The sequence below is a fragment of the Glandiceps talaboti genome, chromosome 5 (genome assembly GCF_964340395.1).
Source record: "Glandiceps talaboti chromosome 5, keGlaTala1.1, whole genome shotgun sequence".
In the NCBI taxonomy this organism is placed as follows: domain Eukaryota; kingdom Metazoa; phylum Hemichordata; class Enteropneusta; family Spengelidae; genus Glandiceps; species Glandiceps talaboti.
The window spans coordinates 2,443,700-2,515,788 of NC_135553.1; the positions used below are offsets into that span (position 1 = coordinate 2,443,700).

The window sequence follows — 72,089 nt, forward strand, 5'->3', positions numbered from 1 at the left end:
ATATATATATATATATATATATATATATATATTCTCATTGGCGATGTGATTACTTGATTATCATTTTCCTCACTTGATATGTAAAATTTGGGTGGTTTATATATATATATATATATATATATATATATATATATATATATATATATATATATATATATATATATATATATATATATATATATATATAAATTGTTCCATTACCATCTAAACAGCACATTTGACTGCCATGACAAAGTCCGCGGAAAGCTAAGCCAGCCTCATCACCGCACTCGTCTTGACAAACACCTAATCCAAATAGCTTGCACAAGTCTACGAGAGAGAGAGATATATATATTTTAATTTTACAATCTACTTCGAAGATTCAGTTGCAAAGCTTATGTTTCTTTACATTTTTGACTGTAATGTGTTTATATCACAATAATTGATACGCATTGAATTATAAAAGATAATAACATAATCGATAGTCTACCATCACACACACATACATACATACATACATACATACATACATACATACATACATACGTACATACATACATACATACATACATACATACATACATACATACATACATACATACAATACATACATACATACATACATACATACATACATACATACAATACATACATACATACATACATACATACATACATACATACATACGTACGTACGTACGTACGTACGTACGTGCGTGCGTGCGTGCGCGCGCACGCACACACACATGCATACATACATACATACATACATACATACATACATACATACATACATACATACATACATACATACATACACACACACACATACATACATACATACATACATACATACATACATACATACATACATACATACATACATACATACATACATACACACATACATACATACATACATACATACATACATACATACATACATACATAATCCGTAGCTATTCGCGGCCATCATTAAAACCCTTTCAAAATGTTCCGGAAAAGCTAATTAAGAAAAACTGTTAAGTGCCCCTTTCCTTTAAATCATGAAATATTGAACAGTTTTAACAATATATCGTTTATATTCATTTTAATGTACACTGAAATTATCAAAAAATTATATATATTGAAGGAAAATGCCCTGTCTTGTTGATTTTACTTGATCACACTTTCTCTGATGGGATCAGAAAGAATAAAACACACTTCTTCAATTTACGTCTGCTTTTCCCCTTTCCCCCTTTTCGCTTAACAGTTTTTGTTAATTACCTTTTCTGGAAAATTTTGAAAGGTTTTTAATGATGGCCGCGAATAGCTGCGGATTCTATTTAGTAACAATGTAAGTTTGAAATGTTATATTTACCAATGGCTCTCTTTTGAATCGTTTTTAACTGTAAAAAGTGCAGACATGGAAGATTATCAGTTATCATATAAAATTGACATTAAATAAGTTTTTATAGTTGGAGTGGCGGTTAAGGCAGGGGTTAGGTAAAATGTGACCGACCTATTTTGAAATACGCTTACATTAAGCCCAATGTAGGAGCCCTTCATTGTCTATGGTTTGAGTGATGTCACTGAAGTGACATTTTGGACGAACCTAACATGTATTACATCACGTGAACTGACCGTAATTAACGAATGGCAGAATAAAATTTACGAATACAAAAAATGATTTTCCATGGAAAAAAAATTATATTTTAAGGATAAAAACGTGTAAATAAGAAATGAATAAATGAAATTTAAGAATACAAATGTGATTATTAAGCATCAAAATACGTTTTTAAATTATTGCAACACATGGCTTGCCATATCACCCGGACATGCATAACTTACCCGTTGGCCATCACCAAGCGGATTAGCTGTTACCAGGGCAACCATAAGAATAGATGACATCAATAAAGCAGTCTTTCCCATCATCATAATCATGTCCTTGAAAGGAAACATTCAAAATAAAGGAAACATTAACTTTATTAATTGACGCTAAACTGTATGTGCGTGTACAATAGCGACCTCCAAGTTGACAAAATTTTGACTATGATTGACACTTCTCTTCTTGTGACGTGTCTTCCGTCACAAATTCCAGACGAAATCCACAATTCATCTCATCGTAAAAAAGATAGGAAATATACAAGGGTAAACGGGAAATGGTTACTCAACAAAACACACACCAATTGCTCTAAATCATAAATTTTCCATGCAACCCCTAGCAACGGAATAGGATCCAAAATCGTCAGCTCAGAAGAAATGGCAAACTGGTGCCAAAAGTTTGTCGTTTTAGTTAATTTAGTGGTTTGTCAGTTTTTTCCTAGGCCGCCTACACTGCAGTCTGGGTTTAATGAATCCCTCCAGTGCTGGCTTGTTGGAGCTCATCACAAATTGACTCGGAGTGATGTTTGACCCTATGAAAGAAGGCAAACACACCAAGTGGTCAAAGAACACTTTCGTATAGCCTATACGCCTATGTGAAAGAAAATGTTTAAGTGTATGATTCATGGTGGTCGGAAGATTATTGTAGAGTGGCGGGCTTGGAATCTGCAAGTCAACTTTGGAACCTATTTGTTTCTAAATGTTATGGTCAAGATTTGAACGACGATACATGTGTTCCAACCAGCTGCTGTATTACATGTACTAGTATTGGAGACCTGGTAGGATATAGATTACCAATGTTAATCCTATGCGTTACAAAGGCTGCAAATGAGTATATGCACCCCGAGGAGTTGGTGAAATATAACACTGCCATTGTGCATAGGTCCGTGATGGGGATAATATTTATAAAGACCCTCCATGCTGGAAAGCGATTTTAGAATCACTGTTCGTGGTGGGTGAAATGTTAAAACGAAGTCGTCTTTTGGTTGGTAACAGATCGAGTATGTTTTACAGCAAGTTTTTCCCCATATGATAAAATTGGTTTTGATGTTGAAATATATCTGGAAAGTATGATTATCATGTGACCAAAAAGAGAATTTTACGAGTACAGCAAATATGTTTTTTGTGTGATAGGCTTATAGTTACTAATACTAATAGTGACGAAGACGTGTATTTATCATACACGTATTGAAAGATAGATTTGTTTGAGAAAATAGCATTATTTTAACTTCTTGATTTGATATGTTTTTCGATATGCAAATGAAAGCTTAGTGATGATATTTACATATACATAAATCAAACGTAATCGCACATATACACGTAGGAATAAAACCTTGAAAAAAGTAGATATCTCAATTTCATTAAAAATCAACAAGTTCCGAGTAATCCGGTTGGACAGTACTGGTATCCTAAAATTGAGAACTATTTCCATCGACATGTAATATTCAGACGATTTCCAAAATACATGTATGAGTAATCCGACTAGAAAATAGTCACATGGTAATGGAAGTCACCTCTTAATCTCACCCCAGGGGGTTGTAACTTAACGACTCGTGACCGATCAATTCCGTTCATCATGTAAAGGTTAAAGGAGTCATGGTGACGAGATGACATTTCTGTATCTAGGCAATGGTGTAATTTCTACGATACATATTAACAAACCACTCGTCTTCCATGCTTTGGCCTGGAGTGTGAAGCCCCCTATGTCACACATTTTGAATGTAAACACGGTTGACATCGATGACGACGTCACGTGTACGGAGGATCACTTAACATTTACTTTGTCCATATCTTGGATCCCCTAAGACCTACTCATAGGAAGAACAATCTAACTCTGTTATATATATATATATATATATATATATATATATATATATATATATATATATATATATATATATATATATATATATATATATATATATATATATATATATATATATTAGGCATATTCATAAAACAATATTTTTGAACACTTGTGAAGTCTTCTGGCAAAATTACGTTTTACCAGATTGTATGCTTTCATTTAACTAGACTGGATTATTTAGGTATTTTCTTGCCTCTCCCCCGAAATTTCCTATATGGGTAAATAAAGATTCATTTTCAATTTCAATTTAAGCACACCTAGAAACACCACCATCACATAGTGATTCCACATGCATGTCCAGTAATTATTTTAGTTTTAAATTCGTATACCTGTAGTGTGATGATTTTGCTTTCCCAACATGACGTTCGGAAAACATTTCTATCAAATACAATCTAGTGTAGAAGAGTTTGGCTTTTATCTGTTTACACACACACACACACATGCACATACAGACAGACAGACAGACAGACAGACAGACAGACAGACGGAGGACATAAAGACAATCCGATAGACAGACAGACAGACAGACAGACAGACAGGCAGGCAGACAGACAGACAGACAGACAGACAGACAGACAGACAGGCCAGACAGACGGGCAGACGAGAGAATATACAGTGTGAGAATACAGTGTGAAGTACTAATGAAAGTGAAGGATCAAATTATGTCATGGGAAGATAACAGTACTCACAGTATGATTGCCATAACCTATAACCCCCGGACATAATAATATTATGTCCGGAGGTTATATATATATATTATATTATATGAATAATATATGACAAATATATGAATGAATCTACATACACGACTTAACAACTTCTCATGAAAACTTAAGATACCATTATAAGACACTTTCAAGCATGACATTTTTTCAGCAGTAAATCACACCGGGTGAGATTGTATTTGAATCAAATTAGTATGATAAAAAGAATATGTGAAATACTTGTATGAGGCATCGTCATTCGTCATTGTTGGCGTTCTTGTATATATTTTATATAAAACGAGTGATAAAGAAGTGTTCACAAACCTAGTATTTCGATCTAAAAAAATCTAAACACGACTTTAATTTGCTAAAAAAATGGTTATACAATCTGAATGTTCATAATAAGTAGGTCAGATTGAGAAAACCTAAGTTGAATGTCAAAACACCAACTTTGCCCCGCCAATAATGACTGGCCCCTGCCTGGTAGCTACATCAACTAGCTTTATATGACATATGCGCTTAGCTATCGTCAGTATACTAAATTGTTTGACAATTTGAAGCTTGTTGCGTTCTAAAGCTATTACCTTATTACCGAAAACCATTAATTATATGAAAATGAATCATTACAATTAAAAATTACACTAACAAGCTAACTGTATAGGACACGTACGCTTTATTATCACAAATTTCTCGAGTTAATATATTAAATTTGAAGGATTTTAAACATTCTTAATGTATTGCCTAATTACCGAAAATCTCTGTATACAAACGAATTATTAATATTCATAGGATACATTTAGCAAAATATAATCAGTTCTAGCTACTCATAAAGCATAGCACGCACAGGGAGATGTGTATCATCGTACTCTGCATGGATGACCTCAAATAAGTTGACGTATTTTTATCCATTTGTAAATTTAAAACACAATTGAGTCAATAATTATATTTTAGCATCTTGAAAATTAAATGTAAAAGTTTATCAACACTGCCAAACACCAAAACGTTACATCTTCAACGTTATTGTGCAACTTTTTACGAGGAGGAAATTGTACCCGTTAACTTATCTTGCAGCAAAACGTCATGTCAAATACATGTATTTGTCTGCATGTATAGTAACAGCTCTGTAAAGTTTAAAACTTACCGCTATCGTTGGTGAAATCTAGGTAGTACAGGTCCCGCAATAGTGTCGATGAAGAGCTTGGGACAGAGAGGGAGAATGCCTCGCCCGTGTCTGATTACCCTATATGTTAGAGTCTTAGCTTTAGTTGGACTGTTAAAGATACGTCATGTTGTTCAGCCCTTATCAGATTTCTGTAATAAGTGGTACCTGATAATAGGGTGGCAAGACACGCCGTATATAGTTACAGACTTTGGAGGGAACACAAACATGCAATGCTTGACACATGACTTGGTAAAAGTACTAAATATAGATATGGAAACGACTCGCAGTCTTGCTGCGTATCTCTCTGAATCTGAATGACGCATTCACCTTCCATTTAACAGTATAGGGAAAGGTTTTTATTTTATTTTTATTTTTATTTTTTTTTTAAAATAGGAATTGCCAAATCGTCTGCATATATCAAATACAGATCATTTTCTTGTAAAAGAACCTGCATGAATTACATGTATAAATTCTGACAAAAATTAATTTACTTAATACACACATGACTGAAATGAAAGTACTGGCACATTTACTGTGTACCACAAGTCTAGGTTTACGACGAAGGTGGTGTACCGCTATGCAACATTTCGCCAATTTCATCAGTAAATAATCCGAACCAAAATGATGAAATTGAACCCTGCTGAACACCATACATACATTCAAAACTTCAGTTCTTACGTATGAGTTCACATTGTCGTACATTGATTTCAGTACTCTAAACATTCGACATTTGAATTTCTTTCTCTCAATGATCTATCAAACGTTTTTTTCTAAGTCTATTACTACGGTCCCTAAATTGTGTTTGGGTTTTATGTTTCAACAGGTCCAAATTGTAGTGTCTAGAGGATAAATATAATGTCTACTATTTGTTTGGAAAACAAAATCGAGACCTTGAAATCAGATATTGCCAATCGACAAAGTCCGAAAACATTTGAACATAATATTAAAATTTATGTCACTAATAATTGGTACTGTTACCCTATCATTATTGACACGATCTTCCTTACTAGTATGTACAGGAGAAATTACACTTGTAACACAGTGTGAAAATACCACTGTCAAGTATCTTTATATTAATAGTAATAAAGCATATACGACATAACTCTAATCAGGAATGTCGTCAATTCGGGTGCGATTCCATACCACTGATGCAAACCGTCTTTAATTTCGGTCGTAGACGTCGCTTGCAATTCTAGATTTACAAAATGTAATTATAAAATTCCAGCGAACAAATCATCATTTTTTCATCATCTTTTCTTCATGTGTATCGCCTTTTAGCACGGACCATGTGTTTCACACCGGGCCCACTGCATCGAGAGATTTCGAGATCTCCCGTATGTAATTTCTTTTGAGGGTATCGCATATCAAATGACCTCAATCAAGTTGGTCGGTTTATAATCCGTTTCTCAAAACATAGTTGATTCCACCCCCCCCCCCCGCATAGTCTGTTTCTAGAAAATTGCCAACAGATTATCAACACTAATGAACAACGAGATATTTACTACTTCAAGGTCGTTGTGCATGATATTTTACTGTGACGGGTGGGAAATTGTGCATATACATGCGTATATATTGTCAGTCAGGTGAGATGAAATGAGAGACTGAACCATTCAAAGTTTAGGGTGGATACTTCATTATTGAAGGTTACTGTTTGGCTGCAACCGTATTCCACTTTGACTACGCATGCTCCTTTTGACGGCACACAGGCAACAAAAACCTAGCTAATGTTCAAAATAGCAATACAGATCTGATTTATCTATAAACAAACTAATCGGATGGTGACACTGAAACGAATGACACCTGAAACTATGTTTCGAAATCGTGGAATGATACCCTCCTCCCTATTAAAAATGGAGATTTACAACCTCTAGTCCTCAAAATGTTGTCGTACATGGAAAACAACAACAATCTAACAAATACTACGCGCCCCTTTGCATCAAACTGATTCATAAACTAATACAGCTTAGGAGTAGGGTTCCACCTTTGAAGGCTATTTGAAATTTTCTCTATGAACTTTCCAGTGTTCAATACTAGTCCTGGTTACCCATACTCTGCGACTTGGGTTTCGATCGGCTTGAAGTGAGCCATCAGCGGTGTGAGGCTACAGAGACTAGTTCTTAAACGAAAGTAGTTAAAATGGTTCTTATTGTCGCTGCGGGCGATATAAGATATTTACGACAGCGCATGCGTACTGAGAAATACCATAAGTAACAACATTGGTCGTCCACATAATATTGTACACACGATCTTACTTCAACATGCCAAAATTATTGCGGGCTAAAGTAATTATTGTTGGTAAGTCAGTTTTCTCTGTGTTAAATAGATCTGAATTTCCCCTGCCTCAGCCAGACTTGTGTGAAAATTGAAATGTGGTCGTTCCAAATTTTTACCGTTGCCGTGAGTGTGAGTGTGAGAATCAAATCGATCGACGTCAAGACTCAAGTTGTCAAAAAAAACCAACAGCAGTAAATTGAATGAATTTGATAACGTTAGATATGTCACAGACCACCTAGCAATTTTCTATAAATTTAAAATACCTGTGGTTCCCATGGACAAGAGGTAAAATGTGTATAATGTCTATGTATACGTGCGTGCATACATTGAAAGAAAGCATTGGTGAATATCAATTATCATGAATTGAATAGAATTTAGAATTAGTTTAGTACATACTATCTGACTTGAAATGTGGATTTCAGCATGGATACTAAGAGATCTATGATTACACGATATTGAAAGCGTATAAATAGCACATGATGTCAAAGTACATCATTTTCGTTAATTGCTGATCCTGAAAATGTTGGTTATTTGTGGAAATCATCCGTTTAATCTAACTAACCAAAATAATTTCAATAAAGCCCCAGATCAAACCCTACATATATATCACCCATCGTGATATATTGAGTTGCTGATATGATATATGTCATATTAAACTATTTTGATTCTTTACCCTAGGAGAATCAGGTGTTGGTAAAAGTGCTGTCACACAAGTTTTTCACAGCGATGGAGCACATTTTCCAAAAAGTTATTCAATGGTGAGAAAGTCGTCATGTATTATGAATATATGAATTCTTTGTGTAATTTTTTTTTAAAAACACACTACCAATGTCAGAGGGAGAATGAAAAGAATTGGAGTAATGTAATTTTACCCCACTCTCAACCTTTCACACTGGGCAGGTCAGATGTGAAAGTGAGTGTCGTGTCTGAGCCAATGCAGGGGTTGGGGAAGTTGGACGGATGGTGGCACTCGGATGGGTAATGGGTAAGGTGGGTACAGGTCCCTGATTCCACATACCCTTATATCCCCCACCCCTGGGAACCAATGCCTTAAGATGGGCTATGGCCAGTGTAGATTGTAATAGAACTAAATCATACATTTGATTTAGTGTGACTGACAGTCTCTTGTGAATTGTTATAAATCCAGGCTTTTAATTTGAAAACTGCAAACATAAATACAAGAATGTATATTGTGTCTGTCATACATTTACTTATATTTCACTTCCTAAATTGATATCATTTGATACATCAAGTTCCAGAGTTTCAGAGTGATGAGAAATTTCTCTATTTTGATCTCTTTGTTTCCTTTTCCAGACTGTAGGAGTTGAATTGTGTGTGAAATCAATCAACATTCCAGAGACTAACGACAGTGTGGTAAGTTTGAACCATTTACTTTGGATGAAGCAGTGGTTCATAATTAAATTTGTCAACTTAAATATCATTATGAAATGAAATTGAGGAAAGAAAAGTGACGTTTGTAGGAATTGATCCCACGTCCCCTGAAATACTAGCCAGAGAGCTCAAACCAGCTGAACTACGTAACTATGACTCCTTACCAATTTACCAATTAGCTTGAAGTAGAAATACTATGTTTAATCCTGTTTTTCCCAACTTTAGTTTAGTTTTTTAGTGTCCAAACAAATACCCTCCTGGTAGAAAGAGGATTAAGATGCAGGATGGGTTGACATGTTTAGTTTCTTCATTGGTATCACCTATGATCAGTGTGACCTCTAAGCCAATTTGACGTGCCACTGATGCACACAATTTCTAGTGACACACCAAAATTTGGTGTTCCCCAATCTCTTACTATGTGGTGACTCACAAGAAATACCAGTTTTTATCATTTTGACCTACAACAACAAAATTTGGCTATCATTAGAAAGCACACAGCCTATGAATCAGCAGATATTGAAATATTATAACAACCCTTACATGGGTTTTATGTTGTAATTGATTCAACAAAGATCAACTGCATTGATAGCCAATTTATAAATGTTTATGAGTTAGAATAGACATTCTCATGTTTGGTTTATTTATATTTTACAGGAACTATATCTTTATGATTCAGCTGGCAAAGAGATTTACTCAGACTATGTACAAAAGTTTGTAAGTACCGTTATTCATAATCTTTGTAGTTTGGTCAGGTGACCTCCTAGTGGAATCACCTGATAGTAGACTGCTGTAAATAGGTGCAAGGATGTATCTCTATTTTTATGTTGATGAACTTTCATTTTCATGAAATAGTTGTTTTCTGTTTGTATTTACCTTGGTAGAGCACTGTATACAATGAAATATCAGTAAAATAATTTAGATTTGGGTATTTCCAAATTAAATGTTGAGTAACTATTAAAAGTTGTTTGTTTTTATGTTGTTACAGTGGGAACACCCTTCAGTTGTCATGGTGGTTTTTGATGTCACAAATGAAACATCATTCAAAAGTTGTCAGAAGTGGTTGGAGAGAGTGAAAACCAAGACAAATCAAGAATTACCAGGTAAGAATAATATTCCTGCAACAAAGTAAACTGTATTAGTTGAAATATATTACTATGGAAATCAAGCTATAGGCAAACTAAGATATACCCAACAACCTAAAGCTATCAATGGATGCTGGTGTTAAAGTATACACACAATAGGATGGCATCTCTAATAGAAAGTTTTCCTCAAGTGGTGGCACATTCAACAACATTCAGTGACTACACAGCTATGTTCACATAGCCAAGGCACTATTATCACCAGCTTGTGTAAGCTTTCACATACGACAACAATCATTTTAGATTGTCTATCATAGCTACAAAAAACAATAGCGATGCTTTTATCAGTTTGTTTTATATTTGTGAAAATTAGTCAGTATATGGCAATATGACTAACCTCACAGACATATAAACACACTGATAAGAACATGGCATGAACCTACATCAAAGGCACCAACTCTTGTTTTGTATCAATGTATGTCAGTTTGATAGTGTGATAAGGAGAGGACTTTTTAGCACTTTCCAAGCAAGTTTTAATTGTGCACCACTGATAAAACAATATTTTCACCAAAGTCATCTCTAGATACTGTTGCAAGGGTTGGAAATGTCTTTTTATTCTTTATTTATACAAAACAAGACACAATTTTGATATCAGACAATATATTTCCAAGTTTGAACTCAGTGTAACCCCTGGTCGTCGTCATCCCCCCCCCCCCCCCCCCCCCCCCAATGAGTTCTGCATTTTCTGATTGGTTAATGACTGTCCATCATTTTGCTCCCAGGTGTCCTTGTAGGTAACAAAACAGATTTAGGTGCAAGGAGAGCTGTAGATCCAGGTGCAGCAAGAGAATTTGCATTGCAGAATAACCTGGAATATTTTGAATGTTCTGCGGTAAGTAAAATGATATTTTCCAATCTCTACAATTCACATGTGAAAGACTTTATTTTGTACTATTATGTTCTTACATTGATCGTTATGAAACTAGAACTTACCTTCAAAAATGTTTATATACTGTAGTATGTCAAGTGAGACTCTGTAGTTAGGATGTGGGTGTATATGTAGGGGTGAGGTACCGGGTAATACTAATAGCTTATATGCAGCCTAGAATCCAGCCACATGGGGATTTTTGGTTTCTGCCGTTCCCCATGCCAGGGCATTTCACTAGCACCCACTTACTTTAACCCGTTTAAGCGTGAGATTGATCATTATGAAACTAGAACTTACCTTCCAAAATGATTATATGCTGTAGTACTAGTAAGTAATTACATTGAGTTATAGAAAATAAGTGTTAATGAAGCTTCAGCCAGAAATTAAGTGAAAATTGTTTGTGGGTTTTTAAGATTTTCCCAGTGTGAGATGACAGCAATAGCATCACTGCATTAGAACCAACTCAGAAGGTTGACCTTTACGATTTAAATGTAACTACCATATTCACTTGTCCCTGCATGAAATTGTAATTTAATTTTAGGTTTGCATAAACAGCTGCTAGTAAAATACTAGGCATGGAAGGGGAAAGGTGAGAGTCAAAAATCCCCACATGACTGGATTCTTAGATTGTAAGATAGTTGGTGTTGCTCTGCCCTCACTGGCCTGCAAGGGGTTGATTGATCTGTGAGGGCGCCCCTTCACAATGTACCTTACACTGGATTCTAGGCTTATTTAGATGGTGTTTGTATGTTTCTATGAGTTTTGTCATTGTAGTTGACATTATATAGCAAGTGGTCCTGATAAAACACTCCAAATGTCTAAACTTGACATCTCATTCCATTAATCTGTGTCAAGTCTATCTTTTTAATGTAAAATATACTAGGATTGAAATGCTGAGAATTTGACGTGTGATATAATTTATCTCTGAATAGTTTCTTGTGCTAACAAATTTAATTTTATCTTTTACCTGTATCTTACAGAGGGACATGGGAAATTATGAAGCACCATTCTACTTTTTAGCAAATGCCTTTTATAAACTTTATGAAGCCAAGGTTGAAGTGATGGACACATTAGTCTAGGTGGAACTGATGGAGACATTAGTCTAGGCATGAATTATCCGTCCTTACAAACATATATAAGACATTCATGTGGATACTGCTGCCTTTTGATTTCAAATGCCTGTGTATATCATCTAGGGACTTAAAGTGTATTGTTCTTTACGATATGAACGCGGTATCACTAGCCGCTATGATTCACATGGGGTGAGAATTGTACAATGACATCAGCAGATATATGTGAAGGAAATATACCGAGGCAAATTGATGCTAATTAATATTTCGTAGGAATACCATGCCTCCCTCTGTGGTGATGACTTGACAATTAGATGTTATTCCCCTATATTTTTCTTTGTTCAGCCAAGAAAAATTCAAGTGATGCTGACTCAAGGGGCCTTGTCACTACAAGTCACTAGACGAGTAGTGACAAACCCGTAGGTCATGTATTTTCCAGCTGAGTGAAGAAAAATAGTGAGGAATAATATGATTTTACCTCATCAAGCATAATTTATGAACATAATGGTGATTTGGAATGTTTTGACTAAATATTCCTAGCACTGCTGAACCTTTGAAGTGACATAGATTGTTGTGATGTAGAACAACTGGAATATATCATCCATGTTTTCTGTCAAAAGACAATACCTTGCTTTGTGTATGTACCACTGTATCTTCATCTCTCCTCTTCACATATACAGTCACATTCAAAGGTCACAGGGGTCAGTTGTCAGGGGCAACGTGGTATTACCAATAGTGTATACATTGTATTATACATCATTTGTTATCTGAAGATGGCAGTATCCAACACCCATGGAATACAATGTCTAGTCTTTCAATCTATTGAGAATATTTCTGTTGTAACTTCAACAACCTACTGATAGGTTTCATAGTTAGAAACAAAATAACGGTTTAGAGAAAAAACTCCAAAATCAGTACATGTTCACATACAAATGTTGTAGTCTTGTCAAAATTAATTCAAGTTGTATAGCGCCCTCATCGGTGAACATATGACATGTTTCACATGGAAGATACCATTATCAAGGGATTTGGTACATGTACAAGACATTGAAGTATCATAGTTCTGACCAATACATACATGCACCTTTTATAGAATGAAATGAAGTCCATTCCTGGTTAAATAATTTGTCACATCTCTATTTTGTAAATTCATGTAAATGTAAATATAAGAATTGTTATCCCCTTTTCAAGTCACAGTAGTGTATCTTGCACTTTGTAAGATACTGCATACATATATCCATTTTGAAGTAACCTTTCCTGTATCTGAAGTGACTAGCCAATTGCCGCTTTTTTCAGTCAATCCTTTAAAATACTTTTATAGGGGAGAATATAGAAGTAAAAGATGCTAATTTCTATGCTACTTAAATTTCCAAGAAAACCATTCCAACACAAGAAATATACTGTAAACAAATGTTAGATTTGTAGTGTGTATTTATTTTAATATTCCTTATTTCTTTTATTTTCTTGGGTCTGTCATGAACAATATACATGTGTACATATTGTCAATTTGTTAATTTCACAAGATATTTGAAATAAAGTCACTATGATAAATTCATCATGTTATTGTCACTGAAATTATGTTTTTGGAAGCATGTCATGAACAGTATTTTTGATATTATTGAGAATTCTACTTGTGGTTGTGATCTGGCAGTTATGATAAGATGTTTGTGAGTAACTTACAAATGAATAACAGTATCAAGGCAAATACTTCATTCAAATATGCCCTCTAATTAATAAATGACATTTTTTTTGCTGTGGGTCAAAATGGTAAAAAGTGGGTTTTCTTGAGTCACTGAAATACTAAATAGCACAGAAGAGGGGAACACCAAAGTTTGGTGCATCACAAGAAACTACTGTCCATCTGTGGCATAATGTCACAAAATAGTGTTTTATTGCTTTCAAACGCTTGAGTGACTTCAAACACAATAATTCAATAAACTCCATCACTTTTCCTCCATTTTCAAATCAAACTTGACAATTCTAGACTTTATCATGGATGACATAATTGCTCCAACACCACTCTTAACTCTTAACTCAACTACCCTTTGTTTACATCATAGTTGCTACATATGTATTACATGTTTGGAATATACAACTACAATGTATGACTATAAAGAACACATTTTAGAAAACAATATAAGTGACCAAAATGTAAACAAGCTATAAGTTATCAATCCAGCTATGCTGGCAGAACTCCAGGGGGTTGGACAGGAAAAAACTCTGGTTATTAGACTGAATGATTCATTATTGTGGGTGTTCCTCTTCACAGTCAGTGTAAGTGATATCAATCTGGAGCACAAGTAACGATGAATCTGTCAGTTTTACCTGGTAACGTGACTTGACAATGCTAGTATATTTTATCTACGTTGTATAAACATTCACAATTTCAATACCTGAACATCAGTCCAATGACTTCATTAGTTGTTCTGTGTGTTCAAGAGTTGAAATGTACTAGTTGACTAGTGGTGCGTGGTCAAGCCATTACGTAGTCACTTTTTCAAATTATGTGGTTTTAAATATACATTGTATTACCAGTGATGAAATTTATATGTGACTCTCACCATAGAGGTAAGGTGTATTGATCTTGGCTGTTATGTCAATGGCATCATGTAAGCCCAGTGTTTCCATCAGTTAGTTGATGTTCAAATAACTTCAAACACCACTAGTCTTGCAATGACCAATTGGTAGTTATTATCAGGCCAAAGATACATGACTAGATTGGCAGAACAACAAGCTAATTTTTCTGAAACATGTTGGTATCCTTATGCTGATAATCCATCATGGAAGGCAAGGGCAGTAACAGCTTTCTGATGGCCACTATATTCTCGTTTAATTTCTCCTTGGTCTACACTCCATAATCTAGCCTTGTTATCAGATGATGCTATAAATAAAATAGATCAGAAGAATTAATTTTTTTTGCAATCTAATAATTTAAAATGCTGATATTGTAATTTTTTTCATATGTTTCTGTTACCACTTTTGTGATGTGGAACTACAGAACATGACATACACATGTATATATTTACAACACTGATGGCATAGCATTGGCAATGACTGTGATATAGAACTACTTAAGTATAAATTGACTACTTTCATTTCAAATGTTATCATTACGCTTACATGTTTTGATTATAATATATTATATTGAAGGTCATATTGTTACCTGTGACAAGGTAATGAGAATCTCCAGAGAAAGCACAATCCCAAACCCATCTCTGTGTTGAATCTGTTAATGTTGTTTTTAGTGAAAAGTCAGCTGTCCTCCAGATTTTCACTGTTTGATCTGCTGATGTTGTTGCCAACAGTCTATAGAAGAACAAGGGTAAGACATGATGGGCAGGGATTACAGAGAGGTGCAACTTTGTTACTTTTGACAAAGGTATTCAGGGTTATATCTTTTTAGTCTTTCTAGGTACATGTTTTATGTTGTATTGCATACTTGTTCTTTGCTTGTGACTTATTGAATATTTTTTGCGTGAGTGAGTGAGTAAGCAAGCGAACGAGTGAGTAAGCAAGCGAACAAGTGAGTGAGTGTGTGAATGAGCGAGCCAGTCAGTCAGTCAGTCAGACACCCTGAGCTATATGGTGGTCACGAAGAAGCCACAATAAGATATTGTTCCCTAATATTTTTCTTCATTCAGCCAAGGAAATACGAGTCACCTACAGGGCCTTGTCACTATGAGTGGAAAGACAATGAGTGGCAAAAGTATTAGCTCACAAGTATTAGTATTTCATACTTTGTTAGCTCTCCAGAGAAATAGTCTTTGTTGTTATTTTCTGGCTGAATGAAGAAAAGAAAATAATGGTGATTTGGAATGTTCTGATTAAATGTTTGAGCACCACACAATTAACCAATGACGTTGACATAAGTTGTCATGATGTACAACGACCGGTGTATAAAAACCCACATTTTTTGTTTGAACACATTGAACCTGGCTTGTGTGTGGTGTACCATACTATCAATTTACAACACCCTTCTCACAATAAATGTAACCATAAACTAAGATATACTTACGTACAATCTGGACTAAATTTACATTTCAAACCATACTTTTTGTGGGCAGGTATTTTTGTTTTGGGATGTAATTGTGATAGCCTTTCATTCTTGGTCCTGGACAAAGTCCATATATAGCAATTGCCTTTGTTATTAATTGCTGATAATAAGGTGGCATCAGGGTCTATGCTAATATGTTGAATTGAGGAGTCTGGTTCTGGAATCTGAGGCAGACACAGAGAAGGAAAAAACAGTCAAAACATTCAAAAGTAAGGATTATAGGGCAGAATGAAGCATAATAGTCTTTACAATTTTCATGATGTGTGTATGTCTGAAACATAAAACACACTACAAGTTAATGTGACAATCCCTCATTTTCTTGTAATATTTTATCAGCTCACTACAATACTTAAGGCGCAAACAAAACAATAACACTATTTTCTGCTGCATTTTCACTCTACACCTGTGAAAGTACAGCTGCAGATAACACTGCGACCACTCTTACAAAAACTGTCAGTACGCCTCACTTGCACGCCATGGAGTTCTATCATATTTAATAGTGTATACATGCAGCCTTCAATCTCCAACTCTTGAAGGCAGCCTTTGGTTTGGTTTTGAATAGTACCCTGGTATTATTAGAACTGTTAACTGTTGGCAGAGGTATGCACTTTACAGGTGTCTACTAGTTATGATCTGCTACCATACTTGGCAGAGGTAAGCACTTCACAGGTGCCCACTAGTTATGATCTGCTACCATACTTGGCAGAGGTTAGCACTTCACAGGTGTCCACTAATTATGATCTGCTACCATACTTGGCAGAGGTAAGCACTTCACAGGTGTCTACTAGTTATGATCTGCTACCATACTTACCAATTGTTCATTATGATCTGTTTTCAAGTCCCAGATATGAATAGCACCACTTTGATCTCCTACGAATAATTCACCCTGCAAAGACAAACACATTACAACATCTTTATAGTTTGACAACAGTATGGAACTATTTCTATGGCCCTCACTAGAATTTTTTGTGTGTTACTTTCAATGTTTGTATATACTGTTTTCGCTCTGTGGTGGAATAAATTTCAATTTCGATTTGATTTGATATGATTAGATTAGATTAAATTCAATTCAGGCAATAATATTGCCAGTTTTTTTTCAATGAATAGCCCCTTAGGTCTCATGTATCACCATGACAGTGTGCTGGCTATCTTTGACCAAATACGAGATTTAAACCATACTGAAGTACACACATTTAGAATACCCTGGCAAAGGTCATGATATTCTGGGATTTGTTATGAAATATGTTTTTGACTATGTAAGTTTGTTACATACATCTACTTAGCCAGTTTACTGCCCTCTTGTGTTGCAATGCTAGCTGTCATTGTACCTCATGGCCCTTGTAAACAACTTGCTTGTCTTTAGAACCAAGCACAAGCTGGTAATTACAATTTGAAAATGTGTGCCCTATAACTTAATTATATCCACGACAATGTTATTTAAATGAAGTCAAAGTCATTATGTAAATTAACACACAGTGACACAGCAGAGATGAACACAGGAGTTCACATATGAAGCATGTTAAATGTGCATGTGATAATTTACTTGTAATTACATCAATTAACATGCTACTGTTTGATGACTTTTGGGGGTGTGACTTACTGAATCAGCTGTAATGGTTCTCAAGACAAGCTAGTTCATTTTGAGGGTTAGGAGGACAGCTAACAATGTAATACAAAAACAAAGTAAACAAGCTAGTATCTAATTTAGCTTGGAAGTAAATGATATCATGCTGTGATTAGTCTAGGGTGAAAACGTAAACTATATGATTCTGTGACTAGTCTAGGGTGAAAACAATACTCAAGAACAAATAAAAATTAAGTTTACCTGATTAGGATGTAGACATACACAATTAACTGGTGCACTAACTTGAAATATTCTTTGACACTGAAGATTTCTTGACCTGAAATTTACAATTGCAAACATATAACATAATTACGAACATACATTTGCTAACTTGGTAAATTGAATACCGAATTACTAGGTACCGGTGAAACCTTTGAAACATTTTCTTCAAATAGACGTGGTGTCTGCATATGTACTTCGCATGTGATTTTATTGAGACCTGATATACACAGAAGTGAGATCTAATTTTTTAGATATCAGAGATAGTGATAAGTTAAGATAGATACTTACTTATATGATCAATACAGATACTTGGAAATTCATCTTTGGTACCAAGCAAAACATCAAAAGGAAACAAAAGACAATAAAGAGAAAATATAAAATACAACATAAAAATAGTGTACAGTGATTAAAATGCACACCTGAGATCCCATATCCTTGCTGAACTGTCCTCACCACCAGTAAACATCCATTTACCATCTTCATGAAATCCAACAGCTGTTACATTCTTTGATACGCCATCATAGTTGACTACAGGGTTTGGATTGTTGGTATTCAAATCATACATACGAATATGTTGATAACCTACATAATAGTAAAATATGCAATCATGAACATTACCAACAATTAAAGTGGCCATATGGATGAGAATTTGGTATTTTGGGGATTTTTATTTGATAAAACAGCTTCACTATGTGTTTCTACTTGAAATAACATATACTAAGTCCATGTTCATAACTCAATACACTGCAAAAAGATGCAAAAAGTGTAAAAAGTGTTATTGTACGTACAATAACAAACATTTTACACATTGTTTAATGTTTTGCAGTTTATGAACATGGACTTGGTATATGTTATTTCACATTATTTTTTCAAGTAGAAAAACATAGTGAAGCTGTTTTATCAAATAGAAATCCCCCAAAATACCAAATTCTCATCCATATGGCCACTTTAAGTCACAATAGGACAACACTAGTCTGTTTCTAAGTTTTCAAATGTCTATATGATGTTGACACACATAGACATTCATCTAAACTGTAATTTATACAGTTTTGTATGGGTAATGGATGGTAGGGGTTTATTTAATGGACAATATCTGTGGAATAATCAGAGACAGTAAAATATGATCATGGCATTGTGTCACATATTCCACTAATGTCATGGGTAATTAGCCAAATGTGGTGTACTACCAAATGACTATATTTTACAGTCAGAATGTGAGCTTGTATAGTCAAGAGGATAATTAGAAATTTAATGGCTAAAATGACACATTAAACATGTATTTCACAATGACATATATGGTTAATTCTTGAGGTCAGTTTAAGGAAAATATAATTCTGAATCAGAAGATGTAATTTTGATGGATTTTTTGTTACTAAATGTTTACAGAATCAGTGTTCCACCTACAGTACCATACATCAATTTTACCTTATGACAGTTTCTTATTTGTTGTACTGAATTGTATAGCTTACCTGCTGCAGCTAGTAGCTGTCTGTCTGGTGTTATTTGTAAACAGTTCACTTGCTGTGGGTACATTTGTTAAGGTCAAGTTGACCACAGTGTTCAAGAAGGGGCAAAGTAGGAGTGACCATATTAGTTGCTAAGTCAGTTGGGAGTTACTACAGTACTGGCGTTGAATGAGAAGTGACCATAGTATTGACAAAGTAGCGAGATCACAGAATTGGCTATAAAACAGAAGTGACCACAAAACAGTAGATGTCCAAGTTGAAGTTTTCAAGTCAGTGACCTGGGTATAGGTTGAAAGTATTTAGAATGTTGGTAGCTATAATTATGTTCTCACTCGGTACTCAGTGCACGAGGACAATTTGTTCAGACCACTGAGGTAAAACATCCTCGACTCATATATCAACTTTGCTGCAAAAATCTTTCATTCAAAAACAAGATAACTACACATCAATCCATTTAGCAAATGACCTAAGGTAATCATAGAAAAAATAATATCATATGTGACATATATCTTGAGTTACAGCAAGTTGACAACACAAAGGATACAGAATCTGGATGCTGCAGTGTCCGGTGACATATTCCACTATGTGCCTGCCAGAATCTTATTGTATGATCATAGCCTGCAGTTGCCAAAATTACTGGGTCACTCCCCGTTGAACTGGCTCCTACCGTTGGCATGGTAATATAAAAGTATCAACTGAAAGAAAAGACATCATTTACACTGAATCTCAATATCACAATTAATCCATGCATATACGGTATATGACATCTATGTGTTTTCATCTGTTATAACTTTAACATGTACATCATCTCATATACAGAACTCACAAAAAAATACATTACAATGTTGTGATTATATGTACATGTATACTGGTAAAGTGTTTTCTCTATGCCCCTGAAGTGAATAGCTAGCCATGCATTGCATGTACAGGAAACGTTTATGGTACTGTTTTGTACACTGAGAGTTGAATTATTAATCCACAAGGGACAGGATAGTATGGACTGTAATTTCAGCAGTCAGAGTGTCGTTCGCATTAATTTGTCGTTCACTCTGTTTTGAACCAGGAAATCGTGACTGCGTAATCTGATTTCCAAAAGTGCACCATGACCTGGGGGTTCTGAATCTGACTGCACTGCCGTCTACCTGATATTGATACATCTGTACTGTAAACACAAAATATTGTCAACACAATTTTCGTCGATATGGCAGATTGAGAGGCAAAATGCAGTTACAAATGGCTATCTTTTATATAAATATGACATTATTTTTTCTTTAATCGGACCAAAAACTGCTTTTATACTCTAAAAATGAGAAAATTGCACATTATACGACACACTCACCCTTTTTTCACCGCTATTTGCCTGATAAGCAATCTGACCTTTGACACTCGTAACCTTTAACCTCTACAAGGCGCAGACTCGTCGATCGTTGTTTGTGCGAGTTAAAAATAAGTACCTAAACACACGCACCTTGTACAGGCAGTCGAAAGTTTTTTTCTCAAGGGTTTACCGTCCCCGAAATTATTGGACAACCGCTTCACGAGGTAATTATTCGTAATTATTTCAAGTCCTTCATCAGTGACGATTATCAAGTTGTAACTGGTAGCTACCAGCTGGTAGTGGTAGCTTGTTTATTTTCATTTCAGTAGAGGGATTGGTCAGTGTCGGTGATCCCGGAAAGGGGATATTTGTCCCCCTACTTAAAAAAAAAACCCCGAGCAATTTAATTAACACAATAATTAGGCAGAGTTTTGCAAGACTTTACAATTATTTACTGCATTTTTCATGATGTCAGTACTTATGTAATATATATATATATTACATGGTTTAAAATGATAAGATGATAAGATGAAAGTGATATTATTTATATTAAGCCCCCCTCCCCCCAAAGGATTGTTTCTGGTCAGTGCACGCATCACTTACAACAAGTGACAGTAAAGCATTGACAAGGGAAACTTGTTACAAACAGAGAAAGTAAATACATGAATTGGATTAATAATATTTGTCACAGTGTGTTGGAAGTACAGAGAGTATTCTCCATAATTTGATAAGACTCTTTAAGAGCAGTTTTATGGTTTCTTTGCATAATAGCTGACAGTATAAACAAAATTCAAGTTCCCCTGGCATTACATGTACAAGTAAACAAGCCATGAAACTGTTCTTGTCAAACCATGATGTGTAATACAAGCCTCTGTTCTTCCAACATGCCAAGTGTGATTAATCCAATTCATTTGTTTACTTTCGCTGTTTGTAACAAGTCTCTCCTGTCAATGCTTAGTTGTCTACAGTTGTAAATACCCCCCCCCCCCCCCCCCCCCCCCCCCCCCCCCCCGTTGGTCTTTTTGTGTGTGTTTGTCTAGCCCATGCAATCTGCAGATGGCGGGGAAGCACAAAAATAACCCTCCCTACTTCAGTGTAGACAAGTGTAGAGCCAATCATGAACAAGCAAATGACATCTACCCCACATACACACTAGCTCTAAAGTACTTAATAAAAAGAACAATAACTGCCATAAATAGTAGATTGAGGGACAGGTTTGTTGAGAATAAACAACCCCCCCTCCCCCCCAAAAAAAAAAAAAAAAAAAAAAAAAAACGTCACCACTTTAGTATGTAGTCTACACTATATATTATATCATACATATTGTATAAGTAAGAAAACTATAAACTATTCTGCTTCAGCATTACTAAATTGATTTGCTGGTGGTCAACTCACAAAAATCATAGGCCCTCCACCAACAATGGTGGAGGGTCTATGGTCAGTTTAGAATTATAAATAATGTTCAAATGCAGATGTGTGTGACTTTTTAGTTTGTACATGAAAGCATCAAATTCTCAGAGAGGACTGGGCGTGTATGACATCAAACTCTCAGAGAGGACTGGTCGTGTATGACATCAAACTCTCAGAGAGGACTGGTCGTGTATGACATCAAACTCTCAGAGAGGACTGGTCGTGTATGACATCTATAAAACTAAGGACACAATTTACAAAACTATATTTTTTTGGACAGGACAGCTTTCACACTCACAAAGCATAGAATTTAGTTTATTTTGTCACAGACTGATTTTGTGGAGACATATGGTGATAATGTTAATAAAAGATTGCTATTGTTTATACAATTTACTTATAGTATAGTTCAAACTACTAAAGTATCTGCAACATGTAGTATGTACCTCTAGATATATCATATTTAGTTTAAGAGTCAGTTATCAATGGTATACAAAACCAAAATCAGTTTTCTATTGAAGACCATTGTCAGATTTGGATTAACATTTACATATGTGACAAACAGTTATCTAGTAGATATAAATTTAGTCATGTCCTCACATGAATCATTTCAAATCTTGTTCAAACTGAATCAATTCAGTTTGTTCAAAATCAGTTTCTGTCCCCACATTTTTACTCATCTTTATTACTCATCTTTATTACTTAACAACATGCTGTGGAAAGCATGGTATAGTAAACACAATACAATACAATACAAGACAAGACAAAAATACAGTACATATTACTTGTCTGCTGAGGATATTTTCGAGATGTATCTAAAAGAAATTTGGCAAAAGGAAGTTTATCATCTGAACTTAGAATATACAAAAATTTCTCTTGACTGTTTAAAGTGTTAAAATAAGCACATTTCAGATTTGTATTGATTCACTTTAGATTTTTTGCTGGTTCTGAACCAATTGATGTTGAATTGATTCAAAACCATGAGGGTGAGGTGGTAGGTTGGTTCCTAAACATAAAGAATGGACCTAGTTCACATCCTTGTGGCTCCATGATTGGTAACAGAGTATGAATCCAAAACTGTTGAATTCAAACATTTAAGGGTTATATTAAGATGATGAACAGCAATATCTTTCACAATATTTGTGTGGAAATAAGGATGCAATAAGGATGACCCCATTTAAAAAATGTTTCTCATTACTTTTTCATAGCAACTATGGGTCGGTTAGTCGATTTAAAAAAAAAAGAAGTAGAAAAATCAAAAATCATCTTCATGTTTCTCTGCCTCTCCATTTCCTCTGTCTTCTTTTATTAGATTCCAGCTTCTCTACACAATTTATCATATCCTCTATCCCCCTACTTGAATAACTAACGTCATGAGAGAAATACTGTGTTCGTGAACAAGTGTCATCATCAATGCCATGACTGTAGATGATGTTGGCAGTCCAGACACTTGCTTATTCTTGCCAGAGAGGGCACTGTTTCACAAAATATTAAGTGTGAGCGAAAATAATTTTTGATAATTTTATTTTGATGTCGGAACTGGGGTTAGTCGGGTAATGAGAAACATAAAAAAAAATATGGTCTCCCTGAAAAGAAAATCCTCCAAACAAGATTACCAAACCAAAGCAAACAAGATTATCAGATGCATCACACACAGGACCTACACATAAAGCAACATATGATACGAGATCTGATTATCAATGTATCATATGTGTACCTAAATTGTATTACATGTAATTTACATTTTACAACATTTGTTTCTTTTAGATGAGTGAAGCTGTTGCCAGACTATACAAATACTGCAGATAGAATGGTATATCAGCAACAGATAAATGTACAAAGATAATCCCATGAGGTTAACTATAGATAGACAGTGTAGAACTGTAATCATCCTATCTCTCTTTGGATTGTTGCTAATTAAAATTTTGTTTTCTATGTAAGTATGTTTTTTTTTGTTTCACACCATGTTTTCCAAATTACTCGAAGAGTAATTTGTGTGGAATGAGTGGTGCGTAGGTCAGTTTGTGTACCTGTGCCCACATTCAAAATATATAAGCTTTTCTGTCTACAAATATCTCTGCCGTTCGGAATGTTTCATTTTAAAATAAACATTCCTGTTTATCACATATGATTAGTTAACACCAGCAGTACTTCCTGTTTGTCGCCACCAGGAGTACTTCCTGCTTGTCGCATATGATTAGTTAAAACCAGCATTGCGACTCTTCTAACTATCGCTACATACTTAGATGTCTCCGATAAATATGTAATACAAAGGTGTTAAAATAAATAAATGAATTTTAAATCATGGATGTTCAAGCATATCCAGCTCAGATTGCTGTTTCAATCCATGGTGTTGGCACATTCACTGTGTGAGGGCCTGTCATAGTCTGTATTCAGATATGGACTATATTTAATCATAGTCCTAAATAACCTTCTGAAATATTTATTTATTTATTGCTAATTGTGTGAACATACATAACCTATGACATGTGATATAATAATCAGAATATACATTGCACATTCTATACCTGTTGTGTGCTAATCACTGAGTCAAACACATAAATTATAATCCAATGTCTGTACTATCCAGCCGGAAATGCCCCCTAGTGTTTAACTAGGCATCAGCAGTACTTGTTCCATTCCCCAAATTACCATAATATTAACATAAAATTACCATAATATTAACATAATATTAACATAATCATGGTGGACAATTTAACAACTTAGATGCACAATCAGGCATGTGAAGTGAAACACTGAATTATGAAACTGTTTTAGAACATTATAATTATTACAAAATGATAAGGATACTTAAAAGACTAAATCGATCTTGAATGAAAAGTAAACAAAAATCCTATATTCCAGTCGGTAAGCTGTGTCGTCCAGGGAAGGTATCATAGTATTTGTAGTCATGTGCATATACATTTGTAAACTCGTGGCTACATTTGTTTTCGTATGCAAATAGAGGGGTGTGCTCATGAATAATGAAAGTATGGTCGGTTAGAAGAGTCGTCTTGACTTCATCGACCATACAATGCACACCATGGAGAACCATTTTTGTACAAATTTATTTAATAATGTATTGAAGATTGCTGATGTAAATAATAACAAATACACCTTTGTATTGTAGTTGGTGTGTGCATGAGCCAAAAGAGCCACAATTGATCAAGGAACTTTCAAAACCTACACATCAACAGGATTATGCCAGCAAACTGAAAAAACCCAAGAAGTACAGGATGACAGATCTGATGGACATAACAGAACCATTGTATCGTAAACCTGTGAAAGTTCCTTCACCAGACTCCTACCATAGGTATGTAATTTAACTATGGTAAACTTGTGAAAGTTCCTTTTGTGTTTCTACCTCCATATTCAGTCTTTACCACAGTAAACCTGTGAATGGCCCTTCACCAGACTCCTATATAATATTATTATAACTTATTTTAATATATATTTGTACACAGGTTGGTCCATTTAGATTTGAAAGGGGCACCACCAAAGATACAGTATCTCATTCAGGTCAGTTTTTAACATATTATGGAGAGCGTGAGATTTAAAAATGAACAAACAAAATTATCAAATCTAAAAGAGAAAGTTTATTGTTCTAGTATTGTTTGCAAATGTCTCAGAGTTGAGGAGAGAATGCCCGATTTGGTCAATTGGGCATTCTCACCTTGTCTATTTGCAATTCGTGACGTTTATTTTAACACCTTTAATCCGAAAGTACGATTTTGAGACTGACACATTTCCAAGGTTCAGAAATGTTTGTCAGCTGTTCTACTAAATAATGCTACTCCTACCACTGTTGCAGCCTCAACATATCTTAGTTCTGATTGGCTGCCTGATCCTGATTGTGTCAACATTGGCGGGTTAACATGACAAGTGCAATTCAAGCATTGTTCCATGTTCCCCATGAAAACATTGTGAGCCTGTGCAGGGTACCTAAGTTTTCACACAATAACACTGTGCTGCCTGCAAAACCACACCGTGGGGGAGGGTAGACTAAAGTAACAAGAGCTCTTGTGCATGATATATCCTTACAAAGGCGAAAACTACAATAGATGTGAACTAATTTCCTGATTGCTATGTTTGCAGAAAAAAAACCATTCTAATAATACCAATTACCAATTCTTTATTACTTAAAAACATGCTGTGGAAAGCATGGTATAGTAAACACAATACAATACAAGACAAAAATACAATACACATTAATTTTCTGCTGAGGATAACTTTCGAGATAATAATAATAGGGGTTGTGACAACTGCTAATACCTGACGTTGTAGGGACAGTAACTGACATTATGGAAGTATAGTGGGTTATACTTCCACGCTGACATTAGTATCGCTAATTACTGTGTCACATCCAGTCTGATGTAGTAATTTTTTCCATATTTTGAAATGTCACCATGTCTAATTTGATTTGACAATCCCTGCTGTCCTATGTGTTTCTGTTCTTTCTGTTTTGATTTTTCCATTTTATGTGTTTAACAAGTTTGTTCACAAACCACTTCATGTATGTGCGGTAACAAACTTTTGATACATTTTTTTTTTGCAATTTACAAACTTGGCCTATGCTGTTTGACATTATTTTTCAAGTAGAAATTTATTTTTAATTATTAAAGCTCCAAAACAGATCTCAATTTTTCATCCATATGTCTACTTTAAATTTAGTCAGATTTCATGGAATTCTTTATCTTTAATACTCAGATGATTCCCCGATATGCCAAGCTGGGAGCCACAGGTCTGCTTGTAGAATATGAAGATATGTTTCCGTACCAAGGAAAACTTGATATTCTGAGACAGACTGATGCATACAGTCTTGATGATCTTAAGCTGTTACAGCAAACAGCAAAAGAGAACCAGTTAGAATATATTCCACTCATTCAGTCTTTTGGACATTTTGAGGTAAGAAATAGTCTGATGTCTTGTATGCCTTGTAATGTGTGAATGGAAATCTCAAAGTTAAGGGTTTTCTGTTTTATCATACGACAAGTCAAATATGGGGTCATGATGGTTGAATGGTTAGAGTGGCACCTACAACAACATTTTTCGAACTGAATTGTCTCCGCGTATTTCTATGCCTGAATTGTCTTCTTGTGTTTCATTGCCATTGCATCTTGAAAAGCACAAGACAAACAATATGATATGATACTACTAATAATAAGTAAATGTTTGTTTTTTGTGAAAGATCGTTGTCTGTTATAAAGTATACAAGTGTATGTATGGTTTACTGACACAGTGAAAGTCGTTCTTTACTTGAATGTCTATAACATTTGCAGTAATCCATCTGAATGAAAACATTTCAATTCTTCTTTCATTTTTATTAACCATCTATATTTCCTGACAATTTGATATTTCAGTTTGTATTGAAACATGAAAGATTTGCATCTCTTAGAGAAGTCATGAATTATGTGCAGTCATTGTGTCCATCTAACCCAGGTGAGTATTACATGCTTTTCAAAATAAAGGAAATTCTTGGAAAGACAAAATATGCTCCAGCACACAAAACTAGCATTCTGGCAGTCTAATAAGAACTTTTGAAGAGCACTCCTAGTGGCCAAACCATGAAATCTTTTGTCTTTCTGATAAATGGACTTTTGATGTGAATTTTGGGATGGCGTGATTGAATTACTGACAGTTTAGTTTTAAGTATTTATGATGTTTTTTTTTTTTTTCAAATTTTGGGATGTGAAAAATTGGCAGAGCTGGATTAGGTTTAAAATTTTGGGATGTAAAAAATTGGCAGAGCTATTTAAAAGTTGGTCCTGTACAAACACATTATTCTATTTAATCCCATGGACTCTATTGATAAGATCAGACAAGTGGAGTTGGGTGATATTAACAATCCCCCAATCATTAGTCATTTCTCACAAAACACAGGCTGTAAATGATTTGATGATCTTTCCCAGTAGATTTAGGACTATATAATATTGATGATTGTTTTTTTATTCCAGAGTCACAAGAGGTTCTGAAGTTACTGATTGACCAAGTTATGGCAGCACATCAACATACAAGTTACCTCCATATTGGAGGAGATGAGGTAATATCAAGCTATGTATTGTAAACATAGTCCAATAGGTATATAGGCAAGCAGACAGGCAGTTTGATAGTTAGATAGATAGATGGATGGATGGATGGATGGATGGAGACAAACAGACAGACAGACAGTTTAATAGATAGATAGATGGATGGATGGATGGATGGATAGAGACAGACAGACAGACAGACTGACGGATAGAGACAGACAGACAAACTTGAATGGTTGTTGGTGGCTGAGTAGTTAAACCACTTGCTTCTTACCACTCCGGCTGGGGTTCGAACCCATTCAGGGTTTGATTAAATTTACCACACTGTAAGTAAGAAGAGTGTTGTTCAATGCAGGTTTTCCCTGCGGACTTCTTGGCAGACAAGTGTTTATATACTTAAAGAACTATATCTAGTATAAATAAAGATTATTAAATCATATCATTATTAAAGAAAAGTGATGCAATTGTCAGTAATACAAGAATAATCCAATCTTAAATATCGACTGCAGGTTGGACATCTCGGATACTGTGAAGCATGCCAGAGAAGACTTGAGACTGAGTTCCATGACAACAGAGATGAACTTTTCCTCAGTCACATAGTATGGGTATTGCAGTATATTCGTGAAAAGTATCCACATGTACAGGTGATAATGTGGGAAGATATGCTACGTCACATCAGTGAGGATACATTGCAAGGTATGATACATTCTGTTTTGTCATTTGTCAGTAGTCATCATCTTAATGATTATTTCAACACTCTGTGTATTACGGTGACCTACACGAAAAAAAACAAGAATTTTTAACACAAAAAATTTTCATCAAAACTGTAATTTTGACAATAAAATAATTTTTTTTCATACATAAACTTTAATTTGAAACAATGCAAAGTGAAACTGTGAAAGTGCCATAGTGTATATACTGTCAATGCACAAAATAGAAAAACAAAGCTTCAATGCGTAATTATATTTTGGGGGCCAACCTTTCTTATAGCTCTACCAGACAACTAGATTTTAATCCAAATATAATCCAAACTGGGCTTTTAACATATTCAACAAGCACACAGCTGTATGATCACTATTCAAATTAGCCATTAGTACCAAATGAAACAAAAGTATATTAATAATTTGAGAATGTTTATTCTATTTCTTATTTGCAGCATATAATCTAGGAGAACTCGTTGAGCCTATGGTCTGGAATTACAAATGGAATATACATCTCTTTCATAAATTTCTTACACCTAATGTTTGGCGGAAATACGGAACTGTTTTTCATAACATTTGGGTGGCCTCAGCCTTCAAAGGTAGAATACTAAGTATAGTTCATATCTCTTTGCACCTTTATAACTGATATGTAATATTGGATAAATTATGAGTGACACATGTCTGCTGTTTCACTTTCACTATCTGTCTGTTTTTTTGTTTATCTGATAAGAGTTAAGAGGTTTGTTTATCTGACAAGAGTAAAGGGGTTTGTTTATCTGCTAAGTTAAGGGGTTTGATTATCTGCTAAATTAAGGGGTTTGTTTATCTGCTAAGTTAAGGGGTTTGATTATCTGATAAATAGTCAAGGGGTTTGTTTATCTGCTAAGTTAAGGGGTTTGATTATCTGTTAAGTTAAGGGGTTTGTTTATCTGCTAAGTTAAGGGGTTTGTTTATCTGACAAGAGTAAAGGGGTTTGTTTATCTGCTAAGTTAAGGGGTTTGATTATCTGCTAAGTTAAGGGGTTTGTTTATCTGCTAAGTTAAGGGGTTTGTTTATCTGACAAGAGTAAAGGGGTTTGTTTATCTGCTAAGTTAGGTCTGCTAAGTTAAGAGGTTTGTTTATCTGCTAAGTTAAGGGGTTTGATTATCTGATAAAGAGTTAAAGGGTTAAGTTTACAATTTACCTATGTGACCTGAGGATGACCTGTGACAGGTTTTGAAATTTAAACTACATGTACGCCATGGCTTCTGCTATTATTTGAGAGAAAAAATGATTCACTATAATATCTCAATCGAGACTTCTGTCCTTTTGATAAAACTATTATATCATGATCACTCAAATCTTTTATTGAAAGATTCCATTTTGTATAATAATAATAATGTTGGGTTCTTATATAGCGCTTTCCCACTCTGTGCTCAAGGTGCTTTACAATTATTATCCCTGGCTCGGGTCAGAACGACACAACTGCCCTTTAGTCTTCTTCAAATCCCCAGGGCGCATACAATCCATTGCAGCCATTTAAGCGCATAGGATTAAAGCCTTCACATTGCAACGTACATCCTACCAGGTCCCCAATTATACAGCTGGGTTGACTGAGACACAGTGGTGGTTCAAATCTTGCCCAAGGACTTCAGCCACTCAGAAACAAACAGCAGGCAGTGACAGGCCTCGAACCTACAACCTGTAGATTCCAAGCCGGTCACGCTAACCATTCACCCATCATGACTCCACAATACCATTTTCAACACAATCAGTAACAAAGCTATTCACCTACCTCTTAATTAGCCTTGACTGTTGTTTTCATTTTATAATTAAAGGTGCCACAGGAGTTGCTCAGTACTATACAGATATAACAAAACATATAGGAAATCATCATTTATGGATCGATGAAATCAATCAATCATTTCCAGCCGGTGTCAATTTCAGAGGTTATGCCCTCACAGGCTGGCAGAGGTAGGTTTGAAATGATGACATCATTGCCATTTCAGGTGCTGCCCTCACAGAGACTAGCAGCAATATGTTTGAGATGATATCATTGTCAATTATCATTTAAACCTGAGTTCAAGTAATGTCAATTTAATACTCTTCATATAGCTTGTCGTTATTTTAACAAGCCTTAATAGAAGACACAGGATCCCCCCCCCCCATTATTCTGCTAATTTAAGTTTGACTCTGAAAATGAAGGTCATGGTCAAAAGTTTGTCTGAGTAGTAACCATACCTGTAACCATGTTGACATAAACATTTGAATGATGTCACTCTCAGGATAAAACTTCCAAAAATGAAGGTCATGGTCAGAAGTCTATCTGAGTAGTAACCAATGTGAGTATGTGCATATATGAATGGTGTCTCTCAAGATGAAGCCTCCAAATCTATTGAACAATTCACTACTTGACCATAATGATAATGTGCAAGGTCAAAGCTTTAGCATCCAGCTTGAAAGCTTACCTATAAATATAGTTGCAGACATGTGGATGGTGTCTCTAGAAAGAAAACTCCATAATTTATTGTGGCCAATGTGTTATTTGACCTTGAATATGGCGGTCAAAGTCAAAGGTCAAGGTATGAATAAAAGCTTACCTTATATAATATGAATGTAGACACTTACATGTGCTGGAACTAAAACACTTTCAATTTACATTGTTTGAATGTACATTAAATACTCAGGACATAAAAATAATGTACTATTGGTTTACTATAAATTGTCCTGAACCTCAAGAAAATACACCTTTTTGTGTTGTTTTTGTGCGACAAAGATTGAGTTGACTACTGACAAAATGAATGACCTGCCTAGATGACCTAACTATCAGCTGACATCAGAATACACTGAGCATGTGCAGAAGTCATTTTTGCTGACGTAGCATTATGGAACGATAGTACAATACAAACTCTTAGACTTCTAAAAATCTAGAGTTAGAACTATCATATTTTAATACTTATAATTTTACCTTTACCTTTTCCTTAGAGTAGGAAAATTGTCACCCACATACATATATACATGTATTATCTCAAATGACACTAGGAAATCAATAGATAAATGTATCACTCAATATTTATCAAAAAATTTATTGAGAAATGTAATATAAGAGATATAAAAGAAAATGATACCCCCTACCCCCTTTTATCAATTTTGCCATGAATAATTTTTCATTTATGTACTCCTTGGCCAATATAGCAGATATATTAAAAGTGCTCTGGAAATGAGTAAGAGGACTTCCTGAACTGAAGTAACAATGACTCCTTGTGTGTACATATATACACATGCTGGTTTATTATTAAATATCTTTGGATTCTCACAGAGTTTCATGAAATCTGACTCTGTTTATTAGAGTTTGCATGAAAGTAAGGTTTTCGTAGAAAACTGCAAAAGTGTTATGCCAATCCCCCAGCTCCTTTCATAGTTATGGAATACAAAATAGACCTAGTCTATGATAAGGCCTAACAAAAAAAATTGTGTGATTCCGATTACACTCAGTTTTAGAATAGGTGGGGGTAGGTAGATTTTTTATTTCATTTTATTAATATATATATTTTTTTGTGTGAATGTCTAGTTCAGGTTTTCCAAATGGTCTCTGTGTTGTTTATTTCTTCCTATCAGATGTACAGCCATTACAGATTGGAAGAACAGTTTTATATTGTCTTTTTAAGTTGATGGCAGTTTCCACATCCACTATTTCTCGTGAGACTTCACAGTTTTTGTGATTTTAGGATTTTTATCTTGAATACGTAAACAAAAGTTTAGGGTCGGCAGTGAAAAGATAGGTGGAGCTGGGTAACCGGAATGAAACAATTTTTTTAGGCCTAAAGTGGACAGTTTAAAATAGTTGCGAAAAAATCATAAATATTACTAATTCTGTCTGTTATATGTGAAATGTAGTTGTTATCATCATGTGAAGAAAACTTACACAAATGTAGTCACTGTCTACCCATCAGTCTGTCTGTATTCACCTTGTGTATTATCACTGCTAAAATGTGTTATAATAAAGATATTATTAAAGGTGCCGTCAATATATGTTTGCCATCCATGAATTCCCCCAGACCTAAAAGGCAGACAGGAAAAAAGTACACGAAAAAAACACAATACTAGCATGCCATGTAAAATGTTACAGCTTGTACATGATTATCAGTGATTTGCTATCATAAGCAATGTGTGGTATGATATTGTTTTCATTTCAACTTTTATTTTATTTTATTTTTATTTAATTTATTTAAAACACTGCATCCATAAATGGGTTTTCATGCAGATGTTAAAAGAAAAAATATATAAATGTACATAAAGCAGAACACATACAATAAAAACAGTAAGGTGGAAAATAAAATCTACAGTGACACAAAAAACATAAAGCTATTTGATTCTATTGTTTGCAACAATGGATGCCCTATATGCAAAAAATCTATTATGCGCATTTGGGATATGGTAATTGCTTCTAGTATTGTGCAAATGAATTGAGGAGTTTGTAGTCAATACAATGTAGATCTGAAATATACGATGGAACTTTGTTTCTGAGACATTCTTTCCAGTACTGTGCTGTTGACATCACTTAATTATGAACTTGAAATATTTTCCTGCATTTCTTCTTCCTTCTAATAAATTTGTATTGGTGGTTTGTGTATGATTAATTATTTGAAATGATATCATAGATAGAAGAATTTCCATGACATATTAAAAAGTTCCTAATTCACAATAATTTCAAGTGTTAATTTGTGCTATATATCTTTGTGTCCAGAATCTATGTCTCATAGTAATATTTGACCAGTTACAAGAAATTCAATCATGATATTGCTGAGAATGGACTGAACTGAGAATCAGAGATGGGCCTGAGGTTATATTCATCAAGCACTGATCAGTGAAGAACTTATAGATTGGCATACAAACAATTTGAAAGTAATGAGTTGTTAAAAAAGTTCCTGAAATAAAATTTAAAACCGAAATTTTGAGCTACAGCATATGTTAGTCTAGTCTGTATTGACATTCACAATGTGCATAGTTGCAGCCTGAACTTACCAATGCAAAGTGTTGCATATCTCACAAATAGTGTGGTCTATTGCTTCCGGCATAATGATATAAGTGGTGACAATTCATTTGACAAAACCTTCAAATCCATAGATTGATTGGCTAAAGCAATTATTTATAGAAGGCCTGCAGTGACATTAATATAATACAAGAATAGTTTAATCAGTGTTTCATGTTGAGTAAAAAGCTTATAAACTCAGCTTGTGCCACTTTAACATCATAAAATAATTTTTTTTAATGCTTTTGATATAAACGATGGAAATCCTGAATACCAGCAAGTCCGGTCTCCTTTATGTGATTTTCATTGGAGCTAAATTATGAAAAAGTCTCAAGTACCCCTCTTGATAGAATTAATTCTTATGGGTATTGATAATAAAATGGCATTCTGAAATGTCATTTTGATGGAGAATATTTTTTAATGAAGTAATTATAGTTTGACATGGAGATCATCATGAGAATCGGCCAAATATTGGTTTACACAGATGTTTACATTACTTTGCTTACATGCACCCTCTCCTCTTTGTACTAGTATCATGGTATTAGCAAAAAATTGATTAATATATAGAATTTGTTGTTAATTCAATTCAATTCAATTCAATAGAACTTTATTCATCCCAGACATGGGCAATTAAAGGTGTGGCTCAAATACAATACATCAATATATCAAAAAAATACAAACAAATATACAAAACAATATATACAGAGACACAGAACGATACTAAGACAATCATCATCACTCAAAAAGTTTACGAATCATTCATAAGCCGCACATTCCAAAAGAATATAGAATCGCGTGAGTTTGATGCAGAGACCAAATGTTTGCTAGGAAGGTATACAAGCAGGCCGTATGGTTTGGCACATATGTTTACACACAGACAATTCTTGTCTGTGGTTTACTTTGCATGCTTTAGTTAAATTTATTCTATCATTACTTTTGCAGGTATGATCATCATGCAGTACTGTGTGAATTACTACCTTCAGCCCAGCCATCATTAGCGTTTTGTTTGCAAACTTTAATACATGGTAAGAAAGTGGTAGCCTTAACTTCATGCACCAACCAACTAAATGTGTGATATAGGTTTTGCATTGCCAGCATGCATAAAGACATGCTATGAATTAACCCCCCCCCCCAACCCCTCACCCACACACCAAGACTGAAGTACATTTTAGCTACTTTTATTATGTTTAGACTTTTTGAAGGCTATTATGAGTGGATTATTTATATGAGCATATGCAGATTTAAATAAAAACACCTGGCCATATGTCAGGTCATATGCAGATTTAAATAAAAACACCTGGCCATATGTCAGGTCATATGCATTGCACAAAGATGACAAAACTGATGGATGTTGATGGTCAAGTGATTGAACATTCAAAAATAAACACAAATATGCATAGCTCCCATGGCCACACCATAGTGACAACCAAATGCCTGGTATAGCTCCCATGGCCACACCATAGTAACAACCAAATGCCTGGTATAGCTCCCATGGCCACACCATAGTAACAGCCAAATGCCTGGTCTTTTTGGTAATGATAGCAATAGTGAGGAGTTATCAAGTGATTGAACATTCAAAAATAAACACAAATATGAATAGCTCCCATGGCCACACCATAGTAACAGCCAAATGCCTGGTATAGCTCCCATGGCCACACCATAGTACCAACCAAATGCCTGGTCTTTTTGGTAATGATAGCAATAGTGAGGAGTTATCAAGTGATTGAACATTCAAAAATAAACACAAATATGAATAGCTCCCATGGCCACACCATAGTAACAGCCAAATACCTGGTATAGCTCCCATGGCCACACCATAGTGACAACCAAATGCCTGGTATTTTTGGTAATGATAGCAATAGTGAGGAGTAACCAAGTGATTGAACATTCAAAAATAAACACAAATATGAATAGCTCCCATGGCCACACCATAGTAACAGCCAAATACCTGGTATAGCTCCCATGGCCACACCATAGTGACAACCAAATGCCTGGTATTTTTTTGTAATGATAACAGTAGTGAGGAGTAATCCAGTGAATGAACATTCAAAGATAAACATGTGTATCATTGCCATCCCCATAGGAATAACCAAACAACAGTGTTTTCAGCAAAGATAATCTACCAACCTAGAGTGAATGATGTCTGATATGAATCAAACACTCTGAAAATCAGATAACCTGTTTTGTTATTGTCATACATTAAATGTTACATTTTTTTCTGTAAATATTACTTCATTAGTAATTTCAGTGTAATAATATGTCACAATAATTATATTCCAATCTGAATATAATTCCCCCCTAATTAGGTACATGTATACCTAGATATTATAGGAGTGACCTAAGGGGCCATGTCACTACTAGTCAGTAGACAAATTGTGACAAAATTGAAGAAAAATTTGGCAATAATACCTCTTCAAGCATATTTTATGAAAAATTGGTGAAAAGTTATGACAATTTGGGATGTTATAACTCATATTTCAAGCACTGTTATGAACCAGTGACTTTAATAGAGGTGAGTTGTTGTGACATAGAATGACCTTTGTATAAAATCCAGCATACTTGTGTTCAAATGTGTTCAATCTGGCTTGAGTGTGTATATACTGTGTGGTAAAATACTATCCATCCCACAAACTATCATTCCATTCATTGAACAGATAAACTGATAGATTTTCCACTTGTCTTACAGGTGGTTTCAATGAACAGATCCACACTGATATATCTAGAACACTTGGTTTTCAGAAACGCCTAGAATTAGGCATTGAGATAGCTGGATCTAAGCAGTAAGTTTGAACTCTTTTCTACATGTTTTTTTTTCAAGTTATTTATTTATTTATTTAAAACTTTATTACAGACCCATGGTCCAGAGAAGAACAAAAATATACCACAAGACAGCATAATTTTTACATAACAGACAAATACAAACAGAAAATATTACAAAAGGTATTATTTTAAAAGAAAAAAAATCAATGTAAAATATTCAACCAGTGGGGCTTAAGCCCACAGAACCGTACATCACAAGTAATAACACGATTAATCAGAACATTTTGGCTGTCAAAAAGACGTAGCATAAACCTAAATTGAAAACCAAAAAAGTTAGAAGCTCAGTCTCCACCAATGAAAGCATCTACCGGTAATTACCATCATAGTACCTGTAGTAGTTGGTTTTTGGAAAATTATGGACAGGTATAAACAATAACATTATGAATAGAATCTAGAAGAAAGGAATAATGTTACATTGATGTGACAGTCCCTAGGCTATTGGTTTCTAGAAATGACGTGTGGAATGAAGTGTGGAATCTCTAGTCATTTTGATAATGAGCTGTTAGTAGAACAATTCCAAATTACAATGACAGAAGAAGACTTATATATATTTAAAAAATGGTCATAATCAAAAGAAAAACCTTGTCTAATTGTCACATCTCCACAGATAAGATGGCAATAATGCAAGAACCTAGGATTGAATCATGGGCCTTTAAAGGCCTGGTCCTGATTAGGATTAAACTTTAGATGTGAAAAACAGTTGTATGACAAAGCTTTGAAAAAGTTGGTTCAGAAAAAAAGAATGATCCTATGTACTCCTTATAGCACCATTGATGTTATATAATAATGATAATGTAAGAATCTGGGATTGAAACCCTGGCCTTTAAGGTTTTTTTGTATATTACAGGGAGCATTGTGCAGTTTGAAATTAAGATTTATCCTGTTTGTAAGGTTTTGTTTATTACTTACAATATCACAAAGTTTTTTCCTTTTCTTTTTCACAGTAGTGGTAAATCATTGAACAAGACTGGTACTTTTCCTGGCAGTGCCATTTATGCAGGAGTTACCGCTCTTATGTATCTAGAGCATTCTACTGATATGAACAAACTGTATGGTAACCCATCATCCAGGTAAACAACCACTAATAGTATTGCTAAATAAGGCCATGTAGACCTTAAAAAATAGCCTACTATGCAACTTTTAATAGCTTATTTACTTCCAATGTTTACTGATAATATGGATTGTTTTACACTCTCCCAGTTCATGGAAGGAGTGATATGCAGTTAAAAGCTACCAGAGTTCCCCTGTCATTTTACCAGAGTTCTTATGTAACAGAAAGGGGGAAATATGGTAAAACTGGCATGGTTTCCAATACATTTGTGCCATAATATGGGAACCCTGGTAAAATGACAGGGGAACGCTGGTACCACATTGCAACTATGTAGCATTTAATTTATACTACTACTGTTATACTCATATACACTCGCATATACTGTGGGACATGGTTGAATTTGTAACATCCACAAACTTGAGCTATTCACACACTTAACTTCTGATATATCATTCAAAGCACATATCTAAATGTGATATTTATTTTAGTTCATGTTGTGCCTGATTCATATATTTATACAGTCATATGGTTGTATATACAAGATTATATTTTGACATATAGAGATCCTGAGACACACATTTGCAAATGTTCACCATCACACTAGAGTTAAAAAAAAATCCAATCATTATTCAATATTAAAGTTCTGTCAGTAGATAACTTTAAGTGTCACTGTAAGAATGCTACGTAAGAATTGCTATCACATGAACCCATAGACTGTGTGGTATGTCATGTTGTTCAGCCCTATGGGGCTTCTTAAGCACTGAGTGAGTGTTGGCTGATAGCATCCCCACCCTAGACTGTGGTATGTCATGTTGTTCAGCCCTATGAGGCTTCTTAAGCTGGCGGATAGCATGGCACGAATGTTGTATCTCACAGACTAATGAAAACATCACAAATAAAAAAAAAACTTTCAGTGCTATTTGGTATATTTTACAGGCTGCCACGAATGCTGCAATGCAATAATGAACAAATAGTAACTATTTTCTAGTACCGTAATAGTTTTAACTTTTGAATGAATGAATGAATGAATGATACTATGTTTTATGATAAACTTAAATTCTAGGTTGGAAGGATGGATGACAGAATATCAACTGCAGCATGGCACAATGGATCATTCCAATATGGAACGTATCAGTGTGATGTCGTCTGAGTAAGTACATTAAATCAGTCATTATATTGTGATGTCATCTGAGTAAGTACATTAAATCAGTCATTATATTGTGATGTCGTCTGAGTAAGTACATTAATTAAATCAGTCATTATATTGTGATGTCATCTGAGTAAGTACATTAAATCAGTCATTATATTGTGATGTCATCTGAGTAAGTACATTAATTAAATCAGTCATTATATTGTGATGTCGTCTGAGTAAGTACATTAAATCAGTCATTATATTGTGATGTCGTCTGAGTAAGTACATTAAATCAGTCATTATATTGTGATGTCATCTGAGTAAGTACATTAAATCAGTCATTATATTGTGATGTCGTCTGAGTAAGTACATTAAATCAGTCATTATATTGTGATGTCATCTGAGTAAGTACATTAAATCAGTCATTATATTGTGATGTCGTCTGAGTAAGTACATTAAATCAGTCATTATATTGTGATGTCGTCTGAGTAAGTACATTAATTAAATCAGTCATTATATTGTGATGTCGTCTGAGTAAGTACATTAATTAAATCAGTCATTATATTGTGATGTCATCTGAGTAAGTACATTAAATCAGTCATTATATTGTGATGTCATCTGAGTAAGTACATTAAATCAGTCATTATATTGTGATGTCGTCTGAGTAAGTACATTAAATCAGTCATTATATTGTGATGTCGTCTGAGTAAGTACATTAAATCAGTCATTATATTGTGATGTCGACTGAGTAAGTACATTAAATCAGTCATTATATTGTGATGTCGTCTGAGTAAGTACATTAATTAAATCAGTCATTATATTGTGATGTCGTCTGAGTAAGTACATTAATTAAATCAGTCATTATATTGTGATGTCATCTGAGTAAGTACATTAAATCAGTCATTATATTGTGATGTCGTCTGAGTAAGTACATTAAATCAGTCATTATATTGTGATGTCATCTGAGTAAGTACATTAATTAAATCAGTCATTATATTGTGATGTCATCTGAGTAAGTACATTAAATCAGTCATTATATTGTGATGTCGTCTGAGTAAGTACATTAAATCAGTCATTATATTGTGATGTCGTCTGAGTAAGTACATTAAATCAGTCATTATATTGTGATGTCGTCTGAGTAAGTACATTAATTAAATCAGTCATTATATTGTGATGTCGTCTGAGTAAGTACATTAAATCAGTCATTATATTGTGATGTCATCTGAGTAAGTACATTAAATCAGTCATTATATTGTGATGTCGTCTGAGTAAGTACATTAATTAAATCAGTCATTATATTGTGATGTCGTCTGAGTAAGTACATTAATTAAATCAGTCATTATATTGTGATGTCATCTGAGTAAGTACATTAAATCAGTCATTATATTGTGATGTCATCTGAGTAAGTACATTAAATCAGTCATTATATTGTGATGTCGTCTGAGTAAGTACATTAATTAAATCAGTCATTATATTGTGATGTCGTCTGAGTAAGTACATTAATTAAATCAGTCATTATATTGTGATGTCGTCTGAGTAAGTACATTAATTAAATCAGTCATTATATTGTGATGTCATCTGAGTAAGTACATTAAATCAGTCATTATATTGTGATGTCGTCTGAGTAAGTACATTAATTAAATCAGTCATTATATTGTGATGTCGTCTGAGTAAGTACATTAAATCAGTCATTATATTGTGATGTCATCTGAGTAAGTACATTAAATCAGTCATTATATTGTGATGTCGTCTGAGTAAGTACATTAATTAAATCAGTCATTATATTGTGATGTCATCTGAGTAAGTACATTAAATCAGTCATTATATTGTGATGTCGTCTGAGTAAGTACATTAATTAAATCAGTCATTATATTGTGATGTCGTCTGAGTAAGTACATTAAATCAGTCATTATATTGTGATGTCATCTGAGTAAGTACATTAAATCAGTCATTATATTGTGATGTCGTCTGAGTAAGTACATTAAATCAGTCATTATATTGTGATGTCGTCTGAGTAAGTACATTAAATCAGTCATTATATTGTGATGTCGTCTGAGTAAGTACATTAAATCAGTCATTATATTGTGATGTCGTCTGAGTAAGTACATTAATTAAATCAGTCATTATATTGTGATGTCATCTGAGTAAGTACATTAAATCAGTCATTATATTGTGATGTCGTCTGAGTAAGTACATTAAATCAGTCATTATATTGTGATGTCGTCTGAGTAAGTACATTAAATCAGTCATTATATTGTGATGTCGTCTGAGTAAGTACATTAAATCAGTCATTATATTGTGATGTCGTCTGAGTAAGTACATTAATTAAATCAGTCATTATATTGTGATGTCGACTGAGTAAGTACATTAAATCAGTCATTATATTGTGATGTCGTCTGAGTAAGTACATTAAATCAGTCATTATATTGACATAACATGATTCATTTTCATTGAAAGAGTTGACTCTGAAATACAAAATTTTCACTGTTTTTGGTGATGTTTTTATTCCGCTAACAATAAAATTCCGGTAAAAATTTGTTGTTAACATGACTAAATCATTGGAAATTAGTCCCAGGCAAAACAACCATCTGTTTTCTTGTCATTTATCCAAAGTATTGGTAATATGATGTCTAGTGGAGACATTGCTCAAGTAGTCACATCAAAGATGTGTGATTTTGGTCAAAAATGTGATTTTTGGCAAAAACTTCAACAAGTATAATCTCTTTTCTAGTTATTTTTTTATTGTTTGTTTGAATCAGGTTCAAGGCCCATATAAAGAGAGGAAAATATACATATGAAAATACAAAAAACTCTCAAAACCAACCTACAGACTGATCACAAGAATAAAAAGTCAATATAAAGTACCTTTCCATTGCCTGCATTGAAAGGGAGTTACCATACATGCATAAATAACTAAATACCATTTAAGAGAAACACAACTCCAGGAAATACAGGCATTTTCATAAACCATGGGTTGTGGAGAGTCATTTCATGATTTTACATCACCTACAATTGCTTGTGATTTCAGAGGCACATCAAGATGTTTCACACTGAATGGAATAAGTACTCAGGATTCATGAATATTTATTGTGCAACTTGAATATATTATTTCTGCTGACTCCCATGATGCAATAGCCCATAGCAAAGATACCCTATAAAGATACAAGATCATGTAGAAGTTTCTCTAAAATTTCAAGTAATTGTAGGTGATGCAAATCATGAAATGACTCTCCAAAACCCATAGTTTATGAAAATGTCTCTATTTCCTGGAGTGGCATTCCCCTTAATGTACTACTAAACTTTCTAAACTTTTCACTATTTTCAACCCTCTTCTTTATGTATAAGTTTTCACCAAAACACAAAAGTGAATAAAATGTAAAACATTAAACTCATATGCTACAACACCTAGAATGATAAAGAATTTGAAAGTTACTATTATTTGATAGGTGTATCTACACGACATCACTAGAATAAACTCAGCCAAACAATGTTTTAGTGTACAGGTACTGTAACAGTTATTTACTTTGAGGTGCCAGCTTACATACAGATGTTACACTGATAGTTTTCTGGAACAATACCAATATCAAACTGTTTTCAGATTTAAAGCTTTTCTATAAATTCTGTGTTCACTGTTTCAGAAGTAGTTTAATAGTATGTTTGTTAAAGTGGCCATATGGATTAGAATTTGGTATTTATTTTGGATTTTTATTTGATAAAACAGCTTCACTATGTTTTTCTACTTGAAAAAATAATGTGAAATAACATATACCAAGTCCATGTTCATAACTCAATACATTGCAAAAAGATGCAAAAAAGTGCAAAAAGTTTGTTATTGTACGTACAATAACAAACATTTTACACATTGTTTAATGTTTTGCAGTTTATTGAGTTGCAAACATAGACTTGGTATATGTTATTTCACATTATTTTTTCAAGTAGAAAAACATAGTGAAGCTGTTTTATCAAATAAAAATCCAAAATAAATACCAAATTCTCATCCATATGGCCACTTTAAAAGTCTGCAATGCCATATTGTTAAATTAGATCAGTTTTTTTAGCTGGAGAATGTGTAGACAATATCACTCTCAGACTAATGTCATTTTCACTTGATTTCAAAGTAAATTTGCCCGAAGCACATTTTTATTTGGACTTTGTCATAAAATGAAATGATAAGAGAATGGCACAGGGCCACTGCTTTGATGGGAAAGACAAGGTTGAATTTTTAGCTCCACTGTGAACGAGTGGAGTGTAAGGGTCAGGTGGCATGTCTGTTACCGTTTGTCACTCAACGTTTTTTTTCAGTGTTGCAGGCAGAGGGGGTTTTTGGGTCATTTGACACACATTTTTTGGACCTGACCCACAATTTTGGAAGTGATGGGTCATAGATGACCCACACTAACATTGTATGCAAGTATGTTTAGCAATATAGTGCGCAACATGACCATGCCTATAGCAACAGCTAAATGATCGCATATATTGCACCGATACCAACATGGTTAGATTGGCAACTGCATAATCATCCAGAAAATATTTAGCATGGATCAGCATGTGTGTAAATATTTTTTAAAAACTGTACAGTTGTGCTATAATTGCCATTGGCATTTTTTAAAAATAATAATGTCCCCAAAAAATTTATGATGACCCAGAAAAATGAAAGTGTTGGGACACTATGTCCCACTCTTTCGAAAGGCTGGCTGCAACACTGTTTTTTTATCAATATTTGTTTCTATCAATTCAATAAGAATTCATGGGAAACCCTTGCAGGAAATGACATCATAGTTATACCACAATCCCTTTGGCTTGACAGTGATTGTGGTAACTATGGTAACTATGAGGTCACATGCATCTTTCAGATACCCATATACATTTAAGACTCTACAATTAATCCCTCTCGCAAGCAAAGTTGAATATGTTAAAACAAAAAAATATGTCATTTTTACCCCGATTGTTCTATTCACAAATGCGTTTATGACATTGGTTAAATCTGCATTGCTGAAATATGAGTCAAAACTTTCAAAATACCATTGCTCTTCTCGAGCATTCTTAAATCATAGGTGTAGACCCTGATATAATTATATATTTTGCCAATATTTTTATCTTCATTCAGTTGGAAAATACTTGTGACTTGTGATCTGATGATGGTTTGTTTCTAGACTAATAGTAACAAGCTTAAAGGCCCTTTATGTCACTCGTGTCTTTTTTGGCCAAACAATGACAAGGCCCCTTATGTCACTCGTGTCTTTTTTGGCCAAACAATGACAAGGCCCCTTATGTCACTCGTATCTTTTTTGGCCAAACAATGACAAAGCCCCTTATGTCACTCGTGTCTTTTTTGGCCAAACAATGACAAGGCCCCTTATGTCACTCATATCTTTTTTGGCCAAACAATGACAAGGCCCCTTATGTCACTTGTGTCTTTTTTTGGCCAAACAATGACAAAGCCCCTTATCTCACTCATATCTTTTTTGGCCAAACAAAGACAAAGCCCCTTATGTCACTCATGTCTTTTTTGGCCAAACAATGACAAGGCCCCTTATGCCACTCATATCTTTTTTGGCCAAACAATGACAAGGCCCCTTATGTCACTCATATCTTTTTGGTCAAACAATGACAAATTTTGGGGAATAATTTCTAATATATATTTCAATTTCCAGGTTGTTGACATTGTTAGGGAATATCAAAGATGAAATGGGAATGGCCCTTCCAGAGGTTTTTGAGGAAAGGACAGTGACAGAATGGATTATGACACGGATTGATCCGTTGATGAAGAAACTGGGAGAAATTCAAGAACTGTCTCAGAAGTACATGACAAAAGGGGAAAAATAAATGACTATATTGTACGTAAAATTACTATGGAGATAGAACATAGACTGTTGCTATGGAAATGGTTCTGAACCCTTCAAGTGATTTCTATCAAATAGACTCTGAAATGATAGAAAAGTAGATGTAATGATTATTCAGTAGACTCTGAAAGCATTCAAGGCAGTCAAAGTTTTAGATACTGTGAACATGGAAGCTATTGCTGAAGACTTAGTTTTGCTTATTTTGCTGGAAAACAAATACATAAAAATGAGTAGTAGTTAAAATACCTTCTTGTATGTAAATAATGTAAACACAGTGTACCAGGCTTATCATTTTTTACACAGTCTTTGGGAACTCTAAGTTGAAGACTAAGATTACAAAATGCTCTAGTTGTGAAAATATCTATGTTTACTATGGAAGACCGGTGAGGACGGCGACTTGCGACGAAACTGCATGGTATATTTCAATTGGCAACATTGCCCTTGTCGACAATAATTACCCTAATCTCTAGTATTATTATGAGAAAATGAGAAATCGAGGCTGACAAGTCGCAGGTGGCAGTTTTGCAGGTCGCAGGTTGCTGTCCTCACCGGTCTTCCATAGTTTACAGTAATTCTTTCATATTTTTAACTCTGCTGGTAATAGCATTGAATCAGTTCTGCAAGTGGCAGTAAAGCACACGACATGTGAATAATTTGTCAATTTCACTAACAATATAATTAGAGTTTTAAATACTGTTACAACATTACTTTGTTAACTTTCATTTGGACACGTATAGTCCACATACTAAATTTAATTCAAATAGACCCTCTAATTTTTGATTTCGGTAACAAGAATTCATCCTAGTAATGATACTAGGCAACCTATAAGATAAAATAACACTGCTCTACTAACACTGACAACATTCTGTTAAATTTTGTGGTAAAAATTACACGTCGATATAAAAACAAGTAAGTTATTGTTGACAGACTATCTGTAGTACCGATTTTTCAATCATTTTGTCAACAACATCTTCTATAAACAAGTATGCAGCATCACGCTTTTCCTCCATTACATTGATGTGATAACTGGCGGGATGGACAGCACCACCACTCTTCTTGTCTACAGATGGCCATGGAGGAAAACTTTGTCTTGGATCTCCAGTAACAGTACTGTAAAAGAACTTACACTATGTCACCACTATAGAATAATTGCGCAGTGGTGCAAAAAAAAAAAAAATTAATAAATATAATTTGTATATGTACAGGGTAGGCATCTCACAAATATGACAATGTGATATTAGTACAAATGTTTTCTCCATTACTAGTCAGGTTGTATGCATTTATGCTTTTTTTTTGTACAAATTTCTTTTGGATATGAGTAATAGTTTATCAACAAAGAGTGTTTATTTTTATAGGTTGTTATTTAGAAGCCACAGGCAGACGTACAACAAATCTTCACATTTAGAATTATAAGAAACTTGTTGCAGAAAAAAATGTTGTTTAATTACCGTGACTGTTATATTTACATCCCGTTCAAAACATGCATTTATGTAATCCTTTACTCAAGATGTATGGCATATGGCTCATAGGTAATCCAGCAACTCAGTTTTAGATGCCGCTTGTGACCATATGGAACTGTTGTGGTATGTCAGCTAGTTTTAGCAACTAGATCATCAGAGCATATTGATCATGAGCGTTTCCATATTCTTTGCTGATTATTAATTGCAGGTTGTCTGGAGCACGTGTCTGATATATATGGTATAACATGAAGTTTAAAAAAAATATAATATAACTAATAAACAAACAACACCAACTATTAAGTTTGAGAATGAAGTCCTACATATTACAAAATACCCAAACACTGGCTTTTTTTCATGCTAATACTGTCCAATTAGAAATTTGTATTCCAGTTCAAGTTTAACACTTTTAATAAGTGAAGTCTTCTTTTGTCCAAAACTTTAGATGACTTAACAAATTATACTATTTCTGTACAGTATGCTTCCTCTTGTGTACATGTAGCTTTAGGTCATATAGGAAGAAAGCTGGTGAATATAATAGGTACAGCAGTGAAAAAGAAGCCGTACCACTTAATCACAGCATTTAAAATTGAGAGATCTGTGGCATGTTATCCCATGTAGATACAGTAGTGAAAAAGAAGCCGTACCACTTAATCACAGCATTTAAAATTGAGAGATCTGTGGCATGTTATCCCATGTAGATACAGTGGTGAAAAAGAAGCCGTACCCCTTAATCACAGCATTTAAAATTGAGAGATCTGCGGCATGTTATCCCATGTAGATACAGTGGTGAAAAAGAAGCCTTACCCCATAATCACAGCATTTAAAATTGAGATCTGTGGCATGTTATCCCATGTAGATACAGTGGTGAAAAAGAAGCCGTACCCCATAATCACAGCATTTAAAATTGAGATCTGTGGCATGTTATCCCATGTAGATACAGTGGTGAAAAAGAAGCCGTACCACTTAATCACAGCATTTAAAATTGAGAGATCTGCGGCATGTTATCCCATGTAGATACAGTGGTGAAAAAGAAGCCTTACCCCATAATCACAGCATTTAAAATTGAGATCTGTGGCATGTTATCCCATGTAGATACAGTGGTGAAAAAGAAGCCGTACCCCTTAATCACAGCATTTAAAATTGAGAGATCTGTGGCATGTTATCCCATGTAGATACAGTGGTGAAAAAGAAGCCGTACCCCTTAATCACAGCATTTAAAATTGAGAGATCTGTGGCATGTTATCCCATGTAGATACAGTGGTGAAAAAGAAGCCGTACCCCTTAATCACAGCATTTAAAATTGAGAGATCTGTGGCATGTTATCCCATGTAGATACAGTGGTGAAAAAGAAGCCTTACCCCTTAATCACAGCATTTAAAATTGAGATCTGTGGCATGTTATCCCATGTAGATACAGTGGTGAAAAAGAAGCCTTACCCCTTAATCAAATGTATGATAAATAATGGAACACACTACAGTCATAATTCCTGTGTAGTATTGCATGATACAAATCAATCATTTTCCTTTCTTCAATTATTCAAGGTGCATTTTTCATTAACTATTGTTCATTCATTATTTTGGTAAATAATGAGGCAAAGTGAAAATATATTTTAAGAATTTATTTATAGATATTTTGTTAGCCAAATTTCCACATAACTTTTCTCTTTTCTCTATATGGTATACTATACCACAGTCAGATTTTTTGTTAGTCTTACTGTGTGTCTCTCTTTTTTTGAGTACATTTAATATCTGGTGATCTAAATACTTTATAATTCTTGGAGAGTATATTTCTCATGGTTCTAAGAATCTGTGTAGGACAGTACAACATAGTTCCTGTGGAACTGTATATTGAAACGTCACATTAGTTTCCAAGTTACCATTCCAAAGTAGCTTATTGTACTGGCCTTTATACTTCTTGCTTACAATTAATTAAGGTATGGTAGTGAATTTAAAATAAATGGTCATTTTTTTTACTGTTGCAACATGCTGAGTCAAGTATTATTAATCCAATTCATACCTACTCTCCTATTTTTTTTCGGTAGTCCATTTTTACTGTTCTAGTCTCTTACCATTTCAGTTTTTGTTCTTTCCTTATTTATTTTATTTTTACATATTTTTACAGTTTTATTGGATTCATTTTAGCTATTTGTTCAATTTCCATATTCTTATTCTTTGCTTCATACTTTTTTGTATTTTAGCCCTTGAAAAAGACTGTTTGAGCACAGCCGAAACTTTGGGATTCAAATAAAGCAGAAGTTTTAACCAGACTTGGACTTGTCCTTTTATTCAAACTCAATTCATTTGTTTACTTTCCCAGTTTGTAACAGTTTCTGTTTGTCTACGGTCTGATGTCAACAGTTGTAATGCCACCACTGACACTGTTTATATCTAGCTCTCAGTGAGATGGTGTTTTAATACACTCTAGTCAATGACTATTTACTTACTTTGCACTGCCTAACATTGTTTGCACTCGACTCTAGTCAATGACTATTTACTTGCCTTGCACTGCCTAACATTGTTTTTTACAATTGATTGTATCTAGAGACACCACATACTGGACTGATGATTAAAGCAAATGAAACATTATACTTTTACATTTGCTGTGGGTACAATAAACAATTGGGGCAAACCATGTGAATGTTTTACTTGAGTATTACAAGTTGTAGTTAAAAAACTAGCTCAGTATTAAAATCAGAAATGTACACAGCAGGCATCAAAAGTTGCAAGGAAAAACAATACAATTTCAAAACACTCCATAAAAACTCTTTTTTAGAATATACTATTTTTATGGTATATTTTGAATAATGCAGCAATAAACTGAAGTATTTTCACTTTCTTTTATAATAGTCAGATCAAATTTAGAACTGAAGTGGGTTGCCTACGTTGAAATGCCACAATATTATTATGCATAATGTATTGGAAATGTGATACATGCTGGTCGATGCTTAACAACATTTTCAATGGCATTATGATATGCAATGCTAGCAGCATTGATGATTTGTCAAAATAAAAAACCTCCAAAGATGAGATCAATATATATATATAGAAAAGCATAAAATAAAGCGATTTTAATAACGAATTTTGAACAGTTGCAAAAACCATGTGTAAGAGGATTGCTACTATGCACACATTTGTATAAAAGCAATCCTCTTACACATGGTTTTTGCAACTGTTCAAATTCGTTATTAAAATCGCTTTATTTTATGCTTTTCTATATATATATATTGATAAAAAACAGAATATTTTTCAATTTTTTGGTGTGAAGTCTCAGCAGCTGTGTTTGGTGTCTTTTGAGAAATAAATACAATAAGTATGCTAACAATCTAAGGGAGGCATTTACTCAGTAGACATCGACTATTTCTACATAATGAAACCACAGTTGGATCAATTGGTTTGTTGATTGTAACAAGCACCCTATTGAGTAAGTCATGTCTTTGATGTTAACCGTGGATTCAGAAGGTAACAACTTTCACTCCTTTGCTAACTATTGTTGTTTGTTGTCAGCACCACTTTGTATTAATGACTTTTACCATTCCAGTCGATGTAATTGAAACTACGAACTCTTAGGGATGATCACACAATATCATATAAAATGACACAATGTCATGAAATGACACCAAAAATGGCATAAAAAGACTGTCATAAAATGACACAGTCATATAAAATGACACAAAGTCATAAAATAACAGAATGTCATAAAATGACACAATGTCATATAATGACACAATGTCATAAAATGACACAATGTCATAAAATGACACAATATCATATGAAATGACACAATATCATAAAATGACACAATGTGATAAAATGACACAATGTCATAAAATGACAGTCATAAAATGACACAATATCATATGAAATGACACAATATCATATGAAATGACACAATGTCATAAAATGACACAATGTCATAAAATGACAATGTCATGAAATGACTGATAAAATGACACAATGTCATAAAATGACACAATGACATAAAATGACACAGTGTCATATGACATAAAATTTGTCTGCACAGGGCAAACACTGTGTTTAGCTTTCCACTGTTGTATAAATCATTATATACTTATTATTAGTGCATGACTATTATGATAATACACCTAGGTTTAATGGATATTAACAATATGATAAGGTGATGTCTTCCAATAAAATGCATGGCTTGGTAAGAAGTGTAAATATCTATTTGTTTGAATGTATTGTGATGACATAATATTGAAAAATCAACAATGATGTAAAAAGGCAAGGGACAAAACTGAACATTAATATGTACTTGTTTGAATGTATTGTATAAACATGATACCAAAAAATCAACAGTGATGTAAAAAGGCAAGGGACAAAACTGAACATTAATATGTACTTGTTTGAATGTATTGTATAAACATGATACCAAAAAAAATTAAAAAAAATTAAAGAATTCAAAAGGCGAGGGACAAAACATAATAAAGATAATTTGTAATTGTTTAAATGTATGGTAACAGTATGATACCAGATGTTTATCACTTGCATGTGTTTATACTGTAAGCTTTCTAAGTGTACCAGTAAAAGCTATATGTTGAACATGTATAACTGGCCAGATTAACAAGAATAGTAAGATGAATGAGTCATTGATGTTATTATTATCCACAGGGTAATATTTAACAGGGTACTTAGACATCAATATTTACACTGCGTTATCTTTGGCAAACTTCTGCATATATATACAATATATATACAATATAAATAGATAGGACTTGGCCTGGTTTTTACCCAGCTGTAAGGGAAGGTAATGTGTTTGTTTTTGTATGTATGTATGTATGTATGTATGTATGTATGTATGTATGTATGTATACTATGTATGTATGTATGTATGTATGTATGTATGTAAGTAAGTATGTATGTACAAAATGTATGTATGTATGTATGTATGTATGTATGTATGTATGTATGTATGTATGTATGTATGTGTCTGTCTGGCTGTCAGTCTGGCTGTCTATCTATCTATCTATCTATCTATCTATCTATCTATCTATCTATCTATCTATCTATCTATCTATCTATCTATCTATCTATCTATCTATCTATCTATCTGTCTGTCTGTCTGTCTGTCTGTCTGTCTGTCTGTCTGTCTGTCTGTCTGTCTCTGTCTGTGGACACAATGTATCATGAACTACTGCATGAGTTCTAAGGAAAGTTGATATCTTCCTAATGGTAATTGCCAGGACTGATTATGTTTTGATAAAACATCCAGTGAATATTAATGAGCAATTTGCATAATAAATGTGATCTTCAAATTGCGTGGCTTGCAGTGCATGAACTGATGATAACATAGTGCATGTAGCCTATAACGCTTGTTGCTGTATCTTAACATTTTAATAAACAATTTGCCTTATAATTATTGTTGTTTTTTTGCAATTAGAATAATCTCATGAACGCCAACTTTAAATTTCATACAGTTTTGTACATACATTGATCAAGTGTTCTTTACAGCTTGTTGATTTACATCAAATGAGTCATTTACATATTCATGAATTTATCAACTAAGATCATGTGAGGTAGTTCAGAATCTAACATTCTGAGAATGTATGCAGGTACAGCAATCACAAGATTATGGGTTTTTATTTTGCCTTTTAATACAAAGGGCATTTAGTTGATGTTGACTGTTTCTCTACAATTTTAGGTTTTAGGTAGATTAAACTAGAGCTATCATCAACTTGACACGTGGCATAGTGTTTACACCTTATCTTTAAGTTTCGTAGAGTCTTGTGAATTTTCATTAAAAAAGTCAGCTGTTTTTGATAAAGCTTTAAGGTTGCATAAAGTGTGACACTGTACTTTTTGTGTCTGTCAGAGATAAAGGATACTTTATCAAAAAGGACAATCTCTTTATTTGGCAAATTTTAAAGTTTTGAATTGCTCATACAAAGCAGCACATCACGTGAACTCATGCATGAAGGGAAATGCTACCAGTTTAAGATAAAGTCTGATGTAAGAACCAGTACAACCAGACTGATGCTGCATCAATAAACAAAATTGAATACTACTGCTTCAAGGTATGTGGAAAAGTAAAATAATTTATTATCATTAGTGGTAGTATTAGTAATTTAGCTGTGAACCAGATTGAATATTTATTTGAATGGGTATTCTATGACGTACGACTAGCAAGCAACAAATTTTATTTTTCATTAGGCATGATAAAAAAAATTGTGTGGTTCCGAAGCTCAATTTTAGAATAGGTGGGGAGGTAGATTTTTCATTTTTTATTTTATTTATATTTTCTTTCTGTGTGAGTGTCTAGTTCAGGTTTTCCATTTTTTTCCAAATTGTCTCTCTGTTATTTATTTCTTCATATCAGATGTACAGTCATTACAGATTGGAAGAACAGTTTTATTTTGTCCTTTTAAGTTGATGTCAGTTTCTGCATCCACTATTTCTCGTGTGACTTTTTGTGATTTTATTATTTTTTTCTTGAATACATAAAAAAAGTTTAGGGTTGGCAGTGAAAAGCTAGGGTCGATTGGGTAACCGGAACCAAACAATTTTTTAAGCCTTACAAATGACCGATTAAAAAGAATAAAATTTTTATAATCATTAATAAACATGTTGATTATTTTCAAAAAAAGTTTATTTGAAATATTTTATGAAGTGTTTTCTTTTTTTTTAATTCTACAGGTTTTCATTTTCAGCCCTCCCTAATTATAACATGAATCTGGAGCTTCCAGCAACCACCACTGTGGATTCTAGGAGAATCTAAAGGTAAATTGGAAGTTTTTTGCTTTTGTCAATTTGTCTCTGTTTGTGGACACAATATCTCAAAAATTACTGCATCATGATCATGAATTACTGTAAGTGTACGGGAGAATAAATCCACCTTCTTCTATTTTTACCTTATGGCATGAGGTGAAATGTTATTGCAGGTACTGAGAATTCCTTTAAATAGACACACATTCAAATTTTCACAGTAGATGCAGGGCAAGCTGTGGAATTTGAACTCACAGTACAGGATGTATATCCCCAAGGATTAGTTTTATATCATGAAAATTAACGCCAATATTGTCAGTTCTGTTTGCACAAAACTTCAGACATTGAAATGTTTCATATATGATATATCCATGACTACCCAAAATATTTTTTGCAGTTTTTTAATGCTTTTGTTATGTGTAGTTCTGAAGTTATTTTGTTCTTGGCACTAAATTAAATAATGCAGGTTTACTTATTGATATAGTTTTACATAATCATAACATAATTTTCACATTACAAATTTAGAAAAAAAGAATAATTTTCAGGCTATAAAAAGTAGACGTTTGTTCTTTTAGAAAAAAAAAGAATTTTCAGGCCAGGCTATAAAAAGTAGATGTTTGTTCTTTTTTCTATAATTCATGCAAATCAGACGATTATTACAAGCCAAGTTGAATTCATTTAAACAAAAATATGGGATTAATAGCCTGGTTATTTTATATCATATAACATGCCTGTCTCTGTCAAGGTTCTTCATTGCTCATAATGTGAGTCACAGTATTCAAAATCACTATTTTTCCCACTTGTTCATGAATTATGTTTGTGCAGGTATATTATTCACCAATATTAGTCAGTCAGTCGGAAAATGCTCGTTACTTTTAATATGTTTTTTCCCCCTTGACTCGTCTTTAAATCATAGCGACAAAGCACTCATATTTTCTTTGCTTGAATAAACTAAAATAATGGGGAATGGTCCTTTTGTTTTGAATCAATCTATAGTTGAAGGATAATGTGAAATGTTCAAACAGAGAGATGAAGTTCAATTAGCTCTTTGAAGTGGAAAGATTGTCTTTACTAACATCAATGCTGAATTCTTTGTACACCATGCAATAGTAAGGAGACAACACAATACACAAGTAGATAAACAATAAGTGACATAAGTAGTCAAGACTACCCAGCCCCTTGATAATATTCAAAATGAACAAAGCAAAGCACAAGTAGGAAAGTACTTAATTATTTTAAATACGAAAGTGACGAGGGAAAAAGGAAACAAACTGTTTGTATTTGTTCAAATTTCCTCAAATTTCCTCTTTCCTGCAGAAATGCCAATTTGATGAAATTAATTTTGTTGTATTTGCTGCGCACTTTAAAAATAATTGATTGTTATCAGCAAGTGTTTTGGAACCCCAGCAACAGAAAGTGAAAAAAAAACAGGTAAAATTTGCCCAGTAATACATGTTGTTTTGGAATCTTTGTAAAATGACTGGTGAACATAGGTAGATTGTTACATTTACCTAATACTTATACCTCTGACAAAAAAACCCTGCTCCAGTCACATGATCAAACACATTGTTGTCTCTAGAATATTAATCATGTTTCTGATAATCATATCATTACACGTTATTACCCATTGCAATATCATTAACAATTATCTCAGTTTCAGAATATAGTTTTACCCTAAACAATTGAGTCACATAAAGATTCTCCTAGGAACATAACTGACTAAATATTAGCCAAAGAATACAAATGTACTTTTAATGCACTAAGCTGCGATTGGAACATTTTGTGAAAATATTTTGTTAGGTACAATAACTTACTTGTGATAATTTACCCCCTAAACAATATTACATCACTTGTGGATTAAACATATTATTGTAGCTGTATACATGATAAATCAAGTCAATTTGATTTTGGGTCTGCACCCATTAGTTTTGACTCCAAATTGCATTTTAATGACCTAATTTGCTAACCAAGAATCAGATTATTATGACGAAGACAAAGTTTCATTTAGACACACTTAGAAAAATCCCCATTAAATATTGGCGAGACAAATCAGCTCAGCAGTTTTGAAGTTTTAGTCCACTGACCAATATCACATTTTTAGTCCCCACCCCATCTCCTGACTGGGTTGGGCTATTACAGTTAATTGGCACTTCATCTTCTCATGCAAACTTGAATAATTATTAGCTGTTTGTAAAATATTTCTCATGTGCTATATCCATATGTCTATCTTTAGTAGGTTTGGTGTTTTGAAATGTCCTTGTTATTCAATGACAGGAAATATTATTTGCATTAATGTGTATTTTAGTTTTGTCTCACCACACAAGGAACACCAGAATTTATTGATGAATCCCTGACACAAAGTAATGTCAACGGAGGATCATATTTACTCTTATGCAATTATTGATTTTTACTTCAGTTTTACATCACTCACTTCTCATATAATACTATCCAGTTTGAGTGTTTCCATTCCTGTATTCTGGTTTGTTACTATGGCAACACACATTTGCATATTATTTAATTTATACGCCTTCATACCAGCATAACTAGCCAATGGGAAGCAGTATGTAAAGATGGGCATTGTACCTATACCTTCGTGCCAGCACTGTTGATACTTTAATAGCAAAAAATTAATGTCTGTGTATAGGTATGATATGAAATGAAATGTGTGAAAAAGAAACCAACATATTTCAGAATAGTCCTTTTTTATTAACTTGCAGTGCTGAACGTATAGCTTTAATATTATTTATGGACTACATATGACACCAGTCACTTCAACAGGAGAATATAATACATAGACTCATACATGAAAGGAGTTTGCCATGTTTAGGATCACCTATAGAATGAAGAGGATACTTGGTGTGTTGAAGTTTCACCATCTACTTTTCCTGTGCTGTGTTGTTATGATACTATTACTTCTCTATGAGTAAGTAGGCTGTACTTTATTATTAGCTTTGTGTATGTTTAACATAAGCATGTACTTGATTTACAATATATTCATAGATTAAAACTATGTACATTATGTAGAAAAATTAAAACTATGTACATTAGGTAAGTTGCAGTTTTGTGTGTTGATTTGGTAGAATTTGACTTGCTACACATAATTTGAAGGAGAAGTTAAGTTATTATTAGCTTTATGTATGTTTAACATAAGCATGTACTTGATTTACAATATATTCATCGATATATTTGTCAAACTTAAAATATGGAAAAATTAAAACTATGTACATTAGGTAAGTTGCAGTTTTGTGTGTTGATTTTATTAGAATTTGACTTGCTACACACATGATTTGAAGCAGAATTTAACGGGAACATCTGTGTAGAAGACAGTATAAATTTAGGTTGAGAGAATGTATATGCTGATAGGTTTTACTGTATTTTTTCAAAATATTGTATTATATTTTAAAAAATTTGTTTCACTATGAAGTTTCTTCATACTCCATCATTAGCTTGATAAAAAGTATGTTAAATATATTGGACTCTAAACTATACAATTCTCTTATAAAATCAAGTTACAATCTTTACACTGTTTAAAATGTGTACATGGATTAAATACTAGATTTCATATTTCAATTCCATAGGAGGTTTTTAATAAGGAAGTCAGAAAAAAAACAGCTTGTCACCTTTTGTGTGTTTTTGTTTGTGCATTATCTCATCTGTCAATATTTGTATTATTTTCTACTTCTTCTTTGAAATGGTCATAAATGTATAATAAGTGGAAGTTGTGATCATATGTTGCATTAAACATGGTTGAATGTAGACACAAAGTTCTTCTCTTTGGTATCATACAAAGTATATGCATCACTTTTTTCAAAACAGATTGTAATTTTGACCTCGACCATGAGGGTCAATTATCGAACACAAGTTATTTTTTGCATATCTCAGACACTTTATATTGGGGATTTATGTGTAAGTAGTTCTGCTGTAAATGTGCCAAAATAACCGTGATGCCAGCCTTTCGATTCAATGCTGATTTACGAGTGCAGCCACCAAACAGTTACATCATTGGTTAACATAAGTTTCCAGCCAAAGTCTGGTATTTTGTCATGTACAAACATTAACAAGTATCACCATTACAACAATCTTATCACCAGAAGGGAAACTTTATAATTCTGCCTGCCATATTCCTTTATTCACATACACATATTAGTCGGTAAGATACAGCATTCATGCCATGGTAATACTCACATCTCTACTACTCCATGGGTCTGTGTCTGTGATGAAAAACATTTTGTTCTACAATGTCCCATTTATGATTTTTAATACACAGGCAATAATAATGTTCGGTTCTTATATAGCGCTTTCCCACACCTTGCTCAAAGCGCTTTACAATTTATTACCCCTGGCTCGGATCAGAACGGCACAACGGCCCTTTAGTCTTCCTCAACTCCCCGGGGAGCATACAATCCATTGCAGCCATTTAAGCGCATAGGATTAAAGCCTTCACATTGCAACCTACATCCTACCAGGTCCCCAATTATACAGCTGGGTTGACTGAAGCACAGTCGTGGTTCAAATCTTGCCCAAGGACTTTAGCCACTCAGAAACAAACAGCAAGCAGCGACAGGGCTCGAACCTGCAACCTGTAGATTCCAAGCCAGTCACGCTAACCATTCACCCATCATGACTCCACAAGACCTATATAATGAAGCTGATATATATATTGACAATTTTAAAAACTTACCAGAAGAACAAAAATTTAAAGAAACAATGAGCAACACAAATCTAATTATTGCATTTGGTAAATATATCAAATTAAGCAATATATAAAGAGACCATCTAACAAAATAATTTTAATACATAATCAAATATACATCTCCATAAATATGTCTAATTACCATACATTATTTTTCTCTTTTTTTATATTGAATAGCTTTTGTAGTTCATTAGTTTTATTATGTTATGTAATGCTTCTTTTAGATAGTTTATTAGTTTTGTTATTATTTTCCTTTTATGTTTTGTACCATTAACAACTCCCCAGGGTTTTGTAATGTGTACTCAAATAAACATCAAACATCTGTGTCTGCTAGATCAAAGATTTAGACAAACAGGTCATTTATGTACATTAAAATCAAAGATATAATAGGAGAATATGGTCTAGTTCCTATGGGATGCATTATGATTACTATGATCATCTCCACACACGTATAGGGAAAGTCATTATTCAAGCACAAAAATCTGTGCTACCCCCGACTGCATTCATATAAAAGTGATGATATTATAATGTCCCCTTGTGATTTTAGGTTCAGACTGGAGAAATGGAGTTCGTTTAATGAGCAATTATCTAAAGGACTAAAACCAATTGCAACTGCCTGTCAATTTGTGACGGATTACTACTGACATGCATCATTTAATACCCTTCACACAGATTTTTATGTTTAGTGACTTTCCCTATATGTGAGTGAAGATGATTGTAGTAATTGTAACGTGTCATATAGGAGCTAGACTAAGGTGACTAGAGAACAATATAAATATTGTGCAAGAAAATAAAATAAAATGACATTTAATTTTGGCCTTGATAATACTTGCCAAATATCTATAGTTCATAAACTTACATTCTGACAATTAATGCATCATGTGTAGGAACTTCTAAAGTTTTACCCTTACGAAAGGCATTCAGTTTACAAATGGTTTGAAAAAGAGCTACAAATATAATCACATTGTAATAAATAATAATAATAATAATAATAATAAAAATTATTATTATTATTATTATAAATCACACTGTATTTCAAAATTTCCATCACACATTGTGTTAACCATATTGTATGTTGATTTCCTTACAAATAAAAATAATGTACCAATTGCTCTTATGATTTCAAAAGGACCTGGAACAAGCTATACATAATGCAGAGTTTTGGGGGATTTGAGCTGTGTAATTAATTTTTAAACAAACTGGTCCCCAAGGTGTAGTTTTCATATTTTGTTGTCATATTTAAATTTCTGTTCTCTGTAGATTTCAAAGATTTTATTGATGATCATGTAACATTAATTGTTCAGTTTTCATCTCATACTTGTAACCATTTGTAAGTTTGCTGTACATGTTGTCAGGTTTGACTATTTTCAAATGAAATACAAACGTTAATCGGGATGAATTTTGGGGCTATTTTGTGCCTGACTGTTTCATCTTCTTGGTACTAGGGCTGCATTCACAAATAATACATACATACATACATACATACATACATACATACATACATACATGTACATACATACATTATGTCTCTAATGTAGTTGCATGAACATGTTTACATTTGGAATCTCCAGATTTTACTCATTTGCACAGACTTTAACATTAATTGAGTGTATATTGAAGCTGAACACAGGGTAATTAATGTTAGTTGTTTTTTTATACAGGAACTTGTGTTTATACATGTTTTGCACCCTTTTTTGTTAAAAGGCTGTCAAATTTTGACATGATTTTTAGTTCTCCAGTTTCACTAATGTTTTTTTGCTGAATTATTTTTAAAAGCCTACTCCTACCCTGTTAACAAATTTACATGAATACTTTCCAATATTATTTTTGCATGGTATTTTTAAAATTAATGGATCTAGAGACAATTAGACTACTGTACAGTCTTTTGCAAACAGCATATACAAAATTAAAAAAAATACATGTAAATTTTAAAATAGGGCAACTCTGTCCTTTAAGCCAAACACTGACAGTCTTGTATGTATTCCAAGCAAATAAATACACACCATGGTAGGTATGATGCAGATCCATGGAAATAGCAGGTAAAATGGTGGCCACTGTATATAATGTTTCAGTTTGCAACAATTCTTTTGTAATTGACTGTTTCTTTATACAACTATTCGTCTTCTGGTCTTCCATGTTGTTGCTCTCTGGCCTGATCTTGTATACATATAAATTTCACTCTCACTGACTTCAGGTCCAAGTCCCCCCAAGTCCCCCCCCCCCTCGCATTATTTATGAATGCAGCCTCTAAGAATGCTTTGATTAGAAAACAGCTACCTATGGGTAGATTTGGGGTACATTTGGAATTTGTTTTGTACAAATTTAAATTTATTTTGTATCAAAATTTTCAATTCTTCCAATGTTCAATTTCTAAAATAGTTGTGAGTAGCAATGTAAAGGTTAGGGTTAGGGGTTAGGGTTAGGGTTAGGATTAGGGGTTAGGGTTAGGGTTAGGGGTTAGGGTTAGAGGTTAGGGTTAGGTTAGGGTTTATATCATATTTTGTTGAGAACAGATGAACATTCAGAGTTTTGAAAGGTATACAGCAAGAATAATGGCAAAATGTGTTATTGTAGGTAAATACCATGGTAGCTATTTTGCATATTTGTTTGTATTTTTTGATATATTGATGTATTGTATTTGAGCCACACCTTTAATTGCCCATGTCTGGGATGAATAAAGTTCTATTGAATTGAACTGAATTGAATAGTTTCAAAATAACGTTGCTGTCACTCACAATTTTTTTGGTACATTTCTAACTGTTAGAATTTCCACAGAATATTATTTATGGTCACCATAGGGGTAAACCATTTGATTTCTAGGGGAGGGGCTGGAGGATTGGGGTTAAACCATTTGATTTCTAGGGGAGGGGATGGAGGATTGGGATCCAACAACAATTTTTTTTTTCAACCATGATGACAGCAATTTTTTTTTTTCAAGAGCAACTATAGACAGAAATTTTTTTTTTGCCAAGTACTAAGGGGTACAGCCAATTTCAAAAAAATATATGCATTCAATTTAACTTCGATATCTCCACAAAATCATCTTCAGAACCTACAGAATGCATGTCTATCTACTGTGAAGTGATAAGGTGTGTTATCATCACCATTAAACCATAGACAGTGGAGGGGGGGGGGGGGAACCAGTCTATGATTAGACTGAACTATTGGGATTACACTTGTACATATATTTTAAACTCAAGTAGCCAGTACGTCGGATATGTTATTGCTGAAAATAGACTACATGTTGTTAATTTGCTTTACATTGCTCAAAAAATAACATATTATTAGGTAATTTTCTTGTAAATCAAACCATGGGCTTTTAGGAGTGAATAACAGTGAATGTAAATAGAACTGGTAGTAGCTTGTATGACAGAGCCGACACTAAATTGTCACAATGGAAAAAAAACATACGTTTCCTCATTTCAACTCAACCTAACCTTTCAAAAACAATATGGGACACCTAAAATTTATAGTAGATGAGAATTACTGCCACTTTTTGAGACAAAAAAATCTTTGAAAAATGAACATTCATATAGCATATGGTTTTGCTATCGGTTGATTTCATCAGAAAAGTAATAAATTTGAGATAATTTATTTCATATGAATAATCGCCATTGCCTATCGTTTGACAAAACAGAGGATAAATATTACAGTAACTTTTGGAACACAATGACAAATAAACTAGGTATAACAGTGTCATCTCTCTGAGTAAAAAGGCTTTGAATACAAAAATAGACAAACAAAAAAGTGTAAGTTGATTTCTGTGCTTTTTCACGTGATGGGTACTGTATAAAAAAATTTGAATCATAACTTTTCTCCTTGATGAGTTTATAAATACTCATTTTCATTGGTGCAAATATCAAAGTGAAATGTTTTATTTAGAAGGCTTTCTTGAATTTAGGTATGCAGAATATTTGCAAGGAAACTAAGGAATATATTTACACCTGTTATGACTTCATTAAAGATATTGATTTCTGTGAACAGGTATAACAAAAGAAATTTACATGTTAAAACTCTCTGTACAGACTGACTACCAAAGTTGGCGATTACATGATGTTTAGAAATTGGAAGTATATTATTCAAGCCACTGTTTCATAAAGTCTTTGGTACATTTTTATTCAAAATTTGCAACTTTCTTTTTTATTCATAATCATGCTTTTGGTACATATTATTCAACTGAAATTGTTATACTTAAAATGTTAAGATATATTGCTTATGTCAGAAGTTATAAAATGAGGCCTAATAAAGAAAAAATTATCAGAAGTTAAAATTGTGTGGTTCCAGTTACGTTCAATTTTACGAAAGGTGGGGTAGCTAGATTTTTTATTTCAATTTAATTTAGTTTTTTTTTCATCTGTGAGTGTCTAGTTCAGGTTTTCCATTGTTTTCCATATGGTCTCTGTATTATTGGTTTCTTCCTATCAGATATACAGCCATTACAGATTGTAAGAACAGTTTTGTATTGTCTTTTTAAGTTGATGTCAGTTTCCGCATCCACTATATCTATTGAGATTTCACAGTTTTTGCGATTTTATTATTTTTTTCTCAAATATGTAAACAAAAGTTTATGGCCGGCATGAAAAACTACGTGGGGTCGGGTAACTGGCACCAGATAATTAATTTTTTTACACCTAAGGAACATCTAAACATACAAATCAGAGAGAGTTGTGGTAGAATGTTATTTTAATATACATCACTATTTCACAACCATTGGCAAGTTAATGTCAGCATTATATGGCAGAATCAAAATGTCAAGCTATGGAAAGATTTGGAAAAAAATTGAATATAAAGTGACTGAAATAATATCCAGCTGTAACTGACAGCATTGCAGTTTGCTTGGATATAGCATATTGTGTGTATATGACAACACAAAATAAATGCAAATCAATAATTTCATTGATTGAACACAGTCTGGCTCTTAGGCTAAACTTGTTCAGTATTTGAAGCCATCACAGAGGGTCCCTGTAGTTTGACCACATTAGCATAGACTACAACAATCAATTTCTAATCTTACATAATGTAAACATGTTGGGAAATAATACAAACAGTGTTAAAATGTTTTATTTTTTTAAAATTTTTTTTATGGCATTTGAAATAATTTAAACAATGTGTGTACCAGTCAGCTGTCACTGCAGCAGAGCAGAACTCAACAGCGGTTAACAGAATTAGGGCAAAAAAATCTACAAAATATCATGTCATCATAAAAAAACACTGGAATATTGCATTTCAACATGAATGTTCTGTGTTAATTTTAAGTATCCTTTGTATTTTTAGTGACTTATGACATTTAAAGTACTTATATGCATGAGTAGACAGTTCAATTTTGTATATCATATTATTAAACAGGTCAAATATTAGAGGCAGATTTTGATGAGACTCTGCATTATAAGTGTTGCAACTCAAAATTACTTTAGTTACTAATTTGAATTGTGTTGTGAGTTCATAGATTTATACAGAAAATTATAGTTATTTCAAAACTAGTTGTTCACCATTATGCCTAATAACTAGTATATCAACTTATTTCATATTTCAAAAGGTGGGTGGGGGGTAGAGGAAATTAAATTGATGCAATGTGGATGATGCTTAGGATAAAACACAGGATTTTCCAGGATTGTGTTATTTTCTCTTGTTACTGGGTACATTATATTTCAAGTTTGCAGCTTACATTACTTTGGAAATAATAAGACATCTTTCATTCATTCTTGCCTTTTTTACCAAGGCAGTCGGTTGGTATCTAGCCCAATTAGAATACTGCAATTAGTATAACATGGTTATGATCCTAACTTGGAATTTGACTGAAAAATTCTTTTTAAAAGTGAATATCAATGCCAGAATAAATATATCAGACATATCATTCTACAAAATGTGTTAAGTAAATTACCCCCCCCCCCCCCCTTGAGGTTTTTATGAATATAGCCCTATAGAAATAAATGAACAAGTATCAATATGATACAGATTGTAAGTTGATAATTTTCAGATTGGTAAAAGTTGTTCTTTTGTTAAGTATCACAACATTATAGATTCAAATCATGGACTCAAAATCACACATTGATGATATTAGGAATATGTAGTTTCCATGGCAATGTGTGACATCAATTAAATGTTATATAGATGACTTTTGTTGGAGAATTGAACTGTTCATAACAGTTAATATTATATATACACACACACGAAGGGCTAGAGTAACAGCTTGGATATTTGCTAGGTTCTGAAGTAGAAAATACATAATTATCACTGGTATCTATCTATGTATTAGCATTTCAAACATACCAGCAAGCAAGGTCTCATATATATATATATATATATATATATATATATATATATATATATATATATATATATATATATATATATATATATATATATATATATATATATATATATATATATATATATATATATATATATATATATATATATATATATATATATATATATATATATATATATATCATCATGTATTTAGTATTTTTAGTGCCAACAGAGGAAGTCTGGATGGGGCTATTGGAATATTAATGGCTTCCACACGTGTCCATATGACTGTCTGTTTGTCACTCATGCATGCAGCCATATCGCTGACATCATGCACGAGTCAATTTTATTCAAACTTGGCACAAATTGGTGACATTTCATTGTGGGCATAAATATATGCCTTTTCGTTTCACTACTTTGTCGAATTTGTTCAAATAGCGGCTATATTTATACAATCAACAGATAAAATGTTTTAATTAAAGTAAAGAAACTTAAGGAAAATATTAACAAATATTTAAAAATTCATCTAATAACAGAATTTTTTTTACACATGCTTGACGTTCTATTTGGCATTAGAAGCTGTTGATAATTGGTGTTGCCATAAGAGTGGGTCTGTAAGATATAAGAAGAGATTATAAGTCAAGTATTGACATATACTTGCAAGGGTATCTGCTTGTGGAAAATTTGCAGATATGCAACATAAATAATGACCAAACACTACTGAGAGAGAAACTAATTTAGGCCTGTATCCAGAAGCTAAGGATGGCATGATAAAAAAACCAATTTTCTAGATCTAACAGCTCATTCATTCATATTCCCTTTTCTTACCTTTGCCATAACACCAGTTAATTATCAGAAATAATACACCATGTTACTTTCTTTGAATCTTTACTGTTTTTTACAGGAGACAAATTGATCAAGGCCATGTGTCCAATGAAAGATATGTGCTACCAATAAAACTGAAAGAAAGTACCCACAGACCACCAGTAAACAAACATAATATGTCTTCAATAAGCTCACAAATGAGATTCATTCACCATGCTATGGGAGATGAGGCATTGGACAAAATCAACATAGACACTTCAGATAAAGACAGCATTGACATTCCTACTATAAACCAGTTTGACAAAATCAAAGAGCGGCTTGCTTTACTGAGAATGGATGTTCTAGATGACTTGATGGAAAATTTAATGAATTCATCGTCTCGGACTGGAAATGACATATACAGCTATAAAAATACTAGTAGTTCTAGTAATTTGACAACTGAAATTAGTGATGTAAATGGTGGTGCTGGGCAACAAAGGTTCTACCTCAACACAGAGATGATGACGGTATCATCAGTCAAAAACACTATTAATGATACTGATGAGAATAAACTGAAAAGGTATTACCTAGGGAAAAATAGTTCTGAAATCATTGCAAAAATAAAACACAACTCAAATGAAATGACAAGGTCACCACTAAAGCATCAAAATGAGACTAGCCATCAACTTGCATTCCATAAAGATGATGGTAATATCACTATGGAAACATCTGATGGTGTGGAAACAACTGACATAGTAACAACCCCAGAACACATTAAGGAAGTTGATGGTATCCATAAAATTAATCGAACTTCACCATTAACACTAATACACAAAATAGGAAGACATACAAACACAATTGAAAAAGTGAACCTACCTTCTGCTCACATAATAGATGCCTTCGCCACCAGAGAAAAACCAACTTCTCATAACTCTAAACCACCAGTTTCACAAAAGATTGTCAGTCTGGATAAAGAAGTACAAGATGTGGTCATAGAACCAGTAACAGTACCAAACCCAAAGACTTATTTTAGGTAATTATCTTTCTTTGTACCATATGATACTTATTTTGTACTATTTTACTCTATTATCTTTCATACCAAGTTGCCTTGACAACCGATCGATGTGACCTGGTTTGAGTGTGAATGCAGGTGCATATATGAAAATAAAAGATGATGATGCAGTACATTGTATAATGAATACTATCAAGTCATCATTAAAGGAGTACTTTGTTTCCCTTGGGATCCCTACATTTGCAACAAGTGGAATTTAAAAAATAAAATTTATTAGTTTAATATTTCTATTCATATTGTTTTCATCATGCAAAAACAGCATACATATTGTTGTGGAAATAATTTCTAAGAAATTTTTTTAATGACTTTACTTACATTATAATTTATTTCAATATCTTTGAATATAGCAGAACTGCCTAAAAATATCTGGTAAATTCAAGTATGGTATGATGAATTCTGTGTAAATTTGGCTGATACATTTTCATCAAATAAATTCGAAGAACTTATATTATTGTCCCTTTGTCAGCTTCCTTCACTGACTGGGTATTACTAAACGCTGCTCTAATAGGATTTTGAATGCTAGAGAAATTTAAAATGTAAAAATGTCACAAAGTCACTCCAAAATTTGGTTCACAAGATATAATCAAACATGTAGCCATTGCAGTCAACGTATTAACTAGTTATTAAAACTTTTCTTTTTCAACAGATTGGTTCATTTGGACTTGAAAGGTGCTCCACCTAAAATCAGTTATTTTAAGCAAGTAAGATTACAACTGTTGACATCTGACCATGGACAAACAGAACCTGTTACAAACAGGGAAGTAAACAAATGAATTTGATTAATAATAACACTTGGCTCAGCATAGTGGAACAGCAGATACTTGTATTACATTTCATGGTTTGATAAGAACAGTTTTATGGCCTCTGTACTGTACATGAAATGCCAGGGGAAATGGAAATTTTATGAATGTGAACCATTATGTAACATGGCTGTTAAACTGTTCTTATCAATGATGGAGTCTCTGTACTTCCAACATGCTGTGCCAATTAGTGTTATTAAATAAATCCAATGCATATATTTACTTTCCCTGTTTGTGAAAGGTTCATTTCATCCATGGTCAGATGTCGGTAGTTGTAATATAAAAGCCTTTGTTTTCCTCATGATATCAAAATCTAGGATCTGGTTTGACAGCAAATGTAATTCATGTGATGTACTATAGTTAAAAACGATCTAAGACTGAATGTTCAGAAATGCAATTTGTAAATTGTGTGAAGGCTGTGTGTTATATGAGTATAGTCTAGTTCCTATACAGTATTGTTACCATTAAATGTCCACTCACAGTATAGTCAAAGTCGTTACTATAGAAATATCCTGAGATGCATGAGATGCAATTTAAAATTCATCCACAGCCACCCACACAGTCATTGACATCCTGTCTTAGTTTGTATAATGTGTGCTCAGGATGCTACTTATACACTGTTTATGTCACTATAGTAGTTGGGGTTCACTGATTGGATGAACAACTTTTTGTGCTGATTTAGTGACTTTGACCAGACTGGGTTTTAGAAACCACAGTTGGCATCCAGACTAATGATGAGTGCACGTATGTGCAGAAATGAAATATAAATGTCAATCTCTGTAACCATTGGTACTCGTGAATTTCTTGTTGTGTTTAGTTACAAAAGTGGTGGGTTTTTTTTGCAATTAACAAGTGATCAGATCAGTGATATGCAAATCAGGTGGGCAAATGTGAATTTTTTTTTCAAAAGATTTATTTTCAAAGGCCTAAATTAATCACAAGACTTCAACTCAAAAAACACTTTGCAGATTGCAATTGTACTGGGGTTGGGATTTCTATCTTGTGTCCTTGTATTTTTGGCAAATAATTAGTGGTATTTAAGATTTACGCTTATATGCCAATCAGATCATACAATTTGATTTGTTTTAGGAAAGACTTTAAAGTCAAAAACCACTGGGCTTAATTTGCCACGGTCCTGGGTGGGGATTTCTTTGTGTTGTAAAAGTGTTTTGGCAAATGATAAGTGAGTGATGAGGTCTGTGATACCGAAATCAGGTTGTACAGGTTTTTAATGTCAGAAGCTTTAAACTCAAACACACTGGCCAGCAGCCAGGGCAGGTCAGGATGTCCCTAGTGATAACTAGATGACAATTAATCTTTACAAGGCATAGTGATGTTATCAGCTTTACAAAATGTGATTTTAGTACCAAAGACTACATGACAATTACAATTTTCCTCTTGTCATGTTTGCTGTTGGAGCTGTGTATTGTAGGCTGAGAATCACAAACAATCACCAAATAAAAATTGAAATTATGTAATGTTTTTGTAAAACTACTTTATTTAATAATCTTAACTTTCTAACACATTATCTGATGCATGTAATTATGCATACCAGCATATAATTATGCATACCAGCATGTAAGTAATTATGCATACCAGCATGTAATTATGCATCTCAGCATGTAATTATGCAAACCAGCATGTAATTATGCATAACCAGCATGTAATTATGCATAATCAGCATGTAATTATGCATACCAGCATGTAATTATGTATACCAACATGTAATTATGCATACCAGCATATAATTATGCATACCAGCATGTAATTATTCATACCTTGAATACCTTGTCAGGATCTTCAGTGTTAATCACTTTTAACATTAATTTTACAGGTATTTCCTTTATTTCGTCAATGGGGTGCAAATGGTCTATTAGTTGAATATGAAGATATGTTTCCATATGTTGGAAATCTGGATGTAATCTCTTCTGCGGATGCCTATAGGTACGTAATCTAACATATGGTAGACTGATCTGACTATAAATAAGCTATAGTTTGCATGGCAGTCTCCAAAATATGAGCGAGCAAAAAAAAAAAAAAAAACAGTAATCAAAATGTGATATGCAAATCACAGGTACATTTCTGAACAATATTTTTTAAAAGTTTTATACTTTCAAATTTTATGCTTTCAAATGTTAAAAAGGTAGGAAATTTAAAATAATTTTTGTCATTATTTCAAATAAGGCATCTCCCAGTATATTATAAGTGAAACAAGTAGATCATATGAGACAAGGCAACATGAATGAGTTCACACAATCAAAAATTGACATGTTACTTGATTAAGACCTGCAATAGCTGCAACTGGGACATTTGTTCTCAAGTAACCAATATATAATCAGTCAAAAACTGGGCCTTTGATATCAGTGCGGGATTAGTATGTATAGTCATTTGAAGGAAAGTACAATATTTGGGATATGATTCACTAGAACCTGTTTCAAAATGGAAATCAACCATCTTGGTAACATAGCTGAATTTGTACCATGCACAAGACGATATGTTCAACACAAAGATTTGGAATATATAGTCTGGTCATTCTATGTCACGACAACACATGCCTATGTCGCAACAACATATGTCTATGTCGCAACAACACATGTTTATGTCGCAACAACAGATGTGTCACGACAATGCCTGTCTATGTCACGACAACACATGCTTATGTTGCAACAACTGTCTATATCCGGAAAATGCATGTCTATGTCACGACAACACATATCTATATCAACGTTTGTCTACGTCATGTGTTCAAAAAATGAGTCAAACACTCAAAATTACCATTATTTTCCTGATTTTTTCTTTGATATTACTAGCGATGGTATAATTAGATTATTCCCCAATATTTTCTTCTTTCAGCCAGGAGATACTCATGACCTAAGGGTTGTCACTACTCATCTAGCAACTTGTAATGACAAAGCCCGTTACATCACTCGCATTTTCCTTGGTTGAACAAAGAAAAATATTGGGAATAAATCTAATTGTCAAGTCCTGTTGTTCTAATATTCCAAGGAAGATTATTATCTGTTCCTCCTTTTGCCTGAGATGACAGTCAATCCTTGCATACATATATATGCAACACTATGGGGAAGTTTTCTCTATTGAAAATAATAATTTTCATATCCAATAAAAGTTATATTTTCTTTTACAGTGCTTCAGATATATTCTATATACAGCAATTGGCTAAGGAAAATGGTTTGGAATACATTCCCTTGATACAGACATTTGGTCACATGGAGGTAAGGATTTTAAATTGAACTGAAGTTGACCTACAAGTTCAAATTTGACACTGAAAAAGCTGATTCTCCATGTGAGTATAAGGAATGCTGCTGCAGAAAACCCCATTTTGCTAAATAATAATTGTAGTAACCAATCTTTATAATAATAGTGAAAATATTGTATAAATACAAACCCTCATCCACCAACCATATGGCCATTTATCCCTATATGATGAGTTTCCCAGAGGAGGGTGATTATTAAATGGTACAAATCACAAATAATGAATATTGCTACCATGGTAACCAAAAATGTTAGCATAAAAATTGACAATTCTGTTTTTCTAGTTATGTCAACTTTGATGTATGCCAACCAGTCTTATTGAGCCAGAGACCGAGAGACGTAATAAAAATTTAATTTCAAGGTTTCAATGGTATATATATATATATATTATAAATAATATATATACCATTGTCGATTTATATGCTTGTATTAATTTTAATATTGGTAATAATTACTGCATGATATGAAATTCATAGTTTACTGACTCAATATAATGGGTTATTATGCATTTTCTAATATTTCTGTGCTCTTTGTTTTTTTAGGAGAGCAATAAAACTAAATACATTTTCTGATTTTGTTCACAGTTTGTTTTAAAGCATAAGAAATTTCAACATTTACGAGAAAACCTGAAGTATCCATCAGCGCTTTGTCCATCACATCCAGGTAAGACAGGGAAAACGTTGACACTTTTTAGCATCAACCCTATCCTAGGGGCCTTTCATTGGCTTGATGTTGCCATATGGATGAAAAGTATGTATTTATTTGGGATGTTTAATTCATAAAACAACTTTAACATATTTTCCTGCTGGAATAACAAGGTAGCCAGTATCTATTTTCATAGCTCAATAACTTACAAAAAAGCTAAAAAATGTGTAAGAATGTTGTTCTTGTATATAATATGTAATAATAATATGTTATTCCCCAATAGTTTAACGAAGGATAATACAAGTGACCTAAGGGGGCTTTGTCACCACTATGAGTCGCTATATGAGTAGTGACAAAACCCTTAGGTCACAAGTGTTTTCCGGCTGAAAGAAAAAAACTATTGGAGAATAACATTACCAGCACCAGTAATATTGACTGATATAAAAAAAAATCCGAGAAAGTATGACAATTTTGGATGTTTTGACTCATATTTTGAACACAACAGAACCAATGACATAGATGCGTGGTGTTGATGAAGAATGACCAGGGTATAAATTCCATATTTTTTGTTCAACTTGGCTTGTTCATGGTATAATCAAATTTATATATAAATATTTTTTTGCAATTTATTGAGTAGCAAACAAGGACTTGGTATATGTCATTTCACTGTCTTTTTTTCAAGTAGAAAATCATACTATAATAGTTGTTTTATCTGTTAAAAATCCAACATGAATTCCCAATTCTCATCTGTATGGCCACTTTAAGTTATCTTAAACAATGCCTACAGACGTACGCATGAGTTTTTCAACACAGAAATCAGTGCTTAATTTAAAATCACCACCAATAGCCATCTTAAAATTTAAGTGTTAATAAAAACCGATGACATTATTGTGTCCATACATGACTTATAGTCAAACTAGCAGGTGGTAAGCATAATTGATATCATCTGACACTGTTTTAATGAGCAACCCTTTGAATTAAGTTGCCAGGTACACATGCTTGTAAATGAGTAACTACTGCTATGGTCAGCTGGATGTCTAGCTAATTTCTGTGCTGAGTTAGGAATTAATTGCTAAATTAAAAAGCCAATGACATTGTCACTAGACTAAATCAACCCATCAATCAAGATCACAGTTAGTTGTTTTGTGGCCTTCAAATTGCCATATGGATGAGGATTGGATATCTATTTTTTGGATTTTTAATTTATAAAACTATTTTTGATGGCTTCCTACTTGAAATATCAATGTACAAAAACATATACTAAGTCCTTGTTTAAATTTGTAACTCCTTACATTGCAAAATCATAACACATATCTACAATGCTTGTTATCCATATGGCCACCTAAGTCTAAATTCACTTGGTTGATGTCAGGTATCA

General features: G+C 33.5%; 4 protein-coding genes across 5 annotated transcripts in view; 3 read left to right on the forward strand and 1 right to left on the reverse strand.

Annotated features, from left to right (window-relative positions):
- The first annotated feature begins 7,766 nt into the window (after nucleotides 1-7,766).
- On the forward strand, nucleotides 7,767-13,832 carry LOC144434798 (intraflagellar transport protein 27 homolog). The gene is made up of 7 exons (XM_078123300.1): nucleotides 7,767-7,870; nucleotides 8,528-8,607; nucleotides 9,164-9,223; nucleotides 9,896-9,955; nucleotides 10,227-10,341; nucleotides 11,103-11,212; nucleotides 12,229-13,832. Exons 1-7 carry the CDS (start codon nucleotides 7,834-7,836, stop codon nucleotides 12,325-12,327), a joined length of 561 nt encoding a protein of 186 aa, XP_077979426.1. The 5' UTR covers nucleotides 7,767-7,833; the 3' UTR covers nucleotides 12,328-13,832.
- LOC144434796 (target of rapamycin complex subunit lst8-like) lies at nucleotides 13,747-30,965 on the reverse strand. 2 transcript variants are annotated; one of them, XM_078123299.1, is made up of 9 exons: nucleotides 30,911-30,965; nucleotides 20,229-20,379; nucleotides 19,688-19,739; nucleotides 18,638-18,800; nucleotides 18,198-18,273; nucleotides 17,184-17,258; nucleotides 16,334-16,536; nucleotides 15,482-15,624; nucleotides 13,747-15,199 (listed from the first exon to the last, which is right to left on the reverse strand). In XM_078123299.1, exons 2-9 carry the CDS (start codon nucleotides 20,358-20,360, stop codon nucleotides 15,081-15,083), a joined length of 963 nt encoding a protein of 320 aa, XP_077979425.1. In that variant the 5' UTR covers nucleotides 20,361-20,379; nucleotides 30,911-30,965; the 3' UTR covers nucleotides 13,747-15,080. The 2 variants fall into 2 exon arrangements, with proteins under 2 accessions (XP_077979425.1, XP_077979424.1); XM_078123298.1 differs by lacking the exon at nucleotides 30,911-30,965 and adding an exon at nucleotides 21,024-21,056.
- LOC144434795 (hexosaminidase D-like) lies at nucleotides 21,124-45,839 on the forward strand. The gene is made up of 15 exons (XM_078123297.1): nucleotides 21,124-21,226; nucleotides 24,177-24,345; nucleotides 25,540-25,722; nucleotides 25,874-25,928; nucleotides 27,117-27,314; nucleotides 27,770-27,848; nucleotides 28,364-28,449; nucleotides 28,945-29,131; nucleotides 29,592-29,735; nucleotides 30,954-31,089; nucleotides 35,090-35,172; nucleotides 36,834-36,927; nucleotides 37,915-38,037; nucleotides 39,082-39,168; nucleotides 44,805-45,839. Exons 2-15 carry the CDS (start codon nucleotides 24,242-24,244, stop codon nucleotides 44,974-44,976), a joined length of 1,731 nt encoding a protein of 576 aa, XP_077979423.1. The 5' UTR covers nucleotides 21,124-21,226; nucleotides 24,177-24,241; the 3' UTR covers nucleotides 44,977-45,839.
- Nucleotides 45,840-66,092: 20,253 nt separating this feature from the next.
- Nucleotides 66,093-72,089, forward strand: part of LOC144435780 (hexosaminidase D-like) — a 16,029-nt gene continuing 10,032 nt past the window's right edge. The window contains exons 1-5 of the mRNA XM_078124400.1: nucleotides 66,093-66,103; nucleotides 66,640-66,694; nucleotides 68,628-68,737; nucleotides 69,939-70,026; nucleotides 70,651-70,729. Of these exons, the coding sequence (XP_077980526.1) occupies nucleotides 66,093-66,103; nucleotides 66,640-66,694; nucleotides 68,628-68,737; nucleotides 69,939-70,026; nucleotides 70,651-70,729 (343 nt within the window). The remainder of the gene's footprint in view (nucleotides 66,104-66,639; nucleotides 66,695-68,627; nucleotides 68,738-69,938; nucleotides 70,027-70,650; nucleotides 70,730-72,089) is intronic.

What these genes read in the sequence shown, in the direction of transcription:
- LOC144434798 (XM_078123300.1), top strand. Translation starts at nt 7,834, where the DNA reads ATGCCAAAATTATTGCGGGCTAAAGTAATTATTGTTG. An exon ending in GGCTAAAGTAATTATTGTTG is followed by an intron (nt 7,871 to 8,527) that starts GTAAGTCAGTTT and finishes TCTTTACCCTAG; the next exon opens with GAGAATCAGGTGTTGGTAAA. An exon ending in TTCCAAAAAGTTATTCAATG is followed by an intron (nt 8,608 to 9,163) that starts GTGAGAAAGTCG and finishes TTCCTTTTCCAG; the next exon opens with ACTGTAGGAGTTGAATTGTG.
- LOC144434796 (XM_078123299.1), bottom strand. Translation starts at nt 20,360, where the DNA reads ATGCCAACGGTAGGAGCCAGTTCAACGGGGAGTGACCCAGTAATTTTG. An exon ending in CACTGCAGCATCCAGATTCT is followed by an intron (nt 19,740 to 20,228) that starts GTATCCTTTGTG and finishes ATGTACCCACAG; the next exon opens with CAAGTGAACTGTTTACAAAT. An exon ending in GCAAGGATATGGGATCTCAG is followed by an intron (nt 18,274 to 18,637) that starts GTGTGCATTTTA and finishes TGTAAATTTCAG; the next exon opens with GTCAAGAAATCTTCAGTGTC.
- LOC144434795 (XM_078123297.1), top strand. Translation starts at nt 24,242, where the DNA reads ATGTACAAAGATAATCCCATGAGGTTAACTATAGATAGACAGTGTAGA. An exon ending in AGTCTTTTGGACATTTTGAG is followed by an intron (nt 27,315 to 27,769) that starts GTAAGAAATAGT and finishes TTGATATTTCAG; the next exon opens with TTTGTATTGAAACATGAAAG. An exon ending in GCCCTCACAGGCTGGCAGAG is followed by an intron (nt 31,090 to 35,089) that starts GTAGGTTTGAAA and finishes TTACTTTTGCAG; the next exon opens with GTATGATCATCATGCAGTAC.